This window comes from Peromyscus eremicus, chromosome 20 (assembly GCF_949786415.1).
Source record: "Peromyscus eremicus chromosome 20, PerEre_H2_v1, whole genome shotgun sequence".
NCBI lineage: Eukaryota > Metazoa > Chordata > Mammalia > Rodentia > Cricetidae > Peromyscus > Peromyscus eremicus.
Genome location: NC_081436.1, coordinates 15,963,458 through 16,035,546, shown reverse-complemented (window position 1 = coordinate 16,035,546; position 72,089 = coordinate 15,963,458). Strand labels below are relative to the sequence as shown.

The following is a 72,089-nucleotide window of genomic DNA, read 5'->3' as shown; positions in this document are numbered from 1 at the left end:
TTTTTTTTTTTTTGCCAACTTGACACAAGGTAGAGTCTTCTGGGAAGAGGACCTCAATTAAGAAAATTCCCCCATCCAGATTGCCCTATAGGTAAGTCTATGGGGGCATTTTCTTGATTATTGATTGATGTAAGATGGCCCAGACCATTGTGGGCAGTGTCACCCCTGGGCAGGTGGACTTGCGTTAGATAAAAAAGCAGACTGAACCAGCCACGAGGAAGAAACCAGTAAACAGCATTCCTCCATGGCTTCTGCTTTAGTTCCCACCTCCAGGTTCCTAACTCTGGTTCCTGCCTTGACTTCCCTCAGTGATGTAATGTGACCTAAGAGTTGTAAGATGAAATAACCCTTTCTTCCCCAAGTTGTTTTTGGTCATGGTGTTTTATCGCAGCAATAAAAACCCTCAGACACTCATTCAGTATAAACAGACCCAATTTTTTACTTTCTACGTCCAAGACATTCTTGGATCCTTAGATCACTAGCTCCCACCTTGAAATCAGTTGGACCAACCTTCTCACATTGCTGTCAACTGGATCATTGTTGGTCAACTGTTAGGGTTTAGATTAAGTTTTACCACCTCTGGAAGTGGAATGGGTTAGGCTGTGTCTCCCACAAATATCATGCTAATGTCCATAGGCCCAGAACCTGTAAATGTAGCCTTATTGGGCAACATTTTTAGTGATATTGTTGAGTTAAGCTGAGCTGAGATCAGACTTGAGCAGAGCAGACCCCCAGGTTGATACTCTGACAAGAAGAGGAGATTTGGCAGGGTGGCCTTTTATTTGTAGCAGCTTGGGGCAAATGACAGAATGGGAGAGAAGAAGCTGGAGACAGACCCTGCCTGGAGAATGAAGGTGGGGTGGGTTTCTCAGGAAAAGCACATCCTTATAAGGGGGATGAGGTGTAACTTGGGACTTACACAAGAGAGATCTGAGGGAGCACTGTGGAGGGTCAGCACAACGTTCAGAGCAGATCCTGAACCCACAGACTTCGTTCTACATTGTCCCTGCTCAAACTGCAGAGTAGAAGACACCCAGGGCTTTGGACAATCCAGCTAAGCATAAACACTGAGCCTGCTGAAGGGAGGTAGATGTTCAGGGAAGGGAGGCAAGAGGGAACCAAATGCCCTCCTCCCCACCAAAAGGGAAAAATCAAAGTCAAAGGAAAGCTTCCCTGACCCATCTCAGGCTACAGACATAAGCACCTGTGCTTGGGCAGGGGCATGGGCAAACAGACCTCAAGACATTTGGACTATCAACTGGAAGAAGATGAGGATACAAGTGAAGGGTTGGTCTAGGTACCTGTGAGAGTCAACTTTGTCAACTCAACATAACCTGGAATCACCTGGGGAAAGTCTCATTGAGGAATTATCCACATTGACCTGTGGGTATGTCTGTGGGGGTTGTCTTAGTAATTTATATGGGAATACACAGCCCCCTGTGGGCAATACCATCCCCTAGGCAGGGGGTCCTGTCCTGTAGGCATGGGGAAACTGAGCTAAACACAAGGAAAAATATGAGCACACATGCTTTGGTCTTGACTGTGGATATAGTGTGACAAGCTGTTTGAAGTGTCTGCCTTGACTTCCACCACTATGATGGGCTGTAACCCAAAACGTAAGCTATAGGAAATCTTTTCTCCCCCCGAGTTTTTGGGTGTCTGGGTGTTTTAACACAGCAACAGAAATGAAACTAGAACTCTACCTGAGTGCATTCCCCAGCTTCTGACTCAGAAAAGGATTAAACCTGTTTCCTGGCTTTGAAGATTTGCTGAACTGGGGTGAACTTCCTCTTCTGCACTTGTGATCACAGCTGGACTTGCTCTTCCTTGTCTTCTTTCAAGTTCTTGCTAATCAGGAGCCCTGCTCTCCCCTCTCAATTTTCGTTTTACACAAGTAAACATCTTTTAATTGAAGCTCGCGGGCTTTTAATGTATTTATAACTCTGCAAATTAAAATCCTCCTGGACCTTGGCTACATCTCATAGCTGATGGTTTCCAGGAAGGCCCCTCATTATTAGGGAGATGTTGTGCAGCACTGGTAATTACAGTCATGAACCTGATGATGGGAGTCTGCTGCAGAGGGTGGAGTAGTTGTTGCAGGTTCAGACATCAAAGGTACCTCTCAGGAACAGAACCCCCCAAAATCCAGAAACACAGCTTCCCAGTCTTTACTCAGTCAATGAGGCACCTCTTAGAGTCCTTCCTTCCCCAGATGGGCTGCTTCAGAATCTGATGGTTCTTCTACTTACTAGAAGCTTGGCAACCCCTATCAGAAATGCTTGGGCCTAGAAGGGTTTCATATTTTAGACTGCTTCAGAGTTTGTGGTATTTGCTTGTACCTAATGAGATACCTTGTTGGCAAGGGGACCTAAGGATTTCATATTCACCTCAGATCCATAGCCAGGTGATTATTTTGTATTATTTTTAAAAATAATTTTGAGTGAAAATCAGAGTCTGTGGTGTAGAAGTTTCCATTGGTCGTGTCTTTGCCATGTGCAAAGTCTCAGATTTGGGGATGTTTAAGAATATCAGTTTTTGGATTAGGAGTTTTCTACCTCACTGCACGCTGGATGGTTTCTATGCTTTCTTAGACAACCATTTCTGCACCATCCCAGAGATGTTCCACCTCTCCTTGGAGTAGGATAAAGGTGCCAGGTCACCAACTTTGCAGTGTCTAAGTGCCTCACAGACCAAAGATGTGACTACTCACCAGAAATTTCTGCCTAAGGGTAATGGAGGGTCTCTAGGGAGGAGATACATCCAATGTGCTCCCTCAACTCCAGGCTTTGGGAAGGGCTGGATCAACTGAAGAATCTCCATGACTGTGAGATGCCAGACTCCTGCTGGGAACAACCACTGTCTAGGCATGACCAAAGCTGTTCCAGGCTTTGACAAGAAAAGCAGGAGAGGATGCTGTTGCAGTCAGAAGGACTGGGCTCGGGTCTTACTCTGCCTTGCAGAGTTATGTGATTTTCGCCTCATCTGTTCTGTCCTGTCTGCATATACCCAGCCCCCTGGTCATGCTATTTGAATCTGAACAGTCAAGAAAAGGCCAATGAATGCTTCCCTGGTACCTCCGAATTCTCTTTGTGGTTCTTCTGTGGGCTCATTCAATGACCCTGCTCTCAGCTTCCCAGCTGCCTCTGCCCAGATCTGTGTCCTGCCATGGGCTTGTGTCAGTACCTTGGAGAGATGATGAGTGGTTTGAGAACCAGAGGAGGCCCACATCAGAACCCTTCAAGGGGCCTCCTGGCAATCTCTGTGCTTCCCGCTCCCACTGATATTAATGAAATTACCACTACAAGAGCTAGAACATTACAGGCTTGTGTCCTTTATAAAACAGGACCACAACACAGCCCACATTTCATGATTAATTCAATGTAGATCCATCTAGTGCAAAACCTGCAGGAACATGCATGAGAGGAAATTACTGGGATCTAAGTGCTAAGCATAGACATTTTAGACTCAGCGGCAAAAGCACAAGGAAAGATGGTAAGATGAATTGGACCAACATTAAATTAATCTCAACTCACACGTGTGCACACATGCACACACATGAGTCTGGTTGGCTCTGTAAAATAATAAGGAGTGCTACCCTCATTTTTTACTGTGTCTGGGAGGCTCGGATTTCACAGGCATGCAGACCTTACTGACCATGATGAATCTCTTCTCTACTTTCTGGAAAATGCTGAACATCTTCTGTCAAGCATTCTGGAGAAGACTGAGAACCTGTGGAAGGTGATAGCTGTGGGAACTACCCAGAGCCTCCACACCCAACCCCCAAATACATACACATTATAGAGAATCTTCCAATGATACACTTTCATGTGGATGAGTGGGTCGGTGGGCTGAGGCCATCCCATCTCCAATGGGGATCTTGAACAGCCCTCTCTCCAAAGATGTGCAGATGAAACAAGAGCAGTTTTCTTTTCCATGGGGAAATGGCAATTTGAAGAGGAAAGTAAGAACTTGAGGCCCTTGGGAGCAGCAGGATGCCAAACATGAGAGCTGGAGAGTATCCCGGCTCTGTGGTTGCAGGTATTACTACAGCCCTGTGCTCTTGGCAGGCCTGGGTACCAAGGAAGGCATTGTAAGTGTCACAGCTTGAAAGCTCTCAAAGGGCTTTGGGGTTCTGGCTGTGAGCTGTCCCCCTGTAGAACAAGCCTGCAGGTCTCTTGTCTTTAGCAGGACTCAAAGGTTGGAGTTGTAGGTCTCTGGTTGCTGAGGCAGGAATGAGTACTCCTGCTTGTTGCCTTCAGTCATGTCCTGGAGTTATGTGCCTAGGGCAGAGACCTCAGAGGAGGGGAGCCTTTTGGGCATTTGTCTCCAGGGAATGTCCTGACAGAACAGAACCCAGGAAGTCATTGAGTCTGTCTCTAGAAGTTACTTTCTTCCTCTTCCATAGAACTCTCATGCTGTCTTCCATTCTTGCAACCCTAGAATGGTTGAATTGTGGGGTGTCATTTGGACCCTAACTGGCTGGATATGTGTATGCAAATAAGGTCAGAAATGGGAAGAACTATCAAAAATTTCCATTGGTTTTAGTTGCTATCATGGGCCTTGAGGCCTCTGCCTGCTGCATTCCTAGCCTGATCTAGCTCATTTGGGGCTTGTCTTAATAACTTTTCTATTGCTGTGATAAAACACTATAAGCAAGGCAACTTATTAAAGAAAGCACTTAATTGGGGCTTATGGTTTCACAGAGTTAGAGTCCATATCCATCATGGTGGGAAGCATGGTAGCAGGCAGGCAAGCATACACTGGAGAGTAGCTGAGAGCTTACATCTAGACAAAAAATCACAAAGCAGATAGAGAGAAAGAGAGAGCACTAACTGAAAATAGCATGGGCTTTCAAAACTTTGAAGTCCACCCCCAGCGACACACCTCTTCTAATAAAGCCACACCTCCGAATCCTTCCCAAATAGTTCCTCTAACTGGGGACCAAGCATTCAAATATATGAGCCTATGGGTATTATATCATTCAAATCATCACAGTGCTCCAGTTATCAAAACCTTGGTTTTTTTGTGTTACTGGGGGTCTTTATTTCCTCTATAGCTCCTTTGCCCATGGTGCTTGAGTTTCCTGCTGAGCCGAGTATCACATAGAAGTGGCAAGTTCTACATTGAGTGGGAAATTCTATATCTAGCCAGAAGCTCTCTCGGGGAGGGAGGCTGCGTGTTACTCCATCCTGGATGCCTGTTTTCCAACAGAGCTTAGCCTAGAGTGTAGCTGCAGGAGAAGTTACAGCTCCATCTTCTCTATTTCACAGTGGGCATGTTTTGGTGGTCTATAGCATTCCAGGGAATGAGATGCTTATGTATGAGTCCTCTGGGTGTGTGTGCCTGTGTTTGTGGTGTGTGTATGTGTGTTTGTAATATGCATGTTTGTGTATATGTGCCCATGCGTGTGTGTATACACGTGTATATGTATGCCTATGAGTTTGTATTTGTATATGTATGTATGGGTATATGGTGTGTGTGTGTGTGTGTGTGTGTGTGTGTGTGTGTGTGTGTGTGCAAAGTCCTTTGTTAAGTGTGTTCCATTCTAGATTTTTATACTTCATATCCTATTTCTTATTTATTTTCCTATCTAGGTTTAGGGTTATCAATTTCATTATCCTTCTCAAATAACACAGGCTGCTTCACTGGTTTTATCTGTGGTTTTGTGGTTTGGGTTTCATTAATTTCTGCCTATCTTTGCCATGGCCTCTTCTCCTTGTCTGGACTATGGTTTCCCCTGTTAATGTGGGTAACAGTGGAATGACAGATTTCAGGCCTTGCCTCTTTTCTAGCGGGAGCTCTGAGGCTATGATCTCCACTCTGAGCATGGCTGGAGCTGCTCTCACAAGACTTCATCTCTCTTCCATTTTCAGTTATCCTGTCTTCCACTGCTTCTGGTCTTTGTAACCAAGGCTTCTGTGGTGGGATGTGGCTTCGTGACCAGGTCCTGATTTTCTCTTTTCTCATTTCTAATTCCATTATAGTGACAAAACACACTGAGTGAAATTGTGATTCATTTAAATTGCTGTTGTTTCACCATGGCGGTGGGTGGGTGGGTGGGGACATTGCACCACACTGCTCCATGTACACATTTTGGAGAGCTTGGCTGCATTCCATCATCTGGTGTGCTTTTCTGTTCTTCCAGTCACTGGCTGACTGCCTGTGTCCACCTCCAGCTGGAAATGTGAGTCTGCCCGAGTCTCTTCCCAGGTTCTCGTAGAGTCCATTCCCTCTTGCTGGGGTACATTCCCATGGATGCCAGGGCTTCCTGTTGAGCTGACCTTGGATCACTAAGGTGTGTCCTCCATTCTGTTGTAGAGTCTGATCTGTGTGCTATTAAGTCAGCAAGGAGGCGGAGTAGAAACCCTCCCTGTGGTCCTGTCCTTCTTCCATGGCCTCTTTGTATTGTAATCTGCTCATTATCGCCCTGCTTACACTGAGAGCCCCATGGGGGGCGGTATCATTTCACTTCCCATTGTCGAACCTGGTTTGAAGTGCTCAACAGGAGAACAACTCCTTACTCCCGTCCCTATCATTTGCCAGTGCATGACTGTTTCTTCACTCATCTTCCTTCTGTCTGAAAAAATTCCTCATGTGTTATTTGGGACCAGACCTGCTGGAATGATGTCTCAGTTTTGCTTCATCTGAGAAAAGCTGTTTCACCTTGTTCTCAGAAGATATTGTCACTGTATTTAAATTCAGATTCTGAAGGGTTTTTTTTTTTCCTTTTCTCTCTTTTTTTTTCTTTCTGCAGTTTGATGTTGCCTTCCTTCACCTGGGCATTCTGAACTGGTGATGAGAAGTCTGAATGAGACCCTGAGATGCTCTGAGCAATGAGGGTGCTTTGTCTATGAGCACTTGGGTTCTTTCTTGCACTTCAGCTGTGCTGTTGAGATGCATGCATTTGCACACACACACATGCACACACATTTTGCTTTAGGAAATATTTTCCTCTCTTTTGTTCACATTGAGTGGCTGGCTTCTATTACTTGTTTCATGACCATGATTATTTTACCACTGAGCCTATGTGGTGGCTTCTGGATTTGGATGACCACAACTTAAGCCATAAAATTCTTTGGTGGCTATTCTTTGAGTTCTCTAGTTGTTTACTAAGATTGTCTGTCTTCCCACTTGTTTCAAGAATGTTTGCTCATGCTTGGTGGGGCATATTCACAGCAGCTGCTTCACTGTCTCCTTTGTTACCATGTGAGCTTCCCACCTCTGTCACCATTGGTCATTGTTCTCATGTAAATGGTGACTCTCCTCTTGTGTTGACATCGATCCTTGGTCACTTTTTTTGTTTTTTGTATGTTGGATCAGGTTCTTGCATATTTCATTATGATAGCCTAGCTCCTGCTTAAGAATATTGGTTTACTTGTTGCTGTAAAGGGTTGACTATCTGAGCTCAGCCCTGCAGTTCCAACCAGTTCCTGGTTGAGTGTGGCTCCAGAATCAGTTCATAGGCTGGGAATGTAGCTCAGTGGCAGAGCACTTGTCTAGCATGCACAAGGCAAATTCCTAGTACCTAAAATAACTGTCTAATTATGGAAGCATTCTGAAGAGCCATTGGGTGTATTCCATGTGTACAATACCAGAGCAAGTTTATATTTAGAAGCTCATTGTACATTCATCCATTCTGAGTGTATTTGTATGTTGCCTAAGGCCAGAATTCATGTGTTGTACATGGTGTTGGGGTGAATCCTAGAGTTTTCACACAGCTCTTTGAGGTTACCATCTCAAGCTTCTACTTTTGTTCCTGGCTTTTAGTCTCTCTCTCTCTCTCTCTCTCTCTCTCTCTCTCTCTCTCTGCCACTCAATCCTTCAATAACACCCATCTATGAAGGCAAGTGTGAGAAGCACACAGATGGGACCAGGATCTCCCATATTCAGGATTCTGCCCCTCCTCCACTGGAAAAAAGAAGGTTGCAGGCTGCCCTTAATTGTAGACTGGGATTTAGGCCTGTGTGCATGCCTGCAGAGGCTGTGGAGCTGTCTGTATGGATTTCTTTGGCTTGGACTTGAGATGTTCAAAAAGAGCACATGGTAAATGGGCAATCTTGAACAGCAGTGGATGCTGGGCCTGTTAAGAGCTCTTCTGTGGCCATTTCTGTTTGTCTCAAGCAAGCATCTCCTGGACAGCATGGACTACAGATTGCCGAAACCTAGACAATGGCTCCCCTTGCCTGTCAATAGTTCCTCTGAATCTATCAACCTCTCCACTCTAGTCTGCCCACTGTGTGCCTTTCTAGATCCCTGAATAGATGCTTGATGCACTCTCCCCCAGACATTGGCCTCCACAGTAGAGAAGAGGTGTATTCACTCCATTGTGTCTGGATCTGGACCTACCAAGTTTGTTTCTATATTGTGTCATTGCTCTGTGGTGATATAGTATAATGGGCACACACAAACACAACACCTGCACATGATACTTGTACACATAAGACATGTATGTGCACAAGTACACATGTGCACACACAGAGAGCACATCCAAAGCATTATCTGAGTCTGTTGGGGATATGAGCAACTGATAGAAGTACTGTGATGAACTGAGAGATATTAGCTTCCTTTGGCAGCTGGGGTGCAATGTTAAGAAATCCATAGACTAAACCATTTGACCCCCAGAGCTAAACTCTTAAGTCTATGCTTACTCTCCTACCCCAGGAACACATGAACTAGAAATAAGTTGTTACAGTAGCTGTGGAGGCCACTGAGGATGGACATGGGGTTGTGTGGAGGCCCATTAAGGAAAAGCCTGCTTTCTAATCAAGACTAAAGAGTCTGCCTCTGGCACTGGGTGGAAACATGGCATTTTTATCTGCTCCAAAGATTTCAGCATTACATACTGTTATCTCCTCCTTTAGGAGTTAATCCTGCCAGACCTGTCAATCACCTGGCCAAAATACCACCCTTATAAAGGCTGATTCACTTAAAATCATGCTATAGAGATGGGAGGAATAGTTACCCCCTTAAAAAGATAGTGTACTTTTCTCTACATTACTGAATCAACCCACTCTCTCAAAAATGTGGCTTCCTTTCTTCCTCTTCTCATCTCCTTCCCCCTTTTATTTGGATTCCTCCAAGATTTACACTTTGCCTGCACTCCTGTTTTTCTCTTAAAATCTCCAATAAAAGTGTCCTTGAGCTTCGTCCTCAGTTCACTTCTAAATTCTTTTAATGATACTAACAACCTGAAGAAGGATCCATGATTTTTGTAGTCACATTGTCTAGAACAGTGATTCTCAACCTGTGGGTCGTGACCCCTTCGGGGTTTGAATGACCATTTCATCGGGGTCGCATATCAGATATTTACATTATAATTCGTAACAATAGCAAAATTAAAGTTATGAGGTAGGAATGGAAATAATTTTGTGGTTGGGGGTCACCAAACATGAGTAACTATGTTAAGAGGTCACAACATTAGGAAAGTTGATAACTACTAGTCTAGAACATCCTCCTGTAATTTTCTTTTACACTAAGTCAGTTCACTAGAACCCTGAATCTAAGAGAACATTCTCAGACACTCAGATACACCCACCTTCACCGTTTCACTGGTACCTGGGAAATACCACTTTTTCTTATAGTGGAGTTACTCTGGGCCAAGTGATGACCCAACACCCAGCATTTAAACATGAGGACAAATGGAAAGTCTGAGAACATAGCTCCATGGTGGGGTGCTCACAGCAGGGTTCTGTCCCCTGTAAACTTCCTGTTGTTCAGATCTTAGATGGTCTTTTAATAAAAAAAAAAAACCCAGAACCAGATATCATGGTGAAAGCTGAAAGATCAGAGAAAAAGAACAGCCAGCCACTAGTTCTTACTTCTACAAAATACTCAGCAGAAAGAGAGTGAGTTCCTGTTTCCTCATGGCTTATATAACTTTCTCTGCCCTGCCACATTACTTCCTGGGATTAAAGGCGTGTGTGCTTCCCAAGCAAAGGCATGAGATCTCAAGTGCTGGGATTAAAGGTGTGTGTCACCACTGCCTGGCTCTGTTTCTCTCCTACATTGGATCAATCTCATGTAGCCCAGTGTGGTATTGAACTCACAGAGATCTAGACATGTCTCTGCCTCCTGAGTGATAGGATTAAAGGTGTGTGCCACCACTGCCTGACCTCTATGTCTAATCTAGTGGCTGGCTCTGTCCTCCGATCCTCAGGCAAGTTTATTAGGGTACACAATATATCACCACAACTTCCTTTGGGTTTAAGCCCTCTTCTCCCTGCAGGACCAGCAACTCCCTCGGGTAGTGCAGCTTCCAGGGCCCAGCAAGTGAAACAAGGATGTTTTCTCACGTTAGCTTGTAGTGTATGAGTTCTATGACTGGCTTCCTAATTAAATTCCAGTGGCTCCTACCAGGTCAGGTGTGGCCCAGACACTTGCTGATGTGTTTTCACACATGACAAAGTGCAATGTGACTGTGGAGCTGACACCTCTTGGCATGAGAGGGGGATGTTTACAAAGGTAGTGATCTGAAACTCTTATGTGTCAGCACACACTAAACGAGAGGAAGGCATTGGATAATGCGCGTGAGCTTTTTCATTTGTTTGTATGTCAAACATTCACCCATCGTGGAAGTGTCCCCAGACCCCAGGTTCCTGCTCATTACAGTCTCACACACTGTGATATCGTTGGGCAGAACACAACTGTCATATTTTCCCCTGAATTAGCTTAATGTCTACATTGTTCTAGACTGAATCCTCACCACATGAGTAGATACCACACAATCTTTCCAATTTCCTGTATCTCTGTCCAATTAGTATTCCTTGATGATTTCAACAGGAAACCACTCCTCTCTCCTCCTTGGTAGACACTCCACTCAGAGAAGCAGGGACTCATGGATAGAGTAGTTTGGTGAGTGGATAGGGTCACCCAAGCTCTAGGTTCCTTCTTTCCCTGCTGATGTTCGTGAGTGGAGGTCCATCAGTTATTCCTCACCCTTGGTGCAGGCTACTGATAATAAGTGTCCTCCAGGCCAGCAGCTGACAGGCACTCTACTATCCTGTCCTGTTACCAGAATGGACTCTTTATTCTTTTCCATGTTTTTCTGTTCCCCAATAGAAATGATGGCATGGTACCCTGTCCCTCGGGGATTTGTAGGAGTCTGGATCCCCTTGGCCATAGTTTACACCTACAGTCAAGAGCATATTCCTCAGACCCTCTCCTCTGCAATGGTCACCTAGAACACAAGAAAACAGCCATGCCACTCCAAATGCCACCCTGGGGCTTCTCTCATTGTTTCACCTTTCCATGACTTCTAGCATCTTTCTCAGCATCCCACATCAGGAACCAGAGCCTATTGTTAGAGTACTCCACCTGGAAAGGGGCTGATCTCCACCCACCCTCTACAAGTTTGGAGCCCAGTGCCCATGCATTCTGGCTATGAGACTTGTGGTACCCTCGAAGCCTTTCTTCAATTTTAAAATTATCCTTTCCCTTGCTGGCAGCATAATATTCAAGATTGGGGTGTCCAGTCTGTATTTCAAGAATATTCTCTGGGACAGACAGGAAAAAAAGCCAGAATGAGACTCTGTTTCTGTAAACAACTAACTTCTGCAGTAAAAATCATCATGGGAGAAGGGCTAGTGAAGTAAGGTTAGAGATGTTAAAGATTTCCATTAACAAACACTTCAAGACAAGATGGATACCAATCCAACTTGAGCCATGATCCACTTAGGAAGCAGGTTAACTGGGTAGGCGGAGGTGCAAATAGTTGACTCCACTAGGTTTAATGACTTAGAACTCAGAAAGTAGCATGGATAAAACCACTGACAGTTCTGAGCCTGTGTGCAGTCCCCCAGGAGGCTCCCTCAGTGACCGTGGGTGACAGACAATTCACACTGTTTAGTGCCATTAGTCATAAAGGGGAGAAAAGGTGTTTGAGGAGCACTCCTCCATGGCCTCTGCTTCAGTTCCTGCCTCTAAGTTCCTGCCCTGAGTTCTCTTATTGATGGACTGTGTTCTAGAAGATGAAACATTTTTTTCCCCCGAGTTGCTTTTGGTTGGTGTTTTATCACATCGACAGATAAGCAAAGTCAAATACCATGGGGTCTGCTCCTCTCTTGTCCACTCTAGGCCAGTTCTTCCAAGGGGACAGTAGGTTGCACTGTTAAGAGGCCTCTTGTTCCGGTGAAACTCTGCTCTGCACTCCCACTGAGCCATCAGATACTGTTACTGTTGGAACACAAAGTTCTCCAGAGACTCACATATAGAAAGCTTGACTTCCAGCTGGTGACACTTATTTTGGAATGTTCTAGTAACTTTAGGAGGTATAGCCTAGCTTGAGGAAGTGGGTCACTCTTCCTTTAATGGTTAAGCCTGTCCCCAGCTCTGTTCTTGTTCTCTGTTCCCTGTTTATCATGAGGTGAACAGCCTCACCTGTTTGTCCCAGTGCAGGGGGACTGGAATGAACCCTCTGAATCCATGAGCATCAATGTAAATCCTGCCTTCCTTAAGATGCTCAGTCAGGTATTTGTTCCCAGTGATGAGAAGAATGGGCACAACAGAAGACTTGGCAAAGAAGGACACTGATGCTTTGGTTTCCTGTGGAGTTGTGACCAGAAAACTACCCTGCAGTGAAAGGTATAATGAGTTGAAAAATTGCCATGCTCTCCTAAGCAGACAGTGTGGAAAATGATCACCATTTGAACTTCAAAGTCCACTATCTACCAAATAAATATGACTGCATCACTTTTGAGCCATTGAAAAAGTAAAAAAGACCATAAGCCTGGAACCCTTTGGATTGTCAGCAAAGGTATCATCATGAAAGAGTGACAGGGTGGGAGGTGCAATATACATGTGTAATAGGAAAGTGGAAGGAGCCGTACTGAGGGGTGTGGTGTACAACAGGGACAGGGAGGACAGGAAATGGGTGGGGGAGCAGGAGGGTGTGACTTGAGTGTGTGTGAAATGTCAGAGTCCCTAGGGAGATGGCTCAGTGGGTTGAGCACTTGCCTGCAAGCATGGAGATCTGAGTTTAATCCTAAACCCTGTGTGAAAATGTGGACATGGTGGCACATACTTGCCAGGGAAACTGGGACAGGTGAGTCCCTGGGGCTGGATGCCCAGCCAGCCTAGCAGAATCGGTGGCCCCTAGATAAATGCTAGAGACTCTATCTCACAAAACAAGACAGAGTGATGGAAGAAGACTCTGTCCTCCACATGCATTCACACATGGATGTGTGCCTGCAGTCACATACATACATGCTCACACAAAAGAATCAGTGATACAAAGAAATCTGTTGCTTAGTACACTAATTTCTAAAGAAAGGAATGTAGAAACAGAATTTTTTAAGACTGACTTTGGAAAATATGATTTTGCAAAACAAAAGCAGGGTTTACTGAACTAAATCTGTGGTTGCCATGGAAGCTAGATGATAAAATGGGCACTTGCTGCAGGCAAAGGTGTGCTCTGCTTACTGCTCAAGGCCCCCTCACCCTTAGCAGTTACCTGTCCTTCTGGGTCACACCTGACCTCTGTGTGCTATAGGAGGCTGGCTCCTTGTCCACCTTGGCTAGCTCAGAGCTCAGGACTGTAGAGCATCCCATCCCAATGCTTGCCAGAAGAGCCAGCCAGCATCTGGAAATGTCTCATTCTGTAACAGCCTGTGGGGTGTGGGGCAAGGAAACAGCCAAGAGATAGGTGAAAGACAAGGAGAGGGCATGCCTCCTCGTAAAACACACTTGAAGAAATGAAGGAGAATCTCTGCTTCACTAGAGACAGTTGTGTGTGACAAAGACATCAAGGATAACCTGATTTCTCCTTTAAAAAAAATGCAAACAGTGAAACAAAACTCTTGAAGACACATTATGAGACAACAAGAAAAAAACAATGGCAAACAAATAAAACCTTCCAGAAACAAAAGCCTCATCAGAAGCAGCAAAATTCAAGGATGGGGGAGGGCTGACGGCAGCCAAAGGAGGGAGTGTGTCATAATGTGGAGAAAAGATAAAGAAACTAGACAACATAACTGAGGTTTTTAAAGAACCGAACAGAAAAGAATGCATAACCACACAGAAGGAAGCGTTCTTGGGGTGAGGGATTATTTGGATCTGAAAATCAAAACTGCATTCCAGCCCTTCGGGAAAAATCAGCACCATGCCCTTTTCTAAGGAGATACAAACAGGCAGGAAAATCCCAGGAGATTATTCAAGGGAGGTTGGAGGTGGTGGTACTAAGGTTGGTCTCGTATTTTCCCATAGCCACAGTTGAGAAAAAGTCACCCTAAACACAGCAGGGCCATATCTATAAAGGGTGAAGAGTTTTCCTTCCAGTATAGACATAAGAGACACACACTGCTATGAACAAAAAGCCAGGGATAATGGCACCCTAAGCCCTTCTTGGAAAACAAATGTCTGTCTTAGAAAGACAAGAGAATCTAACAAAGCAAAACCCAAATAAATAGAAATGGCTCCACCAGAGCCAAAGAACTTGGCATGAACAGTGAAACTATCAAATGCTGAATTTAAATGACAACACAAGCTGTGGGCTGGTGAGATCCCAAGGAGGAGAAGCAGCCACCAGTGTAAACCAAACACAAAAGAAAGCTGGGAAGAAATGGGTAGCATGAATGTTACTCTTCTTATAGTTGTGGGGGAAAACAAAGCAAAACAACAACCGAAAAAACCAACCAAAAAACAAAAAGACACCTGTCAAGAGCAACTCAAGGGTAGAAGGGTGGTTTCAGGTTCACAGCTTGAGGGTACAGTCCATCATGGGGGAAAGGTCATGGAGGCAAGAGCTTGAGGCTGCCAGTCACATTGCATCCACAGTCAAGAACTAGACAGACAAATGATGATGTTTAGTTCACGTTCTCCATTATATGTAGTCTAGAACACCAGCCTATGAATAGTACTGCCCATAGTCACAGTGGGTTTTCCTACCTCAGTTGGCCTGATCTAGAAAATTCTTCACAGACATTCCCAGAAACTTGTTTCCATGGTGATTCTACATCTGGTCACATTAATGAGAAGCCACCACAGCGTGGCTGTGCTCAGTCTACTTTGTAGAGAGATGTAGCTACTGTTCATCGCAAACATGTACATGAAGAATGCACAATAAGTATTTTCAGCAAGAATGTGTTAAGCTTTTGTGCTTCAGAGGGCACCATCAGGGATGTGAAAGACCCACAGGAGGAGAAGTATTTGCAAGCTTCCCAAAGAGAGGCTGGAATTATAGACATATACAGAAGTGTTATACTGATGATAACAAGTAATTATTTGAAAATGGCCAATGGATTTGACTAGCCTTTTCCAAAAAAGAAGTTAGGACAACAGATTTAAGCTCCAGAGAAATACAAGCCAGAGTCTAGTTCATCTCTACTAAGACATCTGCTCTCAGAACAAAAAGGAGTGTTGGATGAATGTGGAGGCATTAGATGCCTCACTCACTGCAGGAGAGAATGCGCAGAGGTGAATAATGCTATATGGAAGACACATTGGCTGTTCCTCAGAGAATTAAACCAAATCTCCCGTGATCCAGCTTCTCTGCATCAAGAGACACAAATCCACAGAAACCACACACACAGCGTCACTCACAAAAGCCAAAAAGTGGGAACCACAGGAATGTTGATCTGATGCATAGATACATGGAAGGTAGTTTATCCATGGCATGAAATCTTATTGCATCATTGAAAGAAGCAGCCAGCACTGATAGAAGCCACATGGGCAAACTGAGGCTTCTACGAGCGGAAGTCAGCCACAAGGGATGATCCGTGGTCGCACTCCACTCACAGGAGAAGCTCAGAATAGAGAGAAGCATATACACAGGAAGTAGAGCTGTGACCAGGGCTGGGGTTTAGAAGAACTGGAGAAATGACAGAAACAGGATTTATTTCAGAGTGAAGAGAATAATCCGGAATTGGGTTGCGATGATGGCTCCAGCATTTTGTGACTCCACTAAAACCTACGGTTGTAGGTTTTCAGTGAGTGATTTTATGGGACACCAATTACATCTCGACGGAATTGTCATAAAACCCTCAATAACCCAACATTCTCATGCATTTCAGAACCATTTAACACTAAATATGTATACAGCGTAAACCAGTGACTCTTTAGATGAAAGCTTTATTAGAAGTAGCTTGCTTCGCCCGTGACAACTCCCTTCCTTCAGTTCATTAATGTGCCCACTGCCTGCTCCTCCCTGGCACTAACTGGGGTAATCTGAGTGTGCTCACTCTTCTCCCCCCACAAGCATGAAGAATATATGATGTGGATGAGCCTGTTTACAGAGCTGCAAGCGAGGCTGTGTAGACTCACTTGCTGGGGTTTGGTGTTGCAGTCCCACTCCAGAAAGTGCCCTTGGCCTCCTCTCTGCTTTGATTCTCCAAGTAAAGCCATGTGGTACTGTTCCATAAAATCTGACCTAGATCTGAATCCCCCCTCTGCTGTCTGAACAAAGTGTATCTGTTCACAGGGGTATCTGCTATCTGTCAGTGTGTAAGTATACACACCTATAATAACCTTTGGGACATCTCTCTCACTTTTTCTAAAAATTGTGAGCTCTTTACTTGTCCCCTGTGACAACTGTGAGTTACTAGTTGTCCTACGGCAGGTCTGTTAGTGTCACACAAAACCAAGTCACTGCCCCCTTAAAATGTGAAGCCAGTGGAAGACAGTCAGATGAGTAACCAAAAGGCTGGGTGAACATTTGTAAAGATGAAAGATAGATGAATGCATAGATATGGATTATAGATAAATGGCAGGAATAAGGCTGATAATAAAAGCTAGATAGTAGGTAAATAGATGATAGGGATATAGACAGATGATAGATAGACAGATAGATAGATGATAGGTAGATACGTAGACAAATAGATGGTAGATAGTAAAAAGATGAATATTTAGAAATATAGGTTGATAGTGAAAATAGGTAACATATAGAAAGATAATATAGATGGATAGATGATAGAAAGATAGATTAAAGATAGATTGTAGCTAGATATGCGTTATAGATGTCAGAAATATAGGTTGATACTGAAAAATGATAGATGATAGCAATAGATAATAGATGATGGATAGATGAATACATAGCTATAGGTTATAGACATAAATGACAGAAATAGGTAAATAAAAGATATATAGGTTACATAGATAGATAGATAGATAGATAGATAGATAGATAGAGATAGAGAGAGAGAGAGATAGAGAGATAGATATATACATGTAGCTGAAAGAGATAGAACAGTAGATGGATAGATAGACAATGATGGGAGGTAGATATCAGACAGATAGGCATAAATACGGTCATATTATAAGGAAGGAAAGAAGCATGATGGTTTCTACAATTCCAAATTTCTTGACTCAGAATCCAGATTCCTACAGTCTAGTCACCATCCACTGGTGTCACCATCCAGGGGCTGGATATCTGGAGTCGGTTTTAAGTGTCCACCTGAGATGATGCCCTGATGAGCACAGAAGGGTGTTCGGTCACACCTTGGTACCTAGTCCTTCCTCCCCTCACAATTCCCTGTGCACTTGGAACTTCTCTCCTTCTCAGACTGTGTTCCCTTTCCCCCAGAAGGCAGTGTGGCTATCAGAGTTGTGTGTGCCAGACGTTCTGATTCATCAATCAGTGTTTTCCCCCCTCCAGCTTCATTGTTAATGACTCCATAATTAGTGCTTTATTTCTGAGCTGCCCCTCAAGCTCGGTTCCCTCACTCCACTCATGACTTCATAGTCAGCCTGTTGTTGATTCTTTTCTCTTGACTTTGGTCAAAGGCTTTCCTGTCACAGGTTTGTAAACTCAGTTCTGTTTTCTTTAGGCCAGAAACCACACCCCCTCTCCCATGCCCAGTCTTCCCAGGAATGTCTTCCCTTCATCAGCCCTTCATTTTGCTGTTTCTATTGACCCTGGATTCAAGTTCTTCACTGTCTATGTGAGCACATGGTATGACTTGACCCACCCCTTTCACGCACAAAGCATAGTGGGTCCACTGAGACACACATGAAGTCCCAGAGTCTTTTGATCAGATGGAGGCAGAGCTCAGCCACACTCCCGTGCTCATCTGCTGTGGACAGGGCTGAGAAGACAAGAGAAAGCTGCTTAGGAGAGCACATTCCATCTTGCTAGAAGCTCTGAAGCCACCCAAGGTTGACCTACAAACACCTGTACCCCGTGGGAGAGGAAGGGCAGACATCGCCAACCACTGGGGACAGGGAAAGTCTCAGCTAGGTTTGGACAGGTAATAAAATGTTATGAAGAATTCCAAAGTTTAAATGCATCATGAATGAAGAAAGGGGCCCCGGGTAAAGGTCAGGGAAGAACACTGGTGCTGGTGTCACATCCTTATTTTTCAGAGAGGTGTTCCAGTATACCCGAGGCAATGGCTATCTGGGCCATCACACCCAGAGATCGGACCTCTAGTCTTCTGGGACATGTACCAGGTGCCCACAGGGTTCCTGGGGACAAAGGTTTGGATGATGACCCTGGACATGGGGTGAAGGGAGGGTAGAGTGAGTAAGACACATGGTGGGGTGCAGTCCATCCCCATCCAAATCACTGGGTGACTTACATTCAAAACACAGATGAACACCAGACTGAGCATCACGGCGGGAGAGGATGCTTGCATCTCCCATAACACTCTGGCTTATCCATTGGACCACGCCTGCTGTCAGCTCCTGCCAAGTTGTGTGTTGAAGAGTGCCCCTGAACCCAACACTCTTCTATCATTATTCTTGTCATTATCATTAACTGCTTTGTCACTAGAAACAAATACCACAAACCCTGGCTGCACCTTTTCCTTTTAAATTTCCTACTAAAATCAAATGCAAGGAGAGCTATCCATAAAGCACCACCCAGGCAGGAGACACCTGTCACCACTGCTCCCAGCTGACCCATCTGCAGCTGACCATGGAGCATAGGCATTTCTGTGGAGTACCCCAGACCTCCGTAGACATCCGGTGGAGACTGAGCAGACCTGAGCCAGGCTATCGTCATCAACCCACCCTCCATCACCACTTCCCTGAGTCCTGACTCCAATCCCCCACATATTATCCCCGAGGCTGCCGTGTAGTGGCAGAAATAGCCATATCCATGAGAAAGCACCGTGTTCGGCCATAAAGCCAGATAAATATGAGATTAAATTAAAAGTTGAGCACCCAGTTCGGTCTATGTGGCTGATTTGTGAGCCTGGCCTTCCTGGCCCTTTGTGACAACATGAGATGTGATAAATGTCTGTGTTCCCAAAGGTGCCCATTCACTTCCGACTCCTCCACACAGCACTGGCAGGGCCCCCTCTTGAGCACTGTGACTTATTGAAAGATTGTAACACTGTCCCCATGCACAGCTGCGCCCTATAACTCAGCCCCAAATGATCGCTTCCTCCCAAGTCCAAGTTCAGCCAGCCACTTTGCAGATTAAGGGTCTGCAAGAGGCATTTGATGATTGGGAAATTCCAATCCTGATTATTCTGCCCTGACTTCACTTGGTCCCAGGCAGAAGCCAGGAGTCAACAGAGGGGTGCCCTTGGGTGTCAGCCCCACCCCACAAGGTCATTTGGGGCCCTGCCTCCCAAAATGAAGGAACTCTACCTTCCAAAGTCACAGGGTTCTGTCTTCTCCTGAGAGGAGTCTATGTGTTATATCAGACAGCAGAGCCTCCCGGGCTTCTGTGAGAACTTCGAGGAACTCTCAAGTCATTGCCTTGTGCCCATTTTCAAATGTGGCTTGTAATGACCACATCTGGCTTGGCTCAGTGGCAAGTATGGCCAGTCTCATTCAGCTTCTCCATATGCCTAGGTCATCAAGGCATATAACCCTGGGTATAACCTTAGAAACGCAGACCAGAAAATTGCCTGAATGCTATGGCCCCACTCCAGTTGCACACTCCATTCTCCTTGTTGTGACGTCAAATTGGTGTGTTGCAGCTACACAGAGAGGCAGGTAGTACAAGTCCACCCCCCCATTCCCACTGCTCACACATGAGCTACCAGTGGCAATAGCACTCGGATCATTTGGGATGCTCCTGAGGACACCTGGTTGCCTCCTTTACACAGTGTCCTGACTTTGACTCTGCATTTCCTAGTTGTGGCTTCCTACGGGTATCTTCTCAGGAGTGTGTTTTCCTAGCCTGTCTTCATCAGAGCTGTAGAGTTACATATAGGAATCATCTGGATAGCTGCTCAACATGTTGTCACTGTAAACTGCTGAATTTGCACTCCACCTGCTCACTGAAGTTATACATCCCATTCCCCACGAGAATTGGTTGTTTCTAGATTTTTCTCTGTGTTTACGAAGGTTGCCACTGGGAACCTCTGGATTGAGGCTCCAGTTTCTGATGAGTGGGTTTGCAACCCTGGAGGGGGAAGTGCCCTCAGCTCCTTGCAAGTTTTCCCAAGCTGCTCACCGTTTTACCCCATGGTCTCCACCGCTGCTCTTAACCCAGGCTCCAGGGTTCCAAACATTGGGGCGCAGTGTGGCTGCTCTGGCCAGTCTCTCCACTTTCTCTCACTTCTCTTTCATGTGAACATACCTGGGTAGGGAACAGGGATGGTGTAGGTCACCTGCAGAGCCAGCATGGCGTGGATGTCATCCCTGCTTCAGATTTTATCCACCCTCTCAAGCTTCTCTCTTCCCCGTGAATGAATCACACACTTAGACAAGTGGCCTTCTCAAAGGAAGACAAAAATACCCAACAGTCCAGGTGTGGAAATGATACTCTGCCATATCGGTTCTGACCCACCACATGGATGATCTCTTTAAGATTTCAACAGAGTCTCCAAACACAGTGGCTAATGCCACATGTATAGGTGATCTGTCACCAGCTGACATGGGGGTGGTTTGCTTCACTGCTTCCTGACCCTCCCTTCCTAGAGTCAAGCCTGTGAAAGCAGACGTTCCAGACTAGTGGATCCAGGTGAACCACAGATGTGATTGTACAGCTGAGTTGGTATAGGGGTTCATCCTGTCCAGGTGGAAGACCCCTGTCCCTTGTATGTCAAAAGGGAGCTATTGGCTGGGAACATAAAGTAGATACAGCACTTGCAACACAAGCGTAAGGACTAGAGTGCAAATTCCTAGAACACAGGTGAGTATGACGGCATGCCTGTAATTGCAGCCTTAGAAAGCAGAAAGCGGAGTTTCAGAGCAAGCTGGCTGGTGCAACTACTTATCTCTGAGTTCTGGGGTCTGCTGAGAGACCTGTCTCAATAAATAAGGAGGACAGCAAGTAAGGAAGACTCCTAATGTCTGCATTCCCATATGTGTGCCCACACGCATGCAAGCATTTACACACAAGCATGCATAATACAGAAGGAGAGAGAAAACAGTAAGTGCAGAGTGGTGAGGCATAGGGGATTCAGTCACCACCGGAAGTCTGAAGGAGCAGGGAGGAGGAGTCCTGGTTGTGGGAGCAGCCCTTCCTACCACCCCCACATGGCTATGGGATAGTTCACTAGGTAGAGCGCTCACCTAGCGGGCACCATCCCAGCACCACAAAATAATGACAATATTCTCCACTGCTGAAGGGGCTCAGAAGTAGCAGGACTGAGGGGTCACACATAGGAAGCATATGATTGTCCAAGGTGCATGGTTGTAGAAAGTCTTCTATGGCCAAGGAGGCCAAGCATGCTCAGGAAATGCCCTTGTTAGGAAACACACACCTTCTTAGGTCTGAATTTCTATAATGCATTTCATCCCAGACATCAAAGTTCCTGGCTCACCAGGGCTCCCGTGGGGTTCAAATGGAAAGTGTCAGCACAGTTTCCTTTCTTACCTAATTAGGGAGCCAAATGCAGGGGTTGCCTGGCCTGAGCACACACCAGTCCCTCTCCTCCTGCCTGCTCCTGAGGGCTGCAGCTCCAGGATGCCCAGGGCAGACTGGAGCAAATGTGTATTTCTATGTGCTGTTGGTAGAACACCAGAGTGCATGTAATCATCAGCTCTTTAAGACCTCAGGAAAGTTCCTTAGAGAGGTTGTGTGACACTGTGGCTTGAGGCTGAGGAAGCAATGGCTGCCTTGATGTGCAGTGGGTTCAACAACCTCATAGACAAGTTTGGAGACCAAGTTGAGGAAGATATTCTAACACCAATCTCTGGCCATCATATATATCCTTACGCATGGGAGCATCCCCATATACGTGCATGCACTCATGTGCACACACACACACACACACACACACACACACGTGTGCGTACACACAAGCTGAACTTCGTAGTATGTGTTTGTAATCCCAGTGCTGGGGAGGAAGAGATAGACGAATCCCTGTGGCTCACTGGCCAACTATCCTAGTACAATAGGCAAATTCTAGGCTACATACCAGTGAGAGACCCTATTTCACAAATAAGAGAGATGTCTGAGAAACAACAGCTGAAGTTGACCTCTGACCTCAACACACACACACACACACACACACACACACACACACACACCACACAAGCCCATCTATATGGGCATGTGTAACCTACTGTTCAGAAGCATGTAGCCATGCCTGGGACGGAACATCTTAAAGGTTTGTGGAGAGGAGGGAGACCTCCTCTATCTGGGCAGAAATGAAAACCAAGCTCAGAATGAGGTCATGTGGTGTGGGAAGCAAAGCTCTAGGCAGGAAGCAGTATCATGAAGAGGGAGCCTGGTTAGAATAAGCAGAGGGCTGATTTGGGGCAAGACAACAAAACTGAGTGGATGCACGCTTCACAACTCCAGGCCATTCAAGCCATCACTTCAAGACTCCCAGGTATATGAAGCCAGTTAAACTCACCCCTAAAGCAGTGGGAGGTGGGGTGAGGTGCTTTTCATGTGCCACTCAGAAATGGATAGGTCAAGATGAATGAAAATTCACATGTCATAGAGCAGGACTAGGGATAAGAAGCACCCGCTTTAAAATCCAACTCTGCTGGAACAGAGTCACGGTTGCTAGTTTATTTGTTCATTGCCTGGGGCGATGAGAAACAGACATATCCTTACAGAGACCCTATGACCTCAAAACAAAATGGATCTTTCCCTCAAACCCTTTTCAGGAGTCAGCCAAACCCCACATAGAAGGCTGGAGGGCTGTCAGGAGGGAGCTTGCTCAGACCGTCCTAAGTAGAATCATAAACTGGCCCCACCACTAGGCAAAGGGCTCCTCTCCAAGGGAACAGAGGAACAAGTGTGAACTTTGACCATATTCCAAGTCCCCATGAAGTCTTAGGACTACTAAAAAAAAAGTCGATATCATACACATCATGTTCTCTGACTGCAATTCAATAAAAATTCATTTCTAAATGATTTGTGGGCAAAGGGAGATATGTGGATGGCAAAGAGAACATATTCGAAACTGAAAAAGTAATGAAAACGCTACTTATCAAAACGTGTGTGATGCAGTTAAAGTGGTACTTGGAAGAAAATTTATACCCTCGGAGTGACTGCCTTTGACAAGGGAAAAATGATAAAATTAATAACCGAAATGTCCTACTCAGAAAAATTAGGAAAAGAACAAGATAAAGCCGAAGACAGTAGGAGGAGAGTGGTTTTAATAAATAACTGGATGTGGGTGGAGACGGGTTTGGGCACAGTTGGGGAGAGAGCGGCTGCAAGGTGGAGGGGGAGCCCCGGACTGCAGTCTCTGCAGGGTCACTGAAGAGTGCATCTTGGCCTGTGTCAACCTTCAGGATTTTAGGATGGAAATTGCCAGTCCCTGGATTATCACAGTAGGCTCTGGAGTTGAAGAAAGCTAAGTTCATAGGTCCTACCTACTATAAAGGGATCAAATTTGGTCCCCCCTACGAGAACTGTGTTAAAGTCTCAACCCCCCAGTACTGAAGATTGCAACTTTATTTGGAATACAGTGATGTAGGAAGGAAACCAGGTTAAAATGCAGAATTAAAGGCAGCCCTACCCCAATATGGCTGCTCTCCTTTAAAAAAATACGTTGAGACTGGTTGGTTCGAGGACATGATTCAGTTGACAGAGTACTTGCCTAGGTGCATGAGATCCAGGATTCAATCCTCAGCACCATGTAAACCAGGCATATCAAAACAGGTCTGTCATCCCAGAACTCCAGAGGCAAAGGCAGGAAGACCAGGTGTTCAAGATCATCTCCAGATACATAGTGAATTCAAAGCCGTTGTGGGATACATAGAGTCCATCTGAAAAAGGGAAAAGAAATTAAAACTGAATTTGGGACACATGGTAGGCATGAATGGAAGAAAGGTATAATGCTGTACTGGCTAGTTTTGCGTCAACTTGACACAAGCTAGAGTCACCAGATAGGGAGCCTCAACAGAGAAAATATTGGGTTAGAGACAAAACTGTAGGGCATTATCTTAATTAGTAATTGGTATGGGGGTGGGCAGCCCATTATGGATGGTATCCCTCTGGGCTGGCAGTCCTGAGTTCTTTAAGAAAACAGGCTAAGCAAGCCATGAGGAACAAGCCAGTAAGCAGCACCCCTCCATGGCCTCTTCATCAGCTCCTGCCTCCAAATTCCCACCCTGATTAAATCCCTGTCCTGACTTCTTTCGATGAGGAACAGTGATGATATGAAAGCATAGGACACATAAACCCTTTCCTTTCCAAGGGGCTTCGGTCATGGTGTTTCAGCACAGTAATAGTAACCCTAAGGAAAACATCATCCATGCAAAGACAGGCCAGAACAGTGCATCTACATGCTGAGGAACAAGGTGATTTTCATAGACACTCCAAGGCCAGAGAAGGTGAGGCAGATCCTGCCCCCATAGGTCCCAGAGGCTGAGTGGCCCTAGATATTTGAGTCACAATTCCAGCCTGCAGAATTAAAGCCCTAGACTTAGGTTGTTTCCAGGCACCTGGGTTCCCAGCAGTTTGTTTACAGCAGCCTCAGCAAACAGGTCAACCTAAGAAGGACCCAAGTACATCCTGTTACTGTCAGGCAGATAGTGTGGGGGCTGCCACCCCAGTTGGCATAGAGATTGGACCCCATGGGGACGGACAGCTCACCACTTCACTCCCTGTGTCTCTCTGAGTGCATCGATTTCGAAGGCCCTCTGTTCTCACCCTCTGGCCCACTGTTTCCTCTTCTGCAGCATAAGTCCTTGGAATCAGGATTGGCACCTCACTCCCTCCTCATCTCCATTGTCTCCAACAGTGCCTGAAAGCTAGAGAAAGCTTCAGAAATAGATGTTGAAAGAAAAATGAAATAAATGGATCCTTCTTTGTAAACTTTCAGGCTTTACAAAAAAAAGACTTGTAAAAGAATAGTCATGAAGATATATGTTACAACAAATGTCCAAAAATTGCTAAAATTATTTATCACAAAATGAGAAAGTACTCAATATTCCAGACACTTTCCACAAAGCCATTGTCATTATTAAAATCTGAAATGGCTTAAAAATAGACACACAGAGGGATGAGTCGACTAGAAGAGGCTCAGAAGCAGAACTCAATATACTGAGGAATTTAATATAAAGTCGGGGAGCTCCTTTAATCTAGTGTGAAGACAGTGGTTTAGGGCTTAGTCGAAAGGAAAAAAAACTGAACCCCATGCCACATGACACACAAAAGTAAATTAAAATGAGAAAAAATAAGAGTCTTAGGACAAAATTAAAACTATATGTATCTGCTCAGATATGTTTATAAATTAATTCCAAATAATGTTTCACTAGGAAGCAGAAAATGATCACAAGAAAGCTAATTTCTCAAAGAGGAAAGAAAGAGGGGAAAAGAGGAGAGGGGGAAGCAGGGGATGGGAAATAGAGGAGGGAGAGAAGAAAGGAAGGAGGGGGGAGAAAAGAACAGAGAGGCAAGCCCATCAGCCTGCTATGTTGATGGGATATGGACTGATGTCTGGGTGTGGGAGAGGATGCAGGATGCAGGGTCCTTTCTTTCCAAGCAGGATTGAATCTCTAGAAGATTCACACCCTAGGAGCAGGAGCCAGCAATGCTCAGCCCCCTGACCCTGTCCATCTGGTCTGTCACTTGCTCTTATCCCAGAGGTGGGCACAAAGCTCTGCACAGGGTCCCTATTGTCTCATGTGATGCCCATAGCTGGACACTATCCTGTAACACACACAGAGGACATGCCTCCCATTTCCCTGTCCTGTCCCTCATCACATGAGAGACAGAAGTAATGTGTTCAAGTGGCTTATTTTGTGAGAATTTACTTATAATTAATGCAACTCTCTTCCTTTTGAGTGGAGAAAAATATTGGCAGTTCTACTAATCGATGTCTTTCCCTCTCTAGATTGTAGTGGTCAGCATCAAATGATCTCTGCCTAGTGCTACCTGCTGTGATGGAGAACACAGTGCCCAGGCCCCCAGCACATCAACACAACTTCAGCTTTGATTTTCTCTATGGAAGTGGACTGGCAATATTCTGCAGAACAAATTGACCATGTCTGTTCTCAAGAATTCCCTTTGTCACGCTCATCCTTCAGGGGGCTGTTTAACCATGAACAGAATTTTTAAATTAACACAATTAAAGGCGCTATTTCTTAATGTACCTCTAATCTTTTCTTTTTATAGTTAAGTTGTCGAAAACCACCTCAGTTTAAAACAGAAAAAAAAGTCGCTCTACAGGAAAATCATAAACAATTGAAGTCAAATTCTAGAACTCTCCTTCCAGGTGCAATTTTTGTTCTGCTTTTGTCCCAGTTCCTTCACACTGGAATGGAGTCCTTTCTCTCCATTTAACCTGGGAGTCCAGTTAGCAAGATTCATGATTCAGGCAGTTGGAACCCATGGCAGGGAGGGGCTTATTTATTGGTTTGCTAGTGTGGCCAGGGACCAACTGCGGTGCACTCACAAAATAAAATCTTGGCCATAAAAAAAATTGTGGAGTTCTGACACTTGTCCTCAAGAGGGTGACTCTTGGAGGGATGATACCTGACAACAAGAGCTAGATTGGACAGTCTTGGCCCTCAGGCTGGGGATGGCACTCAGTAGGCTAGCACCCATCAAGCACACACTGAGGTTCTGGCTTCCAGGCCCAGGGCTGAAAAATTAAGTAAGTGAGTGAACTAAAGTTTGGGTTTTCTTTGTGCGAGATGCCCATCTATAAAGCCTACATAAGTAGAGTTTGTGGGCGAGTTGTGGCCAGGTGCTGAGTGCTGGAGTGGAGATGGTGAACATTAATGGGTTCAGGGTTTGCTTTTACTGTTCAGAAAATGATTTCAGGTTAGAATAGACAATGCTGGGAAGATTAAACTCTACTGGGTTGTCCATCATCAAGGGGTAAATCTGTGGCAGTGTTTAGGTGACTTGAAGCTCAACAAATCTATTAAAAGTGTGACTAGAGGGGCTGAAGAGATAACTCAGAGGTTAAGATCACTTGCTGCTCTTGAAAAGGACCTGGATTCAGTTCCCAGCACCCATGTAGCAGCTCAAAACTGTTCATAACTCTAGTTCAAGGGTGTCTGGTGCCATCTTTTGGCTTCCTCAGTCAATGAGTATGCACACAATATACTTACATACATGCAGGCAAAACACACCCATAAAATGAAAATAATTCTTTTTCTAAAACTTAGTAGATCATTCAAACTGGATCATGTACCTTCAAAAGCATAAATGTGCATAGAAATTAAAATTTGCATTTATATACATATATATATACACATACAGATATCAAAAGGCAGTTCATACTATAATAGAAATGGATGATATGGCTTTGGGCTTCTGGAGATGGCAAAGCTCAGGCTGGACTTGTTTTCTGTCAGTGGAATCATAAACTCCAGGTCAGCTGTAAAACAGACAGCTGTCCGAAGGCCCTGGAACACTGAGATCTTGACCTATGCTGATGAGTGGGGAATTAATCAACAATAAGTGGCAGAAATCAGTATATCTAACGCTGGGTGCAAAGAGAAAACACACCATGACCCAACGTGACACAGAGTGACAGGATGATGTCCACATTTACTCATGTATGTGGATGAATATATGATATTTTTCTTCCTTTTGATAAATTCTCTAAGCAAATGTCATGCAAAGCAAAGCACGAGCCAGTTTGACACTTACACCACTGATGGAAGAGAGTACACAGGAGTGGCTCAGGCAGCCCCGGTGCCACTTAGTGGATCAGTTACTTTTCTTCTTGCTTCAATAACAGAAGTAACTGGAAGAAGGAAGGAGGTTTGATATCTATCTATCTATTAATCTATCTATCTATCTATCTATCTATCTATCTATCTATCTATCTATCTACCTACCTACCTATCTATTTATTTACTTGGCTTATGGTTTAAGGAGCTACAGTCCTTGAAGAGGAAGCCATTGTAACAACAGCAAAGATGACTAGTCACATTGTGTCCACAGTCAGGAACCAGAGAGATGAATGTTGGTACATAGCTCACTTTCTCCTTATTTTCCTTTTTATTCACTTCAAGACTCCAGACCATGGGATAATGGCACTTGAATTCAGCTTAAAATTCTCTGGAAACTCCTTTATAGACATGCCCAGACATGTGTGTCTCCTAGGTGATTCCAAATTCAGTCAAATTGACAATCAATAGTAACCATCACACAAGGACTGTGAAAGGCATGTTGTTCATTCAGGGTAGTGTGATAAACCAGGGGTGCTTACTGAAATCCCTTCATAAAGGAAAAGAAGACTAGAAACGGGATTAGTGGAAAATCCATGAGCACACATACTGGGATCTGAAAAATGATCATAGTGAAACCAAGGCAAAAATAGGGAGATAGCAGAACTAAATGTAACACATCAGTAACTACAGTAAATGTAAATGGACCAAACACACTAAATATAAATCAACACTTGGCAGATTAGATCAGAAGATCCAAAGATACTGTCACAAGCTGCCTATGAGAGGAACATTTCATCAAATGGGGTAACTCAGATAGGATGAATAAGCAGATAGAAGCTGAAACTGCATCCAAGCAAGAGGCAAGCACAGAATGAGGCTGTGCTCACCCTGTGGAGTCTAGAGAGTGGGATATCCCCAAAGTGAAAACCCAGAAATCCTGAAGAAGTTAAAAAAAACCCCAAACCAAGATGTGTGCATGTATATCTCATTAGATGCATCTGAAGATCAAACAAGATCTGAGAGGATGGGAGACAGAGAGATGAACCTTCATGATGGGTGGGAAGCAGAACACCCCTCTCTCAGCACTTACTAAACAAACAAGACAAAGGACAAAGACTCAGTGGAGATGGAGACATTCTGGACCACACACCAGGGTCAGCCGCTGTGACCTTGATGGCATTTCTGGAACTCAAACCAATAACTGCTTGTGTGTTCATTACTCTGGTGCACTCCTGACAGAAACAACCCAAGGAAAGAAAAATTCCTTTTGGCTCATGATTTTAGAAAGTCTAGTTCGTGGTGGAGAGTGAGTAGGAGAGGAGAGCAACTCACACCATGGTGGCCAGGAAGCAGAGAGATGAAATATGGAAAGCGAACAAGACAAGCTAGAGCTCCAAGAATGTGCCCATCACTGACTACTTCCTCTAAAGAGGCCCCATCTCACACCATCAGTATGCATCAATAACATCCTTCAAAGGATGAATACATTCAGTACACTAGAATCTGTGGAATCTAATGGTCTCTGGGAATGCATGTGTTCTGTTAATGACATTGATTAATTGATTGATTGATTCATTCATTCATTGACTGACTGCTTTTTAACCATGATCTAATGCATCCCAGACTTACCTCGTGCTTACAATGTAGCTGAGGAGAACTTTGAACTTCTGGTTTTCCTGTCCTCACATCCCAACTGTGCTACCACCATCACACCAAGTTTATGGGATGCTAGGGATGGAATCCAACCCTTTGTGACTGGTAGGCAAGTACTCCTCCAATTGAGCGACATGCTAGGCATTTACTAATCTAATGAAGCCAACGATCAAAATTAACCACATAGAACTTTCTCGATGTACTTCCCCAGGGTGGGCCCCACTCAGCAGCTGAGAATGACTCAAACAAATTTCTCAAACAGATTCAAATCACGTGGTTCTCTCCTCTGATGAAGCTGAATTATAGTAAAATCTACAATGACTAAGTTAATAGATACTGTTGAGCCATGAATTCTCCCCAGTTGATTATATACTGAAAACAATCCCATTCCAAAAAAAAAAATCTCAGTCTTGCTCATTGAAATTAACAGGTTAGAACAAAAACTCATACAAGAAGTTAAGGCCCTTTCCTAGTTAGCCTTGATTGTCAACTTAACACACCCAGACTCATCCTCATCTGAGAAGAAATGCTTTAATTCAGGAATTGCCTCAATCAACTTGGTCTATAGTCATGTCTGTGAGGCACTGTCTTGTTTATCCATTGATACAACACCACCCAGGCCAGTGAGGGCAGCACCATTTCATGGGCAAGTGGTCCTTGCCTGAACAAGGAAACTAGCTAAACCTGAGCCTTGGATCCAGTCAAAGAGCAAGCCAGTGAGCTAGCCATTTAGTAGGCAATAGCCTCTGTGATTCCTGCTGTGGGCAATTCGGGGTGGAATAGCAAACTCCTACGTTAAGGTTCCTGCCTTGAGTTCCTGTCCTGATGTCCCTGGATGAAGGACTGTGACCTGGAAGCTAAGCTGAAATAAGCCCTTGCCTCCCTGAGTTACTTCTGGTCCCAGTGATTCATTACAGCAACAGAGAGCAAACTAGGGCAAGCCCCCGTACAACTGACATGTCTTGGAGAAGAAACCAATTTGGGGTGTCTGCTCTTCCTTTGTTTGTGAAATATGATGACTCTGTCATAATCAAGACCATACAAGGCAGCCTCCAGTGGAGAGGCCAAGGCCAAGGGGAGCAGAGCAGGAACCAGAAATAGGTTACAGGCCTGATATGGGAGGCTTTGGGCAAAAGGCGCTATTTTAAACATTCATTTTTCTCATTAATTCTAGTGTATCTGGGATTAATTTGGATGTTTATTGAAAGGTAGGATCATAACTATGTTCCCCTAGTCCATTAACTGATTTGCACAGAGCCCCTCAACACAAAATGCAAGCTTTTACAAAACTGTAGGCATTTAATTACAATACACTGCATTTTCTGATGAAAGACAAAGTACTCAAACTTAAATTGCAAGGCATCTGATGACAGCAATGTTAGAATCATCCATATGAGTGGAATTGTGTTCCATGTGGTTGGTAAAGCAAGCATCCCATCATCTTGTCCTCTATCCTGTGGGACGGCAGAGTAGAAAGTGTTCCTTGGTAACACTTGAGCTCCAGAGCACATCTGGTGATCCACCACCCTGATACCTTGGTGATCCCAGTTGGACTTTCTTCCTCTGGCTGGGAAAAGAAGCCTGAGAGCCCAGCAGAGTTTTCTGGGGTCTGGCCTAAAGCCAGCATTTACCACTCTGCCCCCATTCCATTGGCAGACTCTGTGTGACATGGTCTATTCATGGCTAAGGAGGCTGAGAGACTCAGGGTCACAGTATGAGTTTTGGCAATGCATGCTTGTGAAACTGCTCTGCAGAGGGACTCTTTCTCCTTGTCCCCATGAGACACTTTGGTAGCCACAAGGCTACCAGGACCAGAGCACTGGGGATGGAGGTGGATTGGTGAGCAGGGGTTGGGACTGGAAGGACACCAGGAGGGAGAAGCTTCCAAGGAGGTACAGGTTTTACATTTGGAAGCCTGGTGGGATCTTTCTAGAATCTCAGCAGCTGGCCTAGGCTTGCCTAGCTTCCTTGCCAACAGTTGCCAGCTCTTCCACTGTCCCCTCCCACCAGACAACCCCAGAAAGCTGCTTAGGCTCTGGAGCCAGCCACCTGGGCTTGCATCTACTCTTCATAGCTAAGGACAGTGTGATTCTGGGCTCACTACATAGACTGCACTTCAGTTTCCTGTCCAGCACAGTGGGACAGGAATTGTGCCCCATGCTGACTGAATGGTAAAACCTGGATGTCGTCATTATTATAATGAAGCCTCAGCTGTTGCCCATAGTAACCTACCACCTCCATGCCAGGTTTCCATGCCCTCACTTCCTGGGTCCTCTACCCTGTGTCCTCTACCATCCCCTCCCTCCTCTTTCTAAGACATCTCTCAGCACACAGCCAGTCACAGCAGGCCCCTCAGATGCCCCCTCAGATGCCCCCAATCTGGGATCTACAAGCACCTTGACTTTGACCATAGGTCTTGGTGGCACTAAGGTGAGGAGACACAAGAGAGATGTAGAGGAAAGAGGCAGGGCTGAGGAGAACTCCCCAGACAAGAGTCTCATCCATCACCCCACTATCAGACAAGCCTGACTCTCAGGCTCACCTCCTGCTGGCAAGAAAGCAGAGTGGAAATGTCTGGAGACTTCACACTCAGCCGCCTGTCGGGAAGTATTTGCAAGTGTTCCTGAGAACATTGCCTTGATCTTCCCTGTGAGGCTAGAACAACCTGAGACAGAACTTGTTGTCCTGAAAGACGGATCTTAAATCTACTCACATGTAAAAAATAGCTGGACATTAATGATTTCTCCCTTGACTCTTTCTTATCTAGTGGGAAATAAAACTGCTGTGTTTTAAAACACTTTTTTTTTCTTCTGTGGCTTTCTTAAGCATTAGCAATGTTGTGGGCAATTTCTCTGAGAAAATCAAAGGATAAATCAAGAGGGTAGCTAAGCTGCCCCTAAGGCCTTGAGTTAAACCACGGCAGATCTTGAGTGCAGGCTCAAGGCCCTGCTTCACGGTTTTTCCTGTTGATTGACACCCGGAATGTTTCAATAGATATAAGAGGGAGCCAGAATCAGGCATGAAGCCCTACTCCAGTAATGACAGCCCTCTACCTAACTACATGCTAGGGTGGCTCCTCTGAGTGCCTTGAGGGATTAAATCTGGCTGCTTCTCCCGGGTTGCATCACCAATGCACAGCAGCAGCCATCAGAGAAACTGAGAAACCATGCAAGTTAAATGTTTTGTCATCCTTTGTATCAGTAAAGTAAGAATTGCACCCAAAAAATTAAAAAAAGAAAAGGAAAGACTTCATCTAGAACCTGGGAATTATCACTGATTCAGAAAGCTTTGCATGGGTTATGGCCTCTCAGTGGACCCCCAATTCATCTCTGTAGTTTCACTTGTAGGGACTTCATTTCTTATCAGTCATACCATGCATACATAGTGTGTATAATGTGTGCAAAATTTAAAAGGCCATTGTATTTAACTTTTCTTTTCCTCACACAATGCTAAGGATAGAACCCAAGGGAACCTCACTCTAAGCACATACTCTTCCACTGAGCTACATCAGCAAACAAATATTATTTATTTATTTTGCTTATTTGGATAAATGCAAACACCAACCAAGGTCCGAGAAGATTCTAGACTCATTCTCCACTGCAGCTAAGGCTTCACTGCATGGAGTTAAGACCAGAAGAGGCCAAGTAAAACACCCCATCAGGGTGAGCCGGGGTTGACAGCAAGGATCATGATGTTGTTGCCACCATTACAGCTTGCGTGTTCCCATTCTTTGTATCCTTAAGATTTAGAAGGATATGAGCCCTGGAAACTGAGATGTCTGGACCACATTAAGGATGATTAGGAACTTAATATCTCCCAGAATTTGGTGGATCATGTCTTTGAGAACCTGAAAAGAATGGAGATGGAGGAGTGGTTCTGAGGTGACCATCTCTCTGGGTACTCCTACAGTGGCCCCAGTGGCTTGAGCTGTCTCTACATCGTTCATAGGTAGCTAAACTGGAAAGAAAACACAGAAACATAATCTTCTGAGCAGAGGTGGGGATGGGGATGTTGCTTCCTGCTGGCCACAGAGACACTGGACTCAGGGGCTCACAGTACTGATATCCTTCCAAGACAACGCACCCATCCCAACCTCTTCCATTTTCACCTCCACCAACATGGCCATTGATATTGTAAGCCATGAGCCCCCTCCAAACCTGAGGGCCCAGAAGAGATAACCAGTAGACACGGGGAAAGAAGATGAGAATACAACAGGAGACATGGCTCAGCAGGTAAGAACACTTACTGCTCTTCCAGAGGACTTGAGTTCTGTCCCCAGCACCCACATGACAACTCACAATTACCTGTAACTCCACTTCCAGGGGATCTGATGTCCTCTTCCAGCCTCTACATGTACTGCATGCATGTGGCACACATACATATACTCAGTCTCATACACATACACATTAAACAAACATTTAAAAAATGATGTACATTTTAAAGACCTTCTGTGGTCCTGCTTGGGACTCACTCAGGAGCACTATGGCCTCTAGACATGGGAGGAGCAATTTGGCTCAGGTGCTCCACACATCTGCTTCCAGGTAAAGCAGAGTCCTTGACCCTGTAATTCAGTCCCAGGTCCCCACTAGAGGGTGTCTGTGTGAAGGCCACGCCCACTGCCAAAGCTGCATATGCTTCATGCCAGGACACTGCTCTACACAAAGGACTGAGCAGCTGCTGCTAGAATGTGGGTTTCACACCGCTGTCCAGTCTATGATATCTCTCTGCCGCTCCATCTCACATCACTTGGTGTCATTGTGCCCTTTCCAGATCATTCCCTCTGCCTGGTGGTCTTGTCCGCTGGTGCCTTCACAGACTTGTTCAAGTTCATCATCCCTGGCTACTGCCAATATCATTTCCTCAAAGGAATCCACACCGCTATTCCCAACTGCCCTCATGTTCTTTTAACCGCCCCCCCCCCAGTATGCTCACCACCACCAAGCAAAGGTGGACTCAGCCACCTGCTACACTCTCTCTCCCTGGAATCCTAGGCTCATGTCTCTGCCACCACCATGGCCATCCATGGTAGGCATCCTGCCAAGATTTGCTCAAATGATATGAACACACTGATATGGGGAAATAAGCCTTAAAAACAAGGTAGTTATGGGTCCAAATAAATTTCAAGAAGGTATAAATCAAAGCAAAATGGGCTTCCAGCATGAGAGTTAACCTCGAAGGACTGCAGCTATAATAGGTTTTTATCTGCATTAAATACAGCCAGTCGGAGGAGCCTTCACTTCCAGAAAGGAGACTGGGGACAAATTTGTCTCTAATTTTGGTTCCTGAAAAATAAATTAAGGCAATTATTACCTCAGGATTGCTACACAGCATCCTTCTATCTCCTTTAAAGTCTACATTAATACAACCTGAACAAGGGACTTGGAAAAAAATCAGTGGAGTATTTGTTTTCCTCCAGACAGGGGTCCATGTGATTTATTAAACTTGAATTGGTCATCAGGTCTTCTTTGAAGAGTAGGAAGGGGGTCACAGTCCAGGTTATCTGGAATGCCTGTGTGGAGAAGTGTCAAGTGGGTAGCCAGAGGGGTCAACAGCATTGGCTAGTGGACTTCAACTAAAGGCTCTTATGGGATAGAATTGAGGAATATGGGTGAGGAGTGAGAACCAGGGGCGACAGTGGGCATATTCTCTGAGCACACAACCTCTATCTTCAGGTCCACCAGTAGACACTTAGCCCTCGGCTACTGGTCACACAGTTCAAAGTTACCCTGGACTCTTGGAGACAAGGTGATCTCAAGAACCTTCCTTCCCTGTACTCATTTCTAGAAGAATTTGGTGATGCACTTTCTTGTTGTGGGGGAAGGACATTAGAGACACACAGTGCTGACTCTGGCCAGGAGGAAGGGTGAGAAGCTGCACACAGGGGAGAAAGATCACATGTCCAAGGTGGAAATATTAACCTAGCCCAGGATGGGGAGTGAGGATTGCAGACAGATGCTTGGTGGCATGGACACCTCAGCCTCTCACTCCATCACTGTTCCTTCTGAGAAGTTCTGGGCACACGCATTTTCTCAATGATCCCTTTTACTAGTCTTCTTGCAACATGGTCATTATCATCTCCTAAGATGAAGCTACAGAAAGATGAGAGAAGTTGAAGGCCTGGCTGAGGTCCCATCATTATCACGGAAGGTCATTGAGTTGTTACATGAGAGTTCTTCATAGGATTCTCTGAGGCTATGCTCTCTGGACCCACAGCAACAGAGATAATATGAACAGCAGCTTGCTGCAGGGACTTCCCTGCACACCCCTCAGAAATACAAACATCTCTGACTTGGGGTGAGTTACAAGCTGAGTAATTTTTTATGCTTGTCTATAGAGTCGTCAACAATGAATGTGCCAGAAGAAGGAGAGCTGGCACTGATCTAGAGACATAATCAACATGTAACCCAGGATTTGGAGGTTAATGACATCTTGGGGGTCAGAAGAAGGAGCCAAGAGACCATTTTTGGCCCCTGTTTGTGTTTAGAGTTTTATCCAAGTGACATGGAAGAGTTGCATCCTAGCAGGCAAGGGGTGGGAATGTGACATCCACAATCACACTGATGGGCGTAATCATGACTACCATCTGCTTCTGGGGCCATCCAACACAGAAGAAACAATACTGATAATACTGATATGTCTCTGTAGTGTTCTGTCTTCTGTTGCTTCAGGAAATCACCTGAGGCTGGAAACATTAAAGAGTTCTATTTGGTTTATGATAAATAGATGATAGATAGATAGATAGATAGATAGATAGATAGATAGATAGATAGGTAGATAGATGGATGACAGGTGGATGGATGAATAGGTGGATAGATAGAAAGATTATAGGTAAATAGATTAATAGGTAGATAGCTATCCATCATATGCTGAAAGGAACCTGGAGCAGGTTCCACCTAAAAAATCACTTAAAGAAAGCTATGGACTTAGCTCTACATTGTCTGTGCCTTGTGAAGCAGCCTCGGGTTTATAAAAGCAGTCAGGAAAGCCAAGAGGAATGGACTCTATTAATGGTTCATAGGGTTATAAGAGGTCAGCAGACACAGAGTCAAGATGGAGAAGAGTTGAGCCAGCTGATAACCCCATGGTGATGGGTTTCCAGAGCCCACATTAGCCTCTGCGCATCACTTGGCCATCAAGCATGCTCAATATTCACAGAGGCAAGCCTCCTTGCAGGCAATGGGGCAGGTAGTGGCTGTGCACATCTTGTAGGGCCAGGGTTCTGGATATGAGGGAGAAGGAACCTTCAGCATGCCCTGGGACTAGCTCCTGTGCTGGGTGTTGGGAGCAAGTCTCCTATCTTCTTCTTCCCTTCAGATCTCTAACAAGCACATGAGCAAAGTGGAATCCACTTTCAAAGGTAGACTAAGAATAGGATGGGACTTTGAAGGAGAGAAACTCATAGTTTTCCAAAGAAGGGTTGCTTAAAACCTATAGGCTTTGTCAGTACTCACAAAAAGAAATCCTCAGCCTTCCCCAGATTGCCATACAAGACTACTGCTGTGATATGTGACTCAGTAACAACTAGCATAGACAGAGAGAGGAAAGACAATCACATGCATATGCATGTATATAAAAGGGAAAGGAAACCTTTCCCGCCTTTCTCCTTTCCTTCCACCATATCCACCCTCTCTCTTCCTTCATCTTCCATCCTCTTCTTCTCCTTCCTAAGACAATATAAAGTTCAAGACAATCATTGTTGACACTTTAAGTGTTGTTAATATGATTTACCACATCAAGATATTACAGTAGAAAATTTGCAAACCTGCATAAATAAGTTCATCTGAATTGAAATAGTCTGATACCACTCCTGAGCAAATGTGACATCAAAAAGTAACTTCCTTTTTTCCTTGTTTGGTGCTGGGTATCAAATCTGATGTTTTGCATATGGTAGGCAGTATTCTTCTATTGATCTGCACCCCAGCACTCCAACAAAAATATGCATCATCACTCTATCAATTACAGTACAGACAGAACATGGAAACCATGCAAGGAATTTCAATCTACTGAAAGCTAGTAACAGGATGGTTATTATTAATGTATAGGAAAGTATAAGGCAATGGTTTTCTATTCTTTTAAATGAGGTAGTTCATATACAATAAACTCCAAGAAAACTGGGGAGGAAATGGCCCACTGGGGAAAAGGACACCTGCTGCCAGCCCTAGTGATCTGAGTTCAATCCCAAAGACCACATGATGAAAGGAGGGAACTGATTCCTTCAAGTTGTCCATTGACTTTCACATGAGCAGCGGTCCACATGCAGACACCCCTACACAGCAAATAAGTTAATTAAAAAACCCAGTGACAGTTACACCAACTGAGTCGAAATAGGCTGAATATTAAGAGGGAAGAGATTAACACAGACCTGAAGGTACAAAGGAGAAGAGGTAGAGTCACCAGAACCACAGACACATGCTTACACACTCATGCACATTCACATAGTCACAGACATGTACATACAGGCACACATACACTCCAAGGAACTGGATCTCCATGCATGTGGTAGCCACATATCTGATGCCAATCAGTGCCTGCAACTCCAAGGAGCAGACTAGTTGGACTGGGAGTTCAGGAAATGTCTCTAACCTCTCCACCCAGCTTTCCTACACAGCTGGCAAGGTGGTGGCCAGAGCTGGAGAGAGGAAGGCAGTCTTCCCCTACCGCACATGCCTTCTATTCCCCCACCAGATTCCCCTATGAGCAGAACTTAATTTGAAGGCAGTTGGCAAGGGAGCCTGGGAAATTCAATTTACAGAAGCTCAACCCTAGATTCTCAGAGCAGGGTGGAGAGCCATGGGTTCATGGGAAAGAGGGGTAAACACTCAGCTTGGGATTCTACCTGAAGCTTATAAGGTTGCTGTAAACACTTTCTTTACAATCATGTGTAGGAAGCCATAGTATTTATATGCTATGTTTAGACAGCATGTTAGAATAGGGTGAAAAACATAAGAACATTGGAAAAAGTGTTGTCATTGTTGGGAGACATGCTGCTGTTGTCTAAACAGTCTGTGGTACACTTTAGAAACCATTATTAAAATTAGTATGCACTTAGAAAGGCATTGGATATTAGTACAATAAATGTGAAAGCATGCCCAGTTCTTTTGCTATAAATAAGCACTACTCAGAATGTATCTTTTAAAGGTGTTTACAAAGACAATCTAAAGTAGCTAGGAGAAAATCTAAGTGTACATGCAGAGAAAAATCAGACACTGTTGCTGCAAAGCAGGGTTCCCTCAGAAATGCACACTTACAGCAAAGGCAACTCAACCTTCTATGATGTCAAAGCCCTCTGAGTTGAGTCGTGGATTCCATGGAGATCCTGGCTCTGGGAATGGGTGTCATCATTCTGACATTGATAATGAGCAGAAAGGATCTGGAAAGGTCACCAGGTTACTGAAGACAAAGCCACAGCAGACTTTGATATTGGCCTGAAGACAGGAAAATGATGGGTGGAACAGAGCAGAAAGAACAACAAAACACAAGAATTGGGTAGAAACTAGCTCAGGGGAGAGAATCAGGCCTAGAAGCCATCCCTATGTGGCTCACGACAGCTGCTTAACCATTGAGAATGCAAAAGGGAGGAGAATAAAACCCTGCTTTGTGGTGCTTAAAACATCCTTTTTCAGATTGTTTTAAAGTCAACAGAGGCAAAACCATAAGTATTTTAAAGATTTGTTTTTATTTTTATATCTGTGTGTGTGTCTATGTGAGTGTATGTGTATGTGCATGCAGTACCTACAGATGCCAGAAGAGGGGGTAAGATCCTCTGGAGCCAGAGTTACAACTGTGAACTGCCTGATGTGGATATGGATGCTGGGAATTGGAGTTGGGTTCTCTGGAAGAGCAGCAAGTACTCTATAAGTATTTTAAAATAAAATATTATAGGAACCCTCAGAATGCTTAAAGGCAGGACAATACTAACCATAAAACACTTTTAAGAGTAAAACCCTTTGTTTATAAAATGATGCCATTAAAGGTAGAAGAAAAGCCATAAAATGCATAAGATATTTACAATGTGCCTGTCCTAGGAAGAAGTACACAGGGAAAAAGTGCCTCTAAATTGCCAGATACTGGCATGCCAACCAATGGGAAACATAGGAGACATCTGAAAGCACAGGTAGAAAACAAGAGGCATTGATCGCTACATATTTACAGTGATGATCAAATCCATTGTTTACTGGGGAATGCAAATTAAAATGACTGGTTTATATCCACCGCACAGATAAGACTTAAGAAGGCAGACTTTGGCCAGAATCCATGGATCTGTGTGTGGTGAGTATCCACCCACTCTGGCAAGACAAGGAAGTATCAGCCAGTGTGGTGAGAACTTGCTCCACTTGTGGTCAGTATTTGCGCACTGGATGAGCCCCTCACAGACTCGAGACATAAATGGCTCTCAGCGTTGTGACTACATGTGATTTCAACCTGTCACTGTCCAGCTCTTGTCCCTTCTTCCCAAGGCTGGGCATTGCAATGGACCTTCAGCTTCAGGTCCATTTGAGAGCTGATTGCAGCGCTGGAGAGGTGACTTAGTCATTAAGGCACTTAGCTCAAGCTGTAAGGATGCAAGTTCAGATCCCCAGACCCCTGGGCAGGGATGATGTGGGTGCAGGGTGCAGCTGGGCCTGGAGATCTGTCTCCCAGGTTCCTATCTGCACCTCCTTCCTCTTGGGAACACTCAAATTGCTGCCTACGGCATGTCTTTTCTAGACTGCTCCTGGGATGGTAGGTAAGTGCTCTGTCTTCCTTCTGTTCAGCTGTTCTATTCCTGCAGTGTGGAATGGGCTTCCCAAGGGGGCCCTGCATTTTTGCTATTGGTGCTGTGGAGCAAGGCCCAGCATGGATCTCTGGAGTCCAGCCAGGTCTGCAGTGGTTCCACAGCCCTGTTCCAAGTGTCAAAGCATCTACTGTGATCTGTCTGTCCACCTTGTGTCCTGCTTTCTCTCTTGGATATTTACTCTGGACTGCTGACAGCACAGGGGACTCTCTTCCTGTAGGACTCTGCTTCCTCCATTGGGAACAATGATGGAGAGTCCATTTATGGTGGGGGATGGAGGGGTGGAGATAGACAACACAATAGAGCCAAAAAGATGTAGCCTCAATGTGTCCAAAGTCCTGCCATACCAGTTGGCTCTGGTCATGCTGGGAAGGGGTTGTGCCAATTTCAGTGTGAGGGCCCTGTGGGAGTCTAAGAAGCCCTGTGCATCTGCCAGTAGCTCTCAGGAAATACATGCCATGTGTGGTTTCTTTCCCTCATTATTCCCCCTGTGTGGGGAGAGGGCTGTCTTTGTCCCCAAGTCCCTTAATCTCTCTGGCACAACACTCCAAACTTGGCTTTCTTCTTCATCTGCCCTGTCCAAATCCTATGGCTGGTCAGATCCAATCAGTTCTTTGAACTGGAATATTTTAACAGCCCTTGGGGGTATTTGCAGTTCAACAATTGCAGACACATGTACAGTGGTGCCAATCTGTAATCTAGATGAGGGCCTTTAGGGTAAATAAGTCACATTTTCAAATCACATTCATTGAAAACTCTCAAATCCCACAAGGAAGAGGTGCCCAGCCCGGTGCTGTGCTAAGGGATCAGAGCTTGGGAAGAACTGAGGGAGACTGGTTTGAGGATGGGGAATTGGTCACACAGTCCTGTTGTAAAAGGAAGAGTGTCAGGAACTATTATATCAGATCCTTATCCAGTCGCCACAGCAGACCCTGCAGAGTCACCTGATAAAGAACAGAGGCTTTTCATGCATTGTGGGGTGTATGCTCAGAGGGGCCGAGCCTGTATTTCTGCAATAAGAGTCCATAATTGAACGTTCCTATTAAGGCAGGCAGCCTCTCCCTCATAGCTGGGTTTGGAATCTGGATGTTTTGCTCAGAGGTTCTTTAGGCTCTATGGACAGCAAAGCTGCCAGACCCCAAAGGCAAAGGCCCTAAAACCACTGAGATGCTGTGATATGCACACCCTTCTCCAGCACACTTGATCTCTACAGGTCAGTCTTGGGAGCTGGTTGTCACTGCAGCCCTTTTTGGGGGAGGAGGGATATGGCAGCATCCTCTATACAGGTCATGTGTGTTTTCTTAGGAAAATCCTTCTCCATTGGCCAGGAGATACTCTTTCAGAGTATCACAGTGAGTATGCACACCAGGTCTTATTCTTTGGATACCTCACCCACTGGTGGGCATTCCACCCAGCGGGTCACCTTGCAGGTGTCCCTAGCAGCAAACATTGGAGAATAGAGAAGATCATCAGCAAGTCCAAAGGGCAGAAACATGAAGTGTAGACTCAATTGTCTTTGATGTCGACTGCTGGAGCCAGCATCAGAAGCCACCACTAAGACTCTCATAACTGTCCACTAGTCATATCATTAAGCTGATAGTGCCTCCAGAGGTCAAGATTGGTTGCTATGACTCACCCAAACACACCATGATGCAACCTTGTATGTCCCAAGTAGAACAGCTAAGATGGCCGTCATTACTTCTTTGACAGGTAAGGGAGTGTTGGACAGAGGATGAGGTTGAGGCTGAGAAGTTCCAGCCAGTTAATTCCATGCATGAGGAGAAGCTGAAAGTGTGAGAGGGTGGGTAGACATTGACAACTGTGGTGATATTGTGTTCCCCCAAATATTGTGTACCCTAATAAACTTACCTGGAGTCAGAGAACAGAACAGCCATAATACTAAACATAGAGGTTAGGCAGTGGTAGCACATGCCTTTAATCCTAGCATTCCAGAGGCAGAGATCTGTCTGGATCTCTGTGAGTTCAAAGCCACGCTGGAAGCAGCCAGGCATGGTGACCCACGCCTTTAATCCCAGGAAGTAATGGCAGAAAGCAGAAAGGTATATAAGGCGTGAAAACCAGGAACTAGGATGGTTAAGCTTTCAGGCTTTCAAGAAGCAGTTCAGCTGAGATTCATTCTGGATGAGGACTCAGAGGCTTCCAGTCTGAGGAAACAGGATCAGCTGAGGAATTGGCAAGGCGAATAAGACCTCCTAACAATTTGTGCTACAGACACTTTTTCTAAGACATGATCTCAGCTTAGAGTGCAAGTGGCAACTCTTTCCAGGCTAGTGGGGTCCGTGCCAGAACCCACTTCTCTTTACTTTCTGCACTCACAGCCTCACTGACCGACAGAGGTTATCAGGACATGGGTAGCAGCTGAACAAAGACTCATAACAGAGTCAGTCCAGAATATTTGGGTGTGATCCACTTGTATAGGAGAAGGCTCCTTCTGGGGACAGAGACATTGCTGGATTCTAATGTTGCAGGAAATCAGACCCTCCCCCTGGGAATATAGCCAAAGGACAGAAGACCCACGCATGGTGGGAACCTTGTGATTTGTGGAAACTTCCCTCTCCAGAACAGCAACCTGTGAGAAACAGCATGGAGGGTCTTAAGAGGAGAAATCTCCATTGTTCCCTGGGTCATCTTGCTATGGGTAGTCCCCAGTGACCCCAAAGGCTCCTGTAAGTCAGATAGCCCCTTACCACCCCAATGTCATCCCTTCAGCCTCAAGACCAGATCTTTGTTTCTCTTCTAAGTTAGGCCAGTTAATGCCCAGGAATTCATCAGCACAGCCGGGGTACAAACTGCATCTTCTACTACATCCTGAAAGACCATTCTGCCTTGAAAACCAATGTTACCTATCACCTCTGTCGATTTTCAGTACACAAGTGAAGTAGATACCATGAAGACAAAGTGGAATCCAAGTGTACATAGGACCCTTAGTTCACCCTGTACTGCAGGAGAAGCCCTACACTGGTTGGCAGTTATGGACTGTCCTCTTAAATGTGTGTGATAGACCTTGCTGTCTCTTGGATTCAAATCTAAGGATTCAACCAACCTCAGGTGGAAAAAATATTTTTCTATAATTTGTGTGTATACATGAGTATATGTGTACCACATGTTTGCAAGATCCCTCTAGCCCCTTTGCAAGATATTCTAAGTCACCTGTAGATGACTTGGAGAAGAGGTCATAGGCTACATGAAGACACTGGACCAGTCAGAGCAAAGAGAGCAGGCATCTCAAATGTGGAGTCTGTGGGAGACCTGATGCTTAGAAGACCATATGTGTCTACTTATAGACAATCAGCAGTTGCCATGGGCTGGTCCCATCATGTGGCTATGAGTACAAGAAGGAGTGCTGCTGCATTCTAAATTTCCAAAACTGCACTCTTGAGCAGCAGAGATCACACAGCCAGACGCATGTAGGAGGCAAAAATCAAAGCCACCAGCTGGCCTCAGCTGGCCCCTCTGAGTGGGTATAGCCAATCAAGAGCTTGAGGAGAAGAAATTCAGCCTGTGCCTAGCAGCTCAGTTGCTGAACCTGAAGTGCTCCAGCTGGTGTCATGCTGAACTTTAGACCTGCCTGAGATCTCACAGTCATCTATGGCCAGTCTTTGTGCTATTTACCTTTATTGATGTGTGTGTGTGTGTGTGTGTGTGTGTGTGTGTGTGTGTGTGTGTGTGTGTGTTGTGTGTGTTTTACTATCTATGGTTACCTGAGTGGGCCAGAAGAGGGCATCAGACTTCCTGGAACTGTACTTCTAGGTGGTTGTGTGCCACCCAGTGTCAGTGCTGGGAACCAAATTTTGGTCCTTCGCAAGAGTAGTGTGTACTCCTAACTGCTAAGCCAAGCCATCTCTTCAGCCTTTCTTTTTTAGTTTTTCACACATCTATTTGTATGTGCACATAAGAGTGTGTGTGAGTGTGTGTGTATGTGTGTGTGTTTAGACACTCATGCCACTGCACACATGTGGAGATCAAAGGACAACTTGCAGGAGTCTATTCTTTCCTTCCACCACGTGGGGCCTGGGGATCGCACTCAGATCTTCAAGCTTAGGATCAATTGCCTTTGCCTGCTGAGCCATCTCACCAGCTCTGGTGTGCTGTCTGTCTTAATACACCAGTGTGTGTCCTGCTTACCTTCAGGACTTGTCTGAGACCCTGCCATTTCCCAGGGCTGACCTTTACACAGCCTCTCTTACCTAGTGTGTGTGAGCCACCCACCCCACCCCACCTCACCCCACCCCACCCACCCCTACCACCTATTTCTCTGCTTCCGTGTGAACTAGAAAGTTTCTGTCTTTGCCTCAGTCATGATCTATTGATGAGAGTGAGAGGACCAGGTAGCCAAACCAGGGTCAAGACAAGCTCCCCTGGCAGCCCTGACATGGACCAGGCCTTAGTGTCAGTTCACTAGATGGGGCTGGAGCTGAGCAAACAGTTCTCAGGAAAAATACAACTTAGGGGCAACTAATCATCAGGTGCCCCTCAGCCTCCTGCTGGCTCAGCAGGTACCCCAAGCCCCTTCTGCTGGCTCAGCGGGTGCCCTCCAGACTTCTGCTAGCTAAAGATAGCTTTTCCTACCCTCTTGTCAACAAGCCCCTAGACACTAGATCCCACCACCGCTAATAGGCCCCTAACCACTACAACATCCCACCAATCAGCTCTCAGATTAATCTTACCTCCACCAACCAATCCCTAACCATTAGAGTCTCCTACCAATCAGCCCCCAGACTAATCTTCTCTCCACCAATCAGCACCAGATTAATCCCTCCTCCCTGGAATTCCCCTAACTCTGCTTAAAAGGAGCTTGTGATCTTCTTTGGGGGTAACTATTTGCCTCCCCAACTATTGGAATCAATAAATGCTCTTGCTAAATTGCATACGTGACTGTTGGTCTTTCTTGGGGGATTCTCTTGGACCCTAACAAGAGCACAATGGAGAAGGTTCCCCACAGAGAACATGAAAAAAGAGAGAGGCAGCAGAGGAGAACCAGATAACAAGAGGCCTTGTGAGAGAGGCCACACAAGGAGGAGACAAAAATCCCCCTTTCCAAGCTTCTCTGCCCTGAAACCGCAACTTTCAAAAGTGCCCAGCTCCTGTCTCCTCCACTCAAACTGGTACTGAGCAATCTTGGGTAATGGTAACTTAGTTTTCTGGAAATTTCAGCGCATTGTGAAGTCCCAGGATCCTCCATGAGCCCTGGACACTGCCACAATTAACCAAGAGAAAGAGCATTTTATTCCCATTGCTGCAGGAGCTTGAGAAAGAACTGAGTGCTGACCATACTCCTTCACAGCTAATGTGGCATTTGCGTTCTGATTCCATGTCAACAAGGGCTAGGTAATTACACACGTGAGCCAGTGCCGGCAAGTCCATGTGAGCCCGGACCAGCTTATAGCCACACCGTAGATGGAGAATTCACCAAGTGCAGATGCGATTTCATTAAAACGTTCAGCAATTCAAAGTAAACAAGACCCAACCCCCGAGGCTCTGTGTGGGGCCAGTTCTGCTCCTCAGACGGCAGAAAGCTTGGAGACGGCTCAGAAGTTAAGCATGACATTTTCAGGTGAATTATAAGAAGAAAATGTTTTTTATTTTTCTATTTAAAAAATGAAGAAGAAATTTCCCTGCGGGCTGTTTACATTTCTAAGCTGGAGAAGAAAACAAGCAAACTCCACAAAATGTCACTGACAGTTTCTTCCAGAATGGTCATTAAGACTCGTGTTTTTATTATTACAGTCCTGGTACGTGTCAAGTCAGCTCTGGGAGTAAGGAAGCCGTGGCCTTGGGTGACAATCAATGTTTGCCTTCGTATTTCTGTGGAAAGAGAAGTCTCTTCTGGACCCAAGGTCTCTGGATCTGTGGTTCAGCTTTCATGACATCTGGAGATGCCTGGTGATCCTGATGTCCATCCTGTAGGGAAGATTCTCAAACCCAATGCCTCAGAACAGGATCCCTGTGACACCTCCTCAGCCTGCCTAACACAATTTGCAAGTATTCACATCTTCCTCCCTCTCCAGGCCAAGGAGGACAGACTTCTCAGTCCCCTGCAGGGAGTAAAGCTGACTGATGAATTTGGCCAGCTTCTGGCAGAAGTAAATGCAGTTTCTTTTATTTTCCTTGCTATCCATTAATTCCATTTATTTACTTATTATTAATTGAGTTTCAAAGTACCAGGCTTCCTCCTGGCTTTCCCCAATTCTCTCCTCCTCCCATCCCCACTCAGTCTGGTCTAACTCGAACATTCCCTTTTCATATCTATATAACTGTACATAGCATATATTCTGCTACCGTTCCCCCTCCCCTAAAAGCCTCATTTTGATAACCCCACACACACACACACACACAGGCTGCTTTCTGGTTTCCTGGCCTAAACAGATTCACCCCACATAGACACACACACATAAAAACTGGAAGTCAGCTTCTGCACATTAGAAAGAGCATGGGATATTTGACTTCCTAAACTTAGGCCATCTTGCTTAATATTTTCCAGTTCAACCCATTTTCACATCATTCCTTAAGCTTCTCCTGGATGTGACTAACTAAAGACTGTATTCCAGATGGACCAGCTTCTAAAAGGCAATACCTACCTCATGCAGAAACACAGAGAAATGGTGTGGATGTGGCCCAAAGGCCTACCCCTAGCATGTTGCGAATGCGCTAGTTATTTTTTAACTCCCAACTCGACACAACCTAGAGTCATCTGAGAAAAGCTTCAGTTGAAGTGTTGTCTAACACTTTTGCCTGTGGCCATGTCTATGAGAAACTGTCTTGACTGACATTTATGCAAGAGAGCCCAGCTCACTGTGAGCATCACCATCCCTAGGCTTGTGGCCCTGGGCTTTTTGTTTTGTTTGGTTTGGTTTGGGTTTTGGTTTTGGTTTTTTGAGACAGGGTTTCTCTGTGTAGTTTTGGTGCCTGTCCTGGATCTCACCCTGTAGACCAGGCTGGCCCCGAACTCACAGAGATCCACCTGCCTCTGCCTCCCGAGTGCTGGGATTAAAGGTGTGCACCACCGATGCCCGGCATGCACCACTGATGCCCGGTGGCCCTGGGCTCTTAAGAAACTTAGCTAAGCATGGGCCAGAGAGGAAGCCAGCAAGCAACCTTCCTCTATGGTTTCTGCTCCAGGTTCCTGTTTGAGTTACTGCTATGACTTCCTTCAATTATGGACTATGACCTAGAAGTGTAGCCAAACTTTTCCTCTACTTGCATACTGAGAGATATGCATGCTGTCCAGCTCACTAACTCCAGGGAGGTCTGAACCTTAAGAGGGGGCACCAAGGATAGGGATGGAACAGTGCAGGTACACTTTCAGTTAGATATCAATATCAGAAGCCACCAAGAGAAGCTGAGAAACACTCCAGAGCATAAGAGATGGGAAAGAGAGTTAAGTCTCCATTGGACCCTGGATTAGGTTCCCAGTCAGTGTTTGATGGGACAGCGAGTAGATCAGGCTGTGGATAATATCCTGAAGTATGTCACTGCCAATCTGCAAGGGTCAGAGAGAGGATCCCTCCATCATAATCCACATGCCCAGAGGAAAGGCAGCCAAACCAAGTCTGCTCAATGCTAGGCAGGCTCCTCGGACCCAAGACAGGTCAACCAGATCCACTTGGCACAGAATTCATGGAAACCCTCATGGAACACCACCTTGGCTCTAGACAACTTTGAAGCATCCCTGTGGCTGATCAGGTTGGGGAAACAGTAAAAATGGATGAGGTTTTTGAAAGCCTTTCATATGTAAAGAGGGTCTAAACAGTCATGAGGGTGTCAGACCCAAAGTGAGGTCCGCCTCCTCTCTCTCTTTCCCTCTTTTCCTCCTTCCCTCCCTTTCTCCCTCCCTCCTTTCTCTTTGTCTTTCTTCCTTTTAACTTTCCTCCCTGACTTCCCACCTTCCTCCTTCCTTCCTTCTTCTGTTCTTCTTTCCTTTCCCCTCACTTCCTCTCTTCATCTCTCAACTTTCCTTTTTCCTTCCTTTCTCCCTTCCCTCCCTCCTTCCTCATCCCTCCATCTCTCCATCCCTTCCTCCATTTCTCCCAATCCTCCTCCATCCTGCCCTTCCTACTTTTCTCTTTTTCTTATTTTTCCCTTTATTTGGCTCACAGGGAAGCCACACAGTAGCATATAGAAAAAACACACACAGGCATCTTGGTTGCCATTCAGACTCAACAATCTTCAGGCTCAATACTTCAATTATCTGAGCCCCAGTTTCCCATTTGGGACAGACATGCCACAAGCAGTTGGGAACATGAGTGACTCGAGATATGAAATCCTGGTCCTGTGCTCTGGACCTTAGTGACTGTCATTTCCCTACACCCAGCATGCTGCAGGCAGGATGCCCATGTCCTGGGAGCCCAGTTTCCCAGGAAGCAGTCAGGGTTGCAGGCAGGTTTTGAGGCAAATCTGCTGGGTAGATGCAGGACTGGGTTTTCCTAAGACTGTGGCTTTCTGCAACACGAGCTGCTCCAGGAACTGTGCCTCTATCTACAGACTCTCAAATGGAGGAAAACCATCTGAACAAGAGTGACTCTGAGCCTTCCTTCCGACTTAAGCAAATGGAGTTCAGTTTTCGATTTGCAAATTCCTCCCAGGATTTAGACTTAGGAGTCACTTGGCACAGTCCTGCTCTTAGAATAGTTTTCAAAGAGAGAAAATGCCTACAGCAAAAATTCTCAATTCCACGGTGTCTTCCTTTGCTTGCTCTCCCCTGGCAGGGAAGAACTGAACTCTCTGCTTCCCTCTCCTTCCCAGTGCCTCCAGCCTCCTCTTTTAATGGGAAAAAAACCCTATTTCCCAGCACTCTTGACTCTTGTCTTCATCCACCCCTACCCAGTAGATGAAAGCAGGGGATTTCCCTACAGGTGTGGCTACCAAGAGAGGAGACTCATTCTCTACTCTGCGCCTGTGGCTAGGGGAGCAGCCTCTGAAACAGCAAAAGGAAGGCTGAGAGACTTCAGGTCCTTCAGGAGCTGAAGGAAGTGCTGGGGGGAGCTACACAGGCCTGTGGTGGCTGCTGAGGGTGCGTCCACTGAGGGCCACACACCTGCAAGGGGCCAACCTTCAACTTGGCCTGAGGAAAATCTTTTATCATGTTTAGTGCAGATATCTAACTCCTACAAAGAGGTCTTGGAAGACCCAGAGCACTGGCATGATGGGTAGGTAGGGTGTCTGTATCACCATGATTTCTGTCCTGGTCTACACATAAATGGTGGCAATGGTACTTCACCTCCTTGTATCCTCCCATTCAGGGACATTTCCTGAAAGGAATGAATAAGAACAGAGGGGAAAAATAACAGGGTTCTACATGCCTCCAACCCTGGGAACGGACACCTGCTGTGGTGGTCATTCTTGGTTGTCAACTAGACTATATCTGGAATGAACTACAATCCAGAAATGGAGGGCACACTTGCAATCCAGATCTTGAGGCAGGAAGACACACCTTTACTCTGGGCCACACCTTCTGCTAGAAGCATATGTAAGGACGGTGGAAGAAGGAAGGATTCATTCATTTTTCATCTGCTTGCCCTCACCTTGTCAGCACATCCATTCCTTCACTGGTATTGGAGACTATGTCTTTGGGATTCCAGCAGATTACAGAAAACTAGCTGAGACACCCAGCCATGTGGACTGAGCAACTACTAGATCCTTGGACTTTCCATTCACAGCTAGCCATTGTTCATTGTTGCACTATAGCCTGTAAGTCAGTCCAATAAATTCATATATATAGATATATAGATAAAGATATAGATATAGATATACACACATATACATATACCTATATACACATATATGTATATGTATATACCTATATACACATATGTATGTATGTATATATATATATGGAGGAGGAGAGAGAGAGAGAGAGAGATTCATTCTATAAGTTCTGTGACTGTAGAGAACACTGAATAATACACCTGCAGAACTCACAAGATCCCTCTCTATCTCCCCACACTGAAGAGACTGAAAGGGGCTGATCCTAGGGTCCAAGGGTCTTCAGGAAGAGGTCTGAGCAGTTATCCAGACTACACAGAGAGTAACAGGTTGGCTCCTCCTGGACTGCTCCCCAGTTCCAGTTCCCTGTCTCAGCCAATACCACAGTGAATCTCTAGACATTGCCCATAACACGTGCTCCTCTCACCCTACATGCTCTGCCCTTCTTCATCCTTCCTTGCTCCTTCTGCTCATCATCTAGTCACTCCCAGCTCAGAAAACAGTCCAAGGCTCCAACCTCTCCCTTTTCCATCTTGCAGTTGACCCCCCACATCCCTATGGTATCCAGGAACACCCTATCCCTCCCATCCTACCCCCCTCCCCGGATACGAAGATCCAAGGATGCTCTTATCTCTATAATGAAAGAAATCGTGTTTGCATGCAATCTGTGTCTACCCTCTCTCAGGCTTTAGACCCTCATCACCTGATGTGATGTCGCTGCCCTGTAAGCAGGAGCTACATTGTTCTGGGGATAATGAGGAGGAAGATAACAAAGTCTACCCAAGCTTAGTACAGAAGGACAGTCTGTTGAAATGTTTGGATCTGTGGTTGGTTCATTCCAAGGGTATAGAACAGGAAGACATATTCACCCTGGGCCACTGAGCTCAGTCACATGGCTGGAACTACCACCTCTCTGCAAAGGCTTCTTAACTTGACTATGTCAACCACACATCTTCCTGTCCCTCTTTCCTGTCTCCTCCTCCCTACTTCTGTTCTCTCCTTCCTTCCTTTTCCTCTTTCCTCTTATCTTTCCTCTTCCATATTCCTTTTCATTCTCTCTTCCCTCTTTTCACTCTTCCCTTTCTTTTTTCTTTCTTCCCTCCATCCTTCCCCCTTCCTTCCCACTCCTCTCTCTCTCTTGGCAAAAAGCCCTTGGTGGTGTCAACTCCGCCCTCACCTCATCCCTCATCTTCATCCCAGGGGTGATATCTGCACTGAAGTACACTTAGTGATGTGGGAGAGGAGCCCTGGATGCACAGCCAGCCCAGGACACCTACCCAGAAATCTGCCACATCAGGGGAGATCCTCCTCAGCCTGCAGCACTAAGTGGTAGGCCCTTGCCCAGGAAGTATGGTAAGAAGGAGGAGATTATGGAAGGTCCCTGGGGGCATTTTGTTCTCATAGGACCCACTCACACACATGCATGCACACACCTGTGCACTCACATACACACACTCACATACGTGCATGTATTGACACACACATGCACACACATATTCGTGCAGATTCTCATGGTCACATATTCATACACACTCACACATTTGCACACATACAGCTTTCACACATGCAGAGATGCACACACTCACACATACAGAGGCACATATTCATGCATGCACATGTGCCTCCGGATGAATTAACTGGAGGAAGAACTACCCATGTGGGTGTTCCGTATAATAATTACAATCTGGTATTTGTCAGCTTTGGTCCCATGGGAAAACAGGTTATGATCTCTGAGCACTGCCCCAAAGGAACTTTGTTCAACGCCCATGGTGCTGTAAGTTCCTGCAATTTCTTCCTATGTTAAAGTCCAGAGCAAAGCACATGGTAAGCCAGGCACAAGCCTCAGAACCTCCAGACCCACAGCTCATGCTGGGATTCGCTCTGGTGGGGCCGGGGACTGACCGCGCATCTGGTCATAGCCTGAGATGTGATGCTCCGACAGAGTTCCCAAGGGACAATCTCACTCTGAGGGAGGTTATGAGTTCCTCCTGAGATGACCAGTTGAAGAATACCACATGGAAGTAAATGAGTATATAGAAGACAGTATTCAGTTTCAGAATGACAAAATAAATAAGAGGTGGAGATGTAAATATGTGTACATGTATATACACATACATACATACATGTGTATTATCTACATCTACATATACATATCTGTGTGTATTAATATCTATATCTATTTATCTATCTATCATCTATCTATATATAGAGAGAGAGAGATTAAGAATATTTGTTTAACTATGTAAAGATGTGTTGCTGTTTTATCTTGCCTGCCTAAGGTATCTGATTAGTCTAATAAAAAGCCAAATAGCCAATAGGGAGGGAGGAGGTATAGGAGGAACTTCTGGGCAGAGAGAATAGTAGAAGGAAGAATTTAAAAGAGACACCAGGGGCCAGACAGACAGACATGGAGGAAGCAGGAAAGTAGGACATACAGGTTGAAAGGTAAAAAAAAAAAAAAAAAAAAAAAAAAAAAAAAAAAAATCCCAAAGCAAAAAGAGCCAGTAGGATAAATCTAAGCTAAGGTTGAGCATTTGTAATTAAGAATAAGTCTGCATGTCTTTATTTGGGAGTCGCTTGGCAGCCCAAAGAAAATGCCAACTCCATCTAAGAGATATATAAACTTATTGAGTAGTTCCCATTTCCCAGAGTTGCCTAGGGTACTTGGTTTTTTTCCTGATACAGTGGGGTGGCCCTCTGGTAGGTGACAGTAATGGGGGCAGCTTGTCTGAACACAGAGCTTGGTGGGGATTGGGAAGAGCCAGTTAGAGAAAATTCTGTGGGATGTGTTCCAACATGCTCTATACATGCATACTCAGTTGAAGGACCTGTGACTGGGGACCCTGTGACACTATGGTAGCAGTGTCGTATTCTCCCAAGGACAACATACCAGCCTGTGCCAGCCTGCATCATCATCCTGACACAGAGAATAAGGATCTGAGGATGCTGGGACTTGATTTGGCTCGGACGCTTTGCGTTTTACAGCTTCCCCATGGATGCTATGTGCAGGCTGATTTGCTGAAGGCAAGACATTCCAAGGAAACAAGCAAGATGAATTTACAAACAGGCTTTGCCACAGATTGAGCTTCATGGATCTGCACGATTTCCGATCTGCCTGCAAGTATCCTGCCAGTAGTACATGGACACAAAATATCTTTGCTTTGGGGATAGTAAAATGGCGGAGCTATTTTCTTCCTGGCCCTGTACTATTTCTGTGTAACTCAGGCCTGATCTCACTTGCATTTCCATTCTTTGCCTTCAGACAGCCACTGATGGCTGGAATCCCAGAGACAATTGCCCCCAAGGACATGACATAGATCTGTCATAGCAGCTTCTCATTTCAGTAGCTTCTCTCTTGCCCCAGCTCCCTCTTAACCTAAAAGAAACACAGGCCCTGACCAGAGAGTCTTTTGCCTTCCCCATTTCCTCCCACCAGAGAACTTTGCAATTGTTCTCTGTGGAACCAGAAAGACAGGAACCTTACCTGAACCCAGGAGTCTTTCTGTGAGCTGCTAAAACATGGCAGACCCTGCCTGAGATGCTGTATGTAGGGGCTGAAGATGAACCAGAAAGTGTGAAATCAAATTTAAATCACCTCATCAAGTAGCTGTGACCTTGAACTTTCCATGCATTCATGTGTTTTGAGGAAGGAAGGTGAAGATACTTGTCCCTCCCAAAGACAAGCTCTTTGCTCCTGCAGCAGATATCCAAGGAACATTCCTGGGAGAAGACCTCAGGACAAATCAGATCCAGAGCTTTTCCAGTGGAAGAGAGGAGACCTACCAAGGGACATGATACCTCACATAGTTCTTGGTTATCTGAGAATCCAGAACAAAGACAGTCTTCTGCCACATGTATGTGCTTCTGATCCAACAGTACACTTGGCTGGCTAGGTAAACGCTCTGGGATGAATGGCTTGCAGGAAACAAACATGTCTAAGGAAAGAGATACTGGAACCAAAGAGTGGCAAGGTGCATTTGTAAGAGACACAAAAATCACTAAAAACAGCTAAGAGCTGATGCTGAGCTGTAACCCCAGTGGCTTCTGGAGGGAACTCCGGTCCCATGGCCAAGCCAGACAGATGTTATAAAGGATCCTGATTGTCAGCAAACTTCCCGGCTGGGCCTCTCTTTCTGTCTGGGACTCTAAAGCGAATCTTTTGAAACATAAGTCTTGTGGAAGGGGCCTCTTCACATTGCCCTGCCCCATGTAGCCCCCCTATTCAGAGCCTGAATTGACTTAGAGGAGATAATTACCCATAGTACCTAGCACCACTTCTCTTACAGTACATGGGAGTCTTTAATACATGGTGACATTAAACATGGCGTAACCCAGATGGGTGTCTGTTGGTAACTAGAGTTCTCCCAGTACCATTAACACCCACCTATTCCAAAGCCAAGCCGGAGCACAGCTGACTCGCCTTTGAGATGTTGTGTGCTGTTGCCCTGGAGACGCTCCTCCGCCCCGCCCCCACCACCACTCCTTGGTTTTAAGCTTAATTCTGCAAAAACATGCAATTCAGCTGGCAGGAGCTTTCAGATTTAAATATAGAGATTAGATTAAATTGGCGTTGAAGTGGCGTTTGAATTGAAAGAGCAAGAAATGAATAAACTCTGGGCATGTTAAGGAATGTTCTGGGGAGCAAGGCCTGAGCTGGGCACTTTCTTCCATGTCAAGTGCAGCTCAGTTTGGCTTTGGTTTTCAGGGTTTCCCTAGCACGGGTGTTGTGACCTGTTTAGGGGGAGAACTGGTTTCGGTTGACTTTCAAACAAGGACTCTGAGCTCAACTTGTAGAACTGAATTTTCTTTTCAGCTGGTGTTTGAGGGCCTGGAAAACTAATCCTTCTCTCGTCTTCTGTATCTCTAAACTTGGGGAGGTTTTTAGGATATGCTTTGGCCAACAACTGTAGCAGAAACAATGTGTGAATCCTGACACAGATCTCATAATATCTTGTACACTTCAGCAGATATCAGGTAGCCACAGGAGGAAGAGGGGTGCATGGACCAACTGTCCTCCAAGCTCAAGGCTACCATCACCTGGACAGGGCTATTAAATGCCAGCAGCCACTGTCACATGCGTTTGGTAGCCAGGTCTCATAGAACTGCCTAGCTGCCTGCAACCCCATGGGGAGATCATAGAAAGGTAAAATGAGCACATAACTCTTAAGACTTGGAGCTTTGGGGCGTCTTCTTGCATGTCAGGGGCTGACTGTTTTGTGGTCTGGCAACAAAGCCTTAGATCATCTTTGCTGGCTGGAAGTAGTTTAGAGGGAGCTCTTACTTTGAATCTTTATTTAGGACATAGGGTGATTTCTTGTTCAATAGGGAGTGCCTCTGTGTGTGGATCCTGTGGATTTCAGCTCTGTCCATCCTCTGAGTGCTGTCCCCTCTCCAAGCATTGCAGATGGTAAAGGGCTCCTGAAAAATCAACATCTCCAAGTCTAAGTTCCCAGGGATTGGGAGATCCTGCCCAGCTCTGGTTTTTCTGAACACTGAGTGGCACTAGGCTATGGGTCAGGTTCAAGACCTCAATCTTCCTTAAAGGGAAACCCAGGTGTTTTTGTCTAGGTCATGGTCACTCACTTGATGTTGTCAGCAATGCTTAGAAGAGGACACAGTGACAAACATATGTCACATGTTAGGGACTTATGATAATGCATTGGCTCTAATCACAGCTTGAGGAAAGAGCCACCTGGGAACAGAAGACCTTTGGGGGTGTGGTTACTTATTCTAACTCTAGAAGTATTGGGGTGATCCTTGGTTTTAAAGTGCCTGAAAAGGGGGATCACAGTCTTGAGCCTCACTCATGGAGTTGTACTGTCCTGCCAGTCACTCAGCTCCAAATGGCCTCCATTTTTTTCCAAAGCAATGATGGCGGCACATCCTCCATGAGAAAGCCCTATGCACAGACCTGGGGGACGCACTGAGATGATACACATGCCAACATCTGGAAGACATAGTTACTGTGACGGTGACCGCTATCTTCCCTTCACGAGGCAGCTTCCATGCGCAGGGCTGGGTGGCATCTCAAGATGATTCAAATTCCAAGCTCTGTGGTTCAGCAGCCTCCCCCCAGGCTTACATTGGACATAATGTCTGCAGCCTTCCTTTCTACACCAGGTTCTGTCTCCTCCCATGGAAATGAGCCACTTCATAACAAGAACATGGGCAGTGAGCCAGTGTCTGAGCCTGCCCTTGGAGTCACAGAGAAGCACCTGAAAAACTCAGAAGGATGGTTTGGCCCTTGTACTAGTGAACTTCACACTTGTGGGGTGCTCAGGGCACCACGCATTGCCTATTTGTAATCTCATCCAATCGCTCAAGAGCCCTTCAAGGCAGATGGTGCCCTCCTGCCTAGAGATGGCAACATGGAGACTCTGAAGGAGCAGAAACCTGCTGAGGTGAAGAGTAGAAAAGAAGGACCCGGGTTTCAACCCCGATAAAGAGAGCAGAGGCACTCATTAGCGGTAGGCTGCTGGTGGGAATTAATTCACAACATAGCTCTTTTCCTGAAAGAAAAAAAAAAAGCCTATTCCTTTGACGTCTTTCTTGGAGTATGACGGGGCTGTCGCCAACAGAAAGCACATCCCATTGGCACAGTTTTTGGCAAACAACAAATCAGGAATACGTGGAGTTTTCAGAATCCGAAAAAGCATCTCAAAATGATTCGGTAAAGCACATTTTTTAATATCTAGTGTGCTTTATGAGGGTGAATGCACTGAGCTAATGTTCAGGGACAGCCACCTACCATCTGCCATGGGGGAGCCCGTGCCAGCCAATAGACTGACATGGCTGTCAGTGACATGCAAGGAAGCAGCTCAGAATAATCCTACAATCACATTCAAGCACTGTGCATTTCTGCATTGGCCACTGGGATGCTTGGGTTTGCCTTTCACAACTTCCTGGGATAGTCCTGGGAGACTCCAGACACTATGGAGCATGTTCAGTTCACATGAGCCACTCCAACTTTGCAGTCATATTTATAAGTATAAGATATTATTAGTGAGTTTCAGAACAGCGAGCCCTAATTACTGCTCAGATGAGCTGCTTGCCTTTGACATTATGATGGAACTAGCATCCTGCTAATTCTAAGTTTAGTTACAAGAAGTCCCCCTCTCACTGCCCCTGCTACTCTAGATGCCTGGGATGAGTGACCGTGTCCCCCCATCTCAGTGCCTAAAAACTGAGAACCTGTTGCCTGTCTTTTGTTGCAGTGGTGGGATTGCATACTAATTAACATGACCTTCCTGATCCAGCAGAATCACTTGGCAACTTGCACACACCTTGCCCAGATCCTGGGGAGTGTTTCTGACCCAGCAAGGTAGAGGGCATGCTTGGGCCCTGGGGACACCTCCTCCCTGCAAGTGACATTGTGCTGTGATTTCGCTGTTTCATGTTGTGTCAGTGCTGTGTGCAAGGCCATCTACTTGGTGTTGAGGGCATGTGGAGAATGAACAGAAATGCTGGTCTCATGGTGGTTGATGAGGTGGGGGCAGATGGAGTTGAACATGGCGATGCACTGGAACAACAGCACTTTATTGGGCCTCAGCAAAGCTCAGCTGTCACATGGCATAGGCTATACCTCTCTGAGACTCACTTGTTCTTTTTGCTGGGGATGACCCTCTTCTGCTTGCCTCAGGGACAGTCTAACTCTCCCCTCCTTGGAGCTGGGCTGGCCTCGATGACTTAGGGACCAGCATGATGTAGAAGAAATGACCTGCTAGGTATTCTAAGGCTAGTCAAACTCCGGGCCACATGCCTGAGTCTCTTGGCTTGCTCCTGGAAAGTCCAGAAATGAACCCCAGGTGGACACTCCAGCACTTCCCAGCTGAGCTGTCTACCAGCCATGGAATGGGTGCCTTTAGTGGCAGTCCAGAGGATTTTCAATTGCCTATAGCTCCAAGCCATTAACTGCATTTGGTGGGAGCTCGATGGGGGACAGAATCTCTACCCAAGCAGCCCCAGGGGCTGCTGGCAGCCACCCAGAGTGAGCTTTCAGCTGGTCTGAGTGGTTGACTGCTTTGGGTTGGGTCTCATGCAGATGACCCCTCTCTCTGCCTGTCACCCCGACCTCCTCATCAGTCCCTCATTTACAGAGAGGTATTGGCAAACCCAAGCTGTAGCAGACATTGTGGATGGGTATCAGATGTGGCAATGGCTAAGCAGAGATGTGACATTCTGATGGCAGCCTTGATGTTCCAGGCAAGAAAGCTGAGGGTCAGTAGAGACCCCCACACTGCAGCTTTGAAGGACAGACAGGGTAGGTTTCTTAGGCTGGAAGTGGGAGAAGGATTAGGAGACACTGGCCAGGCAAGGCTCAGCTTAGCCTGGTCATTCTCTATCTCCTTCTAACACCACACATGGAATTTTTAAGTAGGGGCTGACTTGTGAGAGACAGCCGGTGCCTGAGCTGAGGCACTCCACCCAGACACACACTTCCTGGCAGATGGAGCTGCTGTCAGCTTCTGACCATCCCCTTCCACTGAGGCAGGATGACTGGCAAGCTCCTCTCTGGGTTCCCTATGCTGTGGGCCTCATACTTCCCAGACCCTCCCAAGGACTCAGCCAGAACTACTTCCTGAGTGGCCAGACTGCCACCAAGAGCTGCCTTCAGTGGCCACATGTTCTTCAGGCTTGTATCCAGGCCTGAGGCACTCCAGAGCCATGCCGGGATGGAGAGCAGAGGGTTGGTATTCAAGCATGTTGTGGTCTGCACCACCGGAATGGAGTCAACACTTTTACATTGGCCATGGTACTTTAGGAAAAGCCCCTTGCACCAGCTCATTATTGCCCAGAAGTCTTCAGGCTGAACATGGCAGATCTGGAGAAAGATTACGTCCAGCTTTCACTACATGAACTACTGGGGTGGGCCAGTAGTGGAGAGATTGTAGGAGGCATAGAGTTTGTGGAAAGGCAGATTATCTCTAGAGGGTGACCTTGTAGAGTTCTTTGCATGACATAGAGAGATAAGAGAGGAGTCATCTTGTCAGCACAGGGGGCCTCTCCCAAGTCCCTCACCTCCAACCCCACTAGACTGTCCACTACTTCCTCAGCCAGCATTACATCCCTCTGCCTGTCAGCTCTGTCTCTGAGTGGGCTGCCCTTGCCTTAATAATAGGTTCTCCTGACTTCCATGAGTTTTCCTGCTCAGGAAACACTGCCCTGGATGCTGACCTGGCTCTCCAGACTCCTCTCCTCCCAGAATGGAGCTCCTGGACCAGCTGATCATAAGAGAAGCAGTCTGGCCCAAACCCAGCAGTACCCTGTACAGTAAGGCCCTGCCCATCAGTTCCCTCACCACAAGGAAGAAGGCTTAAGCTGTGTTTTCCACCCTAGGAGCTACATCCTCACTCCATGCTGCTTCTTACTAAGTCCTGGGACAGGGACAAAGACTCCATCCAGTAGCCAAGCCATCCAAGTCCTGGAGGGACAGCATGACCAGAAGATGGGCTGTGGCCAGGCTTGCATCAGGAAATCCTCATGTAGGAGCTGAAGTCCCATCTTTCAGCCTCTGCAGACAAGTATGCCCAGCTATAAGGGTCACTTCCCCTCTCCCCACCCCCACCCAGATGTCAAGCAGGAAACTGCAGCTGTTACAGTCCCCACCCAGAAAAAAAAAAAAAGACAGGGTAGACATGTGGTCTCCAGGTGGAAGCTGGCAAAGGAGGGAAGGACAGAAAAAGGGAAAAAAGAGGGTGGAGAGAAGGTCCTCTGCCTTCCCAGACCACTAGCCAATAAACGTGTAGCTGCGGCTTTAATTTAAGCACTTTTGGTAATAACTGACTTTTACATTTGTCAAACATTGCATGAAGTGGGTTTGAGTATTATGATAAAATGTGGGAAAATAAAGGAACACTCAACTGTTCATTAAACTCTAGAATGTTCTAACATCAGGGTAAGTAATTTCAGGACAAATTAAACCAACCATCGGATGAACAAACATTTCCTATGCACAAAGGAAGAAAAGTGGACAGTTGAGTGCATTCAGTCCAATAAGAGAGTCATGTCCAAGGAAGAGGCAAGAGGGAGCCCATGCCCTCTGGTAAGGGATTTTATTAATGTTGCCAGCCCTTTGTTAAATGTTGACGAGGTAAGGGCAAGTGTGGAATACTATGGGTACTGCACACTGATCTAGTAAGCAGGACACAGTGAATGACTCAACAGAACACTGACCCTGTAAGCAGGACACAGGGCACACAGGGCACACAGGGCGAACGTCCTGAAAGAATGGCTGAGTGGGAGGGTACAAAATGCCCTGGAGGCAGCAGCAGGAGCTGGTCTGTAAAAGATGACAGTGCTTAGGAGTAGATGTCAGGTTCCAGCGCTGAATCTAACAGCAGCTGTTAACACCCGCCCACTTGACGGTCTTCTCTGCCTGGCAGCTTGAGAGAGCACAGGACAGAGGCTAGCTGACAGTAAGTTCCTATGAGACATCAGTCTGACTACAGTACTAAACATGATGTGTGTGTGCACACACCACACCATCCACATGACACATAACAACACACACACACACACACCCCACAGACCCCACATAATACCATCCACATGACACATAACAGAACACACACACACACACAGACACACACACACACATACACACACACCCCACAGACCTCACATTAATACCATCCACATGACACATAACAGAACACACACACACACACACACACACACACACACACACATACATCCCACAGACCCCACATTAATACCATTCACATGACACATAACAGAACTCACACACATCACAGATCCCACATCAGCACCATCCAATGACATGCACAGATCTCTCTCTCTCTCTCTCTCTCTCTCTCTCTCTCTCTCTCTCTCACACACACACACACACACACACAGACCACACATCAACACTATCCACAAGATCACATACATCTCATACGCATTCCACTTTACACACATATACACACAGAACCGCTCAGTGAGCCCCAAGGTGAGCATTCCTGTGGCTCAGCTCTTCACTCAGATGGAGCACACAAGCAGAGGTGACCACAGACAAAGTCCCATTGGGGACCCATGCTCACCAGTATCTTCCCTCTGGCTCTCAGAGCCCAGGGCTTCTCAACACATGTCTAGATCAGTGTAGGGAGGGAAAAGCCAAGCTTTTGCTTCAATCCCTCTGAAGGGAAACAGGAGAACAATATGCAAGATGCTGTCATTGGGGGCACATCTCTGCACTTCTTTTTAAACTTCAGTCCAAGCCTGGTATCAGCATGTGAGCTGGTCTAGTTCCTCCTCCACACTGCCCCTTGGAAGGAAACTCCTTCTCCAGAGTCAAGCCAGCACCCAAGTGTCACTGTGAAGGCTGAAGTTCAACCATGAGGTGCCCATTGTATTCCAGGTTTCCATGGCCACCTGAAGAGGTAGCTCCACAATTTCTATTAAGCACACAAAAGCCCTGGACCTAACGTCAGATGACTGAGCTAAATCCTTAAAGCTGTGAAGCTGAACCATATGATCTTGCCAACTATTCAACTATTTTTGGACCTACCCAAATAACAACATCATGCAGTTCAAGCCAGTAAGAAAGGGACAGAGCCAAGATTCAGGCTTGGATTTTCTGAATATTGAATTTAACTCTTAATGAGTATATAATTAATGCTCTTACAGTGGAGATCTTTAATTCCCCCACTCAGCCCCGTCTTCTTCCAGACCTATGTTGTTGGAGTGCTCCTAAGTCCCCCAAGTACAGACTGAGGAAGATGCAGACTCTAGGATAGCAATTTAAGTCAGCAGAGCTCTGAAGTCCACAGCCTGTTGTGGTAGGAACGGGCAAAGAGGTAGGAGACCCCAGTTCCCAACAGCTGTGACTTCTCATGGTTTAGCCAGCTTGTCTCCTTAATATTTATTATATCTATGACTCAATATACGTTGTTATCACTTACAAGTGTGCAACTGGGCACAATATCACACAGTGTGAGAGAAGGGTTGGTGATATCCATGTCAGTCTTTGAGTCTCTGTTCTTGGTCCTCATGCCACATGATCCTATCTGCTTCTCAACTCACAGGTCAGGATCTCTGATGGAAGGTAGAGTTTTCTCTAAGAAGGAAGTGACCAGCTTCACCAGCAACAACTCTTGGAGGACCGCAGGGCCCTAAGCATGCCATTGATGGTGGCCTGCTCTGCTCCCCACCTACAAGTTCCAGAAGCATCTATTATGTGCACTTTACTCTATCTTCCCCAAACATGGTCCTGCTTCCAAAAAACTCAATGGTAAATGCTTCCGGCAATTTGCCAGTGATCTTGTCACATCTCAGAATACACCAAAGCCAGTCCCACCCTGAGCCTACAGAAACGGCCTTTCGAAACAGAGAAGTGATATTCCCAAGGCTGACAAGCAACTTTGAATGTAATATCTGTGAATACCGTGATAATTGTTTGTTTGTGCCACCTTGGGAGATGACATTTGCAACCCAGGCAGATCCAAACACTGTGGATGTGTGTGATGAAGTTCCTGCAGGTTATTTATAAATGATTCACAAGAGGCAGACCCAGAAACTGAAGATGTAAATGGGGAGAAATCCTTGCATACTTTCCTGTCTCAAAATCTGAAGTTTCAGGAAAAATGTGTGGAGTCCTCTATTGGAATTATATGGAGACAGCTCCTCCCGCAAAAGGCTTATTATTGTTGAACCAAGACCTCTGGATATATACTTTTCAGTGTGAAGTTCTCTTATCTTAAGGGAAAGGTGTTGGGCAGTTATAAAGTGAGTATACAATGCATTTGTCATCACTATTGTCTTCATTGTCATCATCACCCTTAACACTATAGCCATAACCATCACCATCCTGTCTTCTCCATTCTCACCATCAACACCACCATCATCACCATCCTCAACAGTTATCATCACCATCCTCATCAGCATCATCATTACCATCATCATCACAATCATCGCCATCATCACTATGCATCATCTTCCCCTCCACCATCATCATCCCCATCAACGTGGCACCACCACAATCATCATTAGCACTATTGTTGTCCAGGCCATCATAATCACCAGCATCCTGCATCACTGCCATCAACCTGCAGGGGGGATGACATAGTTGCTGTTATTGTCCCCTCAGTTAATGTTTTCTGAAAGAAAGGAAGGCTATCTCATCATTACCTCAGACATGGATGAGACAGTTTTTTCTATTAGAAATTCTCTCGCGGCTGTGTCAGGATGCATCACTGAACACAGCATTAGGGAGGCCAGGCACCCATTATGGCTTTCTTTATCTATGTCTATAAAGAAGAGTCAACATAAAGCCTCCTTCAGCCACCACAGCAGGGCCCAGTCTGCCTTCACTGGCTCAGTGGAGAGTACTACAAGTCTTCTTGGACATGACCATTCTCTTGTTCTCCCCTGTGCCCTAGAACCAGACCTGACACATTGACAGGGTTAGAAAATTTCTCAAAATAACAAAGAAAATTATGCCTATCACTCAGGATGCTGAGGCAGAAGATCATGTGTTCAAGGATACCTGAGCTATACAAGCTATCTCAAAAAACAACAACAGAAAAAAAAAAAACACAGAAAGGCAGGGAGGGGGAGCATCATGCAAATGTCATCTCTCTGCTTCTTTACCGGGAGCATGCCCTGGAAGGAGGAACAGGGATAAAAGACAGAGGGATCCAAGGGAAAGTATCTAAAAGAGAAATTGTTGGCACCCCTTCCCTGTGTCCTAAGGAGCTAGGGGCTGACAAGTTTTGCTGGAAGGTTCTGAGACACCCTGGAGAAGATTAGGCTAGCCCATGGCAGCATTTTTGCTGTGGAGACCCTATGCTCCCACATAGCTTTCTACCAGTGTCCCTGTGCAACCTGCCTCTCAGCCTTATACCTGCGGATGGGAGACCTGTCCTTCAGAGAGGTGGGGTCTGGACACTGTGTTGACCTTGACTTCCAGAGGCTGATGATGACTAAATGTCTACCTGACTTCACCAGGCAGGTAGCCTCAGCCGCACATGGAAGATTCCAGAGAGTCACTTCTTGGTCATTCCACAATTAGCCTACAATTCAATAAGAGATAGAGGCAGTGGTTCCAAGAGCTAGCTCTTGGGGACCCACCAAGGGAACAGAACTCCAAGGAACTACCAAGAGCACCCACATGAGGGCACTAGGAGCCACTTACAGGTGTTTGGATGACCACGGGGAAAGACTTACTCTTGACAGGTGGATAGGGGTTCACGGAGGACACACGGCCATCTTCTTGGGCTACCTAGGCAGCTTCACCCACCTATAGTGAGAGTCACACTGAAGTCCCAAAGTCACCAGGAGGCAAAGGCCGGTCAGGAGGTGATGGTTGCCTTGTAGAGGGCTCTTCATACTTGCTCTGTCTCTGCTAGATGGAGTGGAAGGGACAAGCTTTGCTAAGTGCCAGGAGCATGGAGGGGGACCCCTACTTGCCAGAAAGTATATCTCTATACAGCCAGAGGAAGCAAATGCTGAGCCTCTGACGCACAGCAGTGATGCATGCATGCAAGGCAAAGTTCCACCAGCTCACAGTCTCCATCCTGCGAGACACAGAACAAAGGACCTTTCAGTAGCAGGTGACAAATGCTAAAAGCCCAGCCATCCTAGAACAGGAGGAACAATGGAGACATATCTCACTGGATAGAGAAAGGCTTGACAGCAAAGAAGGGTGCTGTTGCCACCACCAATGCCTGATTTACTGAAGAGGAGGAAAGGCAGCCTCCAGGAGGGGCTTGCTGCCAGCCCCGTAGCTCACTCCGCAGATCTCAACGCTGGAGGCAGAGCCCTGAGCAAAGAGGAACACATTAGGAGCTTTGGTGACACCAGGCAAGAGCAGTGGCCAACACCCCCAGACAGGACAACCCCTGGGAGCTCAGAGGAGGGAGGGGATCGCAGAAGCATGGATAGGCTCAGTATGAGGGGAGATGGCAACTTCACATCTCAGCAGTGAAGGTGTCTTAGTTAGAGTTTCTATTGCTGTGTAAAGACACCATGACCATGGCAAGTCTTATAAAGGAAAGCATTTAATTGGAGCTGGCTTACAGTTCAAAAGTTTAGTCCAGTATCATCATGGCAGGCAGACATGGTACTGGAGTGATAGCTGAGAGTTCTACTTCTAGATCCATAGGCAGCAGGGAGAGAGAGAGACACTGAGCCTGCCTTGAGCTTCTGAGACCTCAAAGCCCATCCCCAGTGACATACTTCCTCTAAAAAGTCCACATGTCCTAATCCTTTCAAATAATGCCACTTCCTTTGAGCCTATGGGGACCGTTTTCATTCAAACCTCCACAGGAGGGAGCATATCCACTCCAGCAAGAAGTGTCAACCGAGAAGATCACTACACAGATTTTAACTCAAATTGAGTCCGTCCTATCTACAGACAGGGTGACAACCATGACAGTTATGTCCTGTAGAAAGATTTATGCCAGGGGCCATAGAACCAGACATTTGGCACCTGTCCATGAACATCTGAGTAGGCTGCAAATTTTCTGCTGAGTTCTACTCCCACAATCCATCATGGAAGGAGTCCCAAAGGTTGTCTTTTGACCTCCACAAATGCACATGGCATACATGTTACACACACACACACACACACACACACACACACACACACACACACACCATACTAATAAATACAAAACTTTTAAGTGAAACTTTTGAACAGAAAGGTCACCACAGAAATTACATGAATGATTAATAAATAGAGCCAACATTTTTAAGCCAGGAGAAAATAAAAACAAAAATCACATGACATGCCACTAGAATCCCCACAAAAGGTAAGCAAAGGCAGGAAGTAACTTTGCCATGTAGAAGGAATGGTGCAGACGACTTTAGAAAACAGTTTGGCCATTTTTTCTGAAAGTCGAGTCTATACTTTTTACCTGGCCCCGTTGTTTCCAAGAGAAATGAAACTCTGCCTCCCCAAAGTTTCCTTCAAGGTGATGACAGCATTAATCTCGAGTCATGAATTAAAACAATTCAACTGTTAACCGACAATGAGGTGATAAAAACATGCAGCCTGTACAATGGAATATTACTGGGCTGTGAAAAAAGAGAGAGCTATTGATGTTTGTGATGCCACAGACAATGTCTGATGACATCACAGGAAGTGGAAGAAGCAGGATGCGAAAGGCTGAAAATCGTGACTCCTTCACCTGGCACTTTGGACAGGGCTGAACTATAGACGTGAGAAAGATCAGTAGTTGGCACAGGCTGGGCATAGACTAGACTGCCTGACACCCAGAGTCTTGAGGATTTGGGGGCAATGACTGTTTTGTAGCTTGATTGCTCTGTGGTTATGTGACTATGTATGTCCCCCAAATCCATAGAACTGTAGACCTTAGATGGTGAATCCCACGGAAGTAAAGCCTGTCTGTGTTCATGACCTTGGGAAATAAAGGAACCTCCATAAGCCACCTTACTGGGATACTCGAGGGCTGTGGGGTTATTTCATTATGACTGAGGATGCTGCTCCGCATAGCCAGCATTTAAAAGGGCAGAACTAAAGAATGGTTAGCACAGGGTATGAGAAGCCCACTGGCTCCTGCTGAGTCCTTTGCTAACCTTTATTCTCTCAACCTCTTTGGAGCTCACCACCTCTCCATGGGGCCTGGATAGCCTGTTCTTTGAGGTTAGGCAGTCCAGTGCACACTCAGACCCTACTCAGAGTAGTGCCTGTGTGCTCCAAGGCTCTTCACACTCTTTCTACAGCTACCCTGAGAGTTCCCCCAACTGAACATGACTCAGCAGGAGATTTGATCCAGAGGCCAGAGCCTGAGATCCAGGAGATAGCAGGTGGGCTCCTTCTGAGGCTGGGTGGAAGGGACCCTACCAGCCCCTGCCCTGCTTCTGTGGGCACTGCTCCTCTAGCTGACCACCACCCTGAATGTGCATCACACTAAGGATCTCTGCACATGGCCCTTCCTCTGTAGGCTTGTCTGTCTCTGCATTCCAATTCTTTCTTTGAATTTCCTGGGTTTTACATGGGAATCTACTCCATCCAGTATAAATACACACTCCCTAGCTAACTCCATCTGCAATGACACAGTTTCCAAACCAGGTTGCATCTGAGGTTTGGGGTCAGGGATCCAGCATAAATTAGGGGGATGCTATGTAGGCCAGAACAAGGACCTTGCCCAAAACAAGGCTAGGAGTACCTGGGTTTGTGAAGAAATGTAGATACGAAGATGCTCTTACAAACTGTTGATGCTGTGTCCCTGGAGACTCTCTCATATCACTGGGCCAGAAGTCACAACTGCACCCCTACAGCTCCCACACAAACCCTGTGTTAGTACTACCACCTGAAGAAGCTAAAGATGGGTACTGTGTAGGAGACCCACGTGCCCAGACTCAGCAAACCTCCTTTGACTGTCTGTTTACAAAACACAACTGAAGCAGGCCCACCCGAAAACTGCCACCAATTAATGCCAGCCTAAGGCCTCCACCACGCTTAGCTTAGCTTGGCAACTTGGCTGAGCACTTGCAAATCAGGCCCGAGGGGTCCAGAGTGCAGTGGGGTGAGGCTGTGGGGCTCTGCCAAGGTTGGCTTCCTGGCACAGCCCGAGGGACAGCCTTGGGGGCATCTGTGCTAACCTCAGCCCCCTGGAAGGCTGCTCCCTTGGTTTTAATTGAATGTTTTTGAATTTTGTACATGAGCCCAGAGGCAAAGTGCTCTCAGAGGGCACAGTTTAGCAAATTGGAGAAAAAATAAAATAAAGTAAATGAAAGGGGTTTTCATCCTCTCTCTCTCTTCTCATTATACCTTCTGCCGAGGCCAGAATAACTGCAGACTGGATTGGGTTAGGCCAGGGACTCAGCACTGGGTGGATGGAGGGGTGTGTGGATGGATGGATGGATGGATGGATGGATGGATGGATGGATGGTTGGGTAACTGGGAAGATGAATTGGTATATGTGTGAGTATATAGATGGATGGGTATACAGATAGGTGGGTATATGGATCAGTATACAGATGAATGTATATATGGGTGGGTATATAGATAGATGGATATATGGACTGATGGATAAACAGATTTGTGGATTGATGAAGGGATAAGTGAGTAGGTGGGTATATGATGGGTGTATAGGTGTATGGATGGATGAGTAGATAAACACATGGGTGGATAGATAGGTATATAGATGGATAGGTGAGTGGGTAAGTATATGAATGTGTGGATAGATAATGAACATGTGGGTGTGTTGGTGCTTGGATGTATGAATAAGTAGATGAGTAGGTATATGGATGGGTATGTGGAGAGGTGTATGGGAGAATGGATGGTTCCATGAGGGGATGTATGGATGAGATGAATGCTTGGTAGGTAGGTGGGTGGTGAGAGAATGTCTGAGTGGGTAAGTAGATAGGTAGGTGGAGGGTACGGGTGGGTGGGTGAGTAAATAGGAGGTAGATAGAACGAGTGGTAGAGAGGAGGTAAAAATAAGTAGGAAGGAGACTCCTCCACCAGGATGGGTTGTAACCTAAAGCTATGAGCCAAAATAAATCCCTTTCTTCCTAAAGTTGCATGTTATCAGAGCAATAAGCAATATAACCAAGACAGAAGGTCAGAAAGGTGAAGGGGAAGAGGAGCTGTCCAGAAGAGCCTTCTCCAAGCCCTCAGGCCAAGAACTTCATAAGCTCCAAGCCTCTGCCTAGGAACAGGTATCCCTAGTACCAGGGGCTGAGACAACATTTCCAGACAGGAGATGTTCTCCTGAAATGAATTTCCAGGCCCCTGATTGGTACCTCTTTATTACAAGAACAATGATGTGCCCCTAGCTTATCCAAGATCACAGCCTTGGGTAAGGTGGAGACCTGTGCTCAGGGCCAAGTCACTGTGTTCCCACAGATGTGGGAATACAGTTGTTTCCAGAAGGACCACTGGAGGACTGGTGAGCTGAAGTATGTATAGCTTGTGACTTGAAAGAATAAGAAAAACAAATCTGGCCTTGACGTTTCCAGCCTCTGGGTCTTGATTTGTGTTGTGACTTTGCCCTGTGCAGCGCTTATGTCTTACATGTTTGGTGGTCATGCCTGTTCTGCTCCAGGCCTTGAAAGCAGCATGTGCTTCTGTCCATGGAGGTGAAGTCATATGAATGTTTGATCAGGTCAGGCCTATGGGAAAGGAGCTTGTGCCCTCAGGAGACTGGACCTGTGACCCATGACTCCGTTGTTCTCATCGTGGACCTGGGTGCTTTAGTGGAGTTCAGGGGACTTATTAGCTTCTCTCTATGTATTAGGGGCCCATGATGAAGCACGTTATTGGCCTCCACTATAGTCATGGTAAGAGCCCATGCTTAAACAGTGTTGTCTCCCTTACAGTGATGAAGCAAAAACAAAGGGAAATAGATGTGTGAACAAGTAGAGGCTGGTAGGAAACATATCAGCATATCACCTCAATTTCCTTTGACCTGAAACATAAAATCTTGGAAGGAGGTCCACTAAGACTCAAGCAGTAGGTCCTGTAGAGATGGCTCGGTAGTTAAGAGTACTTCCAGACGGCCTGAGTTTAATTCCCATCATCCACGTGGCAGTTTACAACTGTCTGTAACTATACTTCTGTGGGATCTGATGCCCTCTTCTGGATTTTGTGGGCACCAAGCACACATGTGGTACAGAAACATATTTGCAAGAAAAATACCCACACATACATATAAAGTTTTTTTTTTTTAATTTAAATAGGAAATTAAGACTCAGGAAGTTGACAACTCACAAGTCTCAGAAAATCCCTGAAATTTGCTTGATTCACAAGGCCCCTCCCTCCCTAAGGTTATATAAGCAGTAAGGGATGCTGAAGAGAAAAGAGTCTCCTATCTTCTGAGGTGCCTGTGAGTCTTGCAGAGAGTTCCAGGTTTCTAGCTTTCATGAATTGTGAGACAGGCTGATGTGGGCTTTCAGTGACATCTGCCTGTGAGTCATCCATGCTCCTATAAGTAACCCCTCATCTAAACTTCTGTAAGTAACCACAATAAACACATATGTTCACTGAGCTGGACATTGGTAAAATCATTTGCTTTGTGGTTGGCCTCCTGTGAGAAGACATATGTGGCTCCTTTTTCCAGGAAAAATGTCACACAATACCATGGCGATGGGCCCTACTGGGGTTTCTCAGGTGTGCTGGGTTTGGGGTATTTTTCTATATCACGTGTGGGACATTGCACCCTGGGAGTGGAGACAAGGGCTTTAGAGTAGAAAGGAGGACCCAGAGCACACGTCCCTGGAGCCATCCACCCACCCAACAAGCAAAGTTTGGATGTTAATACTCACAGAAGTACTGTCTACAGTGACCACATAGAGAAAACAAGCCTGATGCAGACATCGAAGAATGGATGATGAAGACAGGCCTGCCCCCACAGCCAAACACTGTTCGGCCAAACAGAGGAACGGAGTACAGGTCCATGCTCCCAGTGGATGAATGAACCCACTGCACATGACCTTCCAAAACCCTATGTGTGTGCGTTACACAGCCACCTAAACCCAAACAGGAGCACATCTCTATATGCACACGTGCACCTACATCATACATGTCTGAACACTCACAAATACACAGATAAGCACACATATACATATATCCTTACACAAGCAGATACACATGCATACACACTAGCATGCACACACACACACACACACACACACATACACACACACGTGCCTACATGTCCAAACATATGTACACACATACACACGAACAGATGCATGTGTATTCACACTCATATGTATATGCATATCCATAGTCACAAACAATGCACATAGAGGTACACAGAGCCACACATGCATGTATAAAGTCACATATGTGCATTCACATATATGCATTCATATACACATGTAAACAGATAAGCACTCACACTCATATATACTGCCATGCAAATATGCACACTCACACAAAAATATACATATATGTCATACCCATGCATACATATGTAAATACCCATGTATATACCCTAAACCCCAGAGTAAGGCCAGTGTGGGCCATAAAAGCAGGCCGGCCCAGAGCCAGGTGCCACTGAGCCCAGCCTCATCTCTTTGTGGCATCTAAGAGGAGGCCTGAGCCATAGGGAACCAGATAGGGAATGGCCTGTGGCAGGTACAGGGCTTTTGTACTGCACCTGAACATCAAGGCACAAATTCCACCTGTGTGATCGGCTGCTAGGCAGTGAGGAGGCAGCGGGTGGGCAGAGAGACAGCCTGTGACATCTTGGGAACCAAAAATGGAGTGGGATGAAGAACTGAGAGACACTTTTAAAAACAATTTGCTCCATTTTCATGGCGAGTCTGGAACCAGGGTAGAGAAGGCGGGACGGTTTCCGGCTGCAGATTATCTCACATCAGGGGAGTCTCTCTTCAGGTTTAGGCCCCTCCCAAGGTCTCCACCTGCTGAAGCTGGTCCATTGCCTCCTTGTGCAGGCAGCTTTAAGTTTAGTCCTCTGCCAACTTCCTGTGCCCAGGCACCGACAGCCTCTGTCAGACCTGCTTTACTTCAAGGGACTCAGGCCCCTCACACCAGCCTCTGCCCAGCAGTAGTAGTTCAAGATGGTTAAGGGACAGAAACCAGTTTCTTCCATCTAGGCTCCATCAGCCCTCCCTGAGAGTGGCAACTGATGTCTGTCCCAGTAAGCCTAGCCACCCAGTACGCTCTCTCCTTTCAGACACAGTATGGAGCCAGAGCCCTACTAGGGTCATCCGCTTCCCACAGCCAAAGGGCAACAGAACCACTGAATCCAGAATCCACAATGAGGCATGAGGTCATCTTGGATCCACCCCCAGACTGCTCACCAGGGAAAGAGAAGGTTCTGGAACTGCCAATGTAATTATACTCCTGCCACTGGAGGTTGCTGTGGGCCAGGCATGGAGCTCCTGGTAGCTTGGCCTCACTGTGGTCCATGGTGGGCAGGAACATGGATTCCCAGGCCAGCCTAGACACTGTGTGCCTGTTACCTCGGGCCTCCCACCCACTCTCCCGGGGCTGGGTGCCTGGGGATTATCTTGCTTGCAAAAGGCCTCACGGGTGTTGTGGCTTTGGCAATTACTGAAAAGAAAGCCTGGT

The 72,089-nt window shown here is 45.9% G+C and overlaps 2 long non-coding RNA genes across 2 annotated transcripts; both read right to left on the bottom strand.

The window, feature by feature from the left end:
• Window positions 1-18,264: 18,264 nt before the first annotated feature.
• LOC131897020 (uncharacterized) lies at window positions 18,265-20,571 on the bottom strand. Its single transcript, XR_009375566.1, has 3 exons — window positions 20,465-20,571; window positions 18,507-18,612; window positions 18,265-18,420 (listed from the first exon to the last, which is right to left on the bottom strand). It is a non-coding gene; the product is annotated as an uncharacterized LOC131897020 (long non-coding RNA).
• Window positions 20,572-46,060: 25,489 nt separating this feature from the next.
• LOC131896908 (uncharacterized) lies at window positions 46,061-66,089 on the bottom strand. Its single transcript, XR_009375546.1, has 4 exons — window positions 65,935-66,089; window positions 64,244-64,421; window positions 63,921-64,089; window positions 46,061-46,276 (listed from the first exon to the last, which is right to left on the bottom strand). It is a non-coding gene; the product is annotated as an uncharacterized LOC131896908 (long non-coding RNA).
• Window positions 66,090-72,089: the final 6,000 nt, after the last annotated feature.